Source organism: Melanerpes formicivorus, unplaced genomic scaffold (genome assembly GCF_026170545.1).
Source record: "Melanerpes formicivorus ecotype bairdi unplaced genomic scaffold, bMelFor1.0.p_v2 SCAF_14, whole genome shotgun sequence".
Lineage (NCBI taxonomy): Eukaryota > Metazoa > Chordata > Aves > Piciformes > Picidae > Melanerpes > Melanerpes formicivorus.
This window is the reverse complement of record NW_027142366.1, coordinates 4,574,502-4,635,449: the sequence shown is the minus strand read 5'-3', so window position 1 is coordinate 4,635,449 and position 60,948 is coordinate 4,574,502. Positions and strand designations below refer to the sequence as shown.

Below are 60,948 nucleotides of genomic sequence, written 5' to 3'. Positions count from 1 at the left end.
TGATTTGATTGAAAGCACTGGGCTCAAAAAAAACCCCAAACCCCGCACAAAATACGTGTTCGTCTCGGAAGTGAGCACGTCAGATAAACCTCGAGATGGTACCCAAGGCAAGTTCGTGGTTTCATTTGCTACTTTGAACCGTGCATGCTCAACCAAACGACACACACCACGTCTTTCCATCAGCCTGACAGGTGCCCAAGACAGAAGGCAATGGTTTGATTACCGCAGAGGTCAGGTCTCTCGGAATGTTGGTCACACTGGTAGCCAGCATGAGAACTTTACCGGTTTCTCGGCCCATCCGGAAAGCTTCTCCCACCAACCTGAGCTTTGCACCAGTGATGCGGACTGGGAAGCGCCATTCTTTACTTTACAGAAAACGTTACTTAAAACCGATAAAAGTCTTGTACAGAATAACGTGATGCTCCGAAATGGCCTGGCGACCCGCAGTGGCCTGGGGGTAGCTCGCTCCCATCGCTCAAGGCGCCCCAGGCCTCGCTGCCCCCGCCCTGCCGGGAGCTTGCATGCCCCCAACTCCCCTACTGGTCCCCTCCGCGGGGCTGATGTGGCGGCTGCCATCGGGCCGTACTATGCGGCAGGGGTGTCACCGCACCCTGCCGGCTTGCCGTACCCGAGAGCAAACGCGCCTCCCCCTCTGTGCGAGCTTGGTAGCGCCCGCGAGGGCACCGCCAGCCGTCGGGCGAGCGCATGGGGGAATGTTTGTAGGGGGGCAAACAGGAAGGTTTTACTGTCCTGTTACTTTCGCCTAACACTGGGCAAGGAAATACGCCAAACTACTGAAAACGCAGGAAGATTTAACTCTGTGTCAACTCGGATGTGGCGGTACCTCCTGTTTTCGGCTCCGAAAAATGGTTCGGCCGAACCCCACCTCAGTACCCTGGAAGGAGGCGCCATATTGGGCTGAACCATAGTGAGGAAAGAAATAGGGAGAGTTACGGGTGTTCTACGCTGCGAAGAAATGCAAGTCGCCGCTAATTGAGCAAAGAGAGGACTGCGAAGGGATCAGAGGTTTCCTGTGAGGACAGCGGGAGTGAAGACAGCGGCGGTGGTCAGAAGCTACGGCGGGGCAGCGTTTTCCACCCCTCCCGCCCTGCAAGGGTTGGTCGGCGCCGCCGCGCGAGGCCCGGCGGTCCTGGCGCACATGGCCCGGCGCTAGGAGCCTCCCCGCCCTTCCCCCGCTCCTTTCCCCGTCGCTCTCGAGCAGGGAGTGCGCGGCCGGCCGGGCCCCGCACCGAGCCCCATGCAGGACACCGAGGAGAGCCCGGCGGCCGCTGTGCCGACCGACGCCACGGGCACCGGAGAGGAGCCCGAGCAGACGGACGGGCCCCCGCCGGCGGACTCGCCGCAGCAGCAAGAGAAGGGAGAGGGGCAGGAAGAAGACGGAGAGTCTGAGGCACAGCCGGGCCCCCTCGAGCCACCAGCCACCCACGAGTCTGCTGTAGCCTCCGAGCCCGAGCAGCCGCCGCCTCAGCCGCCTTCGTCTCAGCCGCCGTCTGGCCGCGAAAGCCCAGAGAAGGCGGAGGGAAAGGCCGAGCCGCCGGCCGGGGCCGAGCCCGAGACAGCAGCAGAGGCCAAGACCGAGCCGTCGTCGGAGGCCGAGGGACCCGCCGAGCCCGGCGCGGCGCAGGAGAATGGGGAGGCCGCTCCCGCCGTCCCGGCCGAGCTTGAGGACGAGATTTCCTTCAGCGACCCCGAGGACTTCGTGGACGACATCAGCGACGAAGGTGCGGGCGGCAGCGCTGGCGGGAGGGCGGGCGGCCGGCGCCGGGGCCTGGTGAGGCCGGCCGTGAGGGGAAGGGAGGAGCCGCGGAGAGGCGAGGGAGCCCCGACGGTGGGCCTCGGCTCTGTCCGCCGCCTTGGAGCGCGGGAGAGGTCCGGCTGCGCCGAGCCCAGTGCTGCACTGCCCGGCACTGCCGTGGCCGTGTTCGGGACCTCGGGCAGCGAGTGCCTTCTGAAGGAGCGATGTTTGGTCGTGGCATCCCGGGAGAGAGTGCGGGGAATTGGGCTCTCTGCTGGGAAGGGCTTCGGCTCCCCCATCGCCTGGAGGCCTGGCAGCTGGGTCTTCTGTATGCCGTGGCTGCCCTGCCAGCGTGGGTCTCGATTGCTCCTAAGACTAATTACACGGCTTGGAGAAGCAGCATTCCTTAATTGAAACTTTTTCTGTGCGTTGTCCAATATTGATTAGTAGCTGTTCTTAAATAGGCTGTTAAACTTCGAGTGTCAGTCTGTGGACTACCCTCACAAAGTGGAATCATCAACTTCTGTGCTTTATTTTGGTGGGTTTTTTTCCCAAGCAGAGTGAAATCCACAGATAAATAGTATGGGTTTGAGAAGAGTTACTGCTCCTGACGATCTGCCTTAGGTACTTTGTGACAAGAAAACGAGGGGAAAAAAATTCTGGCAGTTGAAAATTAAGACTGAGGCTCCTTTAAAAGGATTGGATATTGGATATCATAAAATGGTTAAGCCACTCTGTCACTGCATCAATAATTGTGGGAATAGCTGGTTTTGGCATATTGGAATTAGAACTCTGTTTTTTCCCATATGTCTTTCTAGGTGAATCATTTCAGTTCTCAGAATAGCAAAACTACTTACTTGGCTAATACTTGTTGTAGCATATGTGCTGTTGTAGGGTCTTCTGTAGGTATATACTACGTGTTTTAGGGCTTTAGGTTACATGTATCAGAACTGGAAGTACGTTTCTTAAAGCATATGGTACTAAGTCAGCCTGTTATTTGCATTGGCAGTGGAACACAGGTGAGATCTGTTGCCTTTCAGTGTTCCAATCCTGTGTTAGGCTTAATCCAAGATAATTTTCTGCCATTTCAAGAAAGTGTGTGTTGCTTTCAACTTAGCAGTCTGTGTAGCTTTGTGAACTTGGACATTTGCCTCTTGAAGAGGTGTTGACAAAAGTGTCTGCAGGTGTATTGTTGGATTCTTTTTGTCCAGTGAAGTGTTCATGTGATACACATCTACATCTAGGATTATTGTGTTCATTGCTGTCTATTCAGAAACTGGGCATATTTTCCATCCTCACATATTTTATTGTGATGGATTAATTGGTTTAACTTCCCAGCTGTATGAATAATACAGTGTCGGTGTCTGAGTTACAGTGCTGGAGTTAATCACACCTGCTGGTCTGGCTCTTTCCAGCTGTGTGTGTTTCTTCTTGATCTTATAGTTTCATAGTTTCATTCAGGGTTGGAAGGGACCACAAGGATCATCTAGTTCCACCCCCCCTGCCATGGGCAGGGACACCCCACACTAGATCAGGCTGGACAGAGCCTCATCCAGCCTGCTCTTAAACACCCCCAGGGACGGGGGCTCGACCACCTCCCTGGACAACCCATTCCAGGGTCTCACCACTCTCATGGTGAAGAACCTCCTCCTCACATCCAGCCTGAATCTCCCCACCTCCAGCTTCATTCCATTCCCCCTAGTCCTATCACTACCTGAGATCCTGAGAAGTCCTTCCCCAGCCTTCCTGTAGGCCCCCTTCAGATACTGGAAGGCCACAATCTTCCTTGTTCCTTTTGCCTTATCCCAATGACTCCAAGGAGAAAGGCAGTCCATCAATGTCACTCAGACAAGGCTATTTCAATGCTTCTGGCATCATTACATCTTCAGGAACACCTTTGAACTGGACCAGGTTTAGCATGGGCTATCTTAGATGCGTTACTTCAACATGGCAGAACAGCTGATCCAAGTTCCAGCAGGAGAAGAGATGTGCCTGATACCTCATGGGTGCAATGAAGCTTTTGTTTAGATAATGATAGTGGTCCTTAAAATACTGCCAGCTGAAGATAGCTGTGTACCCACCACACCCTGCTTTTTTTCTGGGTGGAATAAGAGCTGGCTGAACCAGCTTCTTGCCCTTTGAAGATTCCTTTGTTCACAATTTTGAATGTAAGGTAGAGGAAGGCAATGATGTAGGTATTTCTTTAATCTTTTGCACTTTTAATTCAATACAGGGTATTGCATTCTTGCACCCATCTAAATATGCATTCCTTGGTTTGTCTGTGGGCCTACAAAGTCTTTCATGAGAAGTGGTTGTGAAAATGTGACTAATGGAGCTTAAAAAATGACCCTCATGCTCTTCATTAACCTTTGCATTGTACACTCATTGCTGAGTATTTGACTTGCTCCAGCCTAAAGGTGCTCTTAGCTGGTTTTGAATTGGTGCTGCCAACTAGTAGATAGTTGCTATAAATGGAGGAGTTTGTGGGTTTAATCTTAAGTGTGCAGAGTAATAAAATAATGTCACATGGATGAGGATTCCTCTAACCTCTTCAGTTTTCCTTGGTTACTACCATTAGTGGTAAGTTTTCACAGTTTCTGGGTCTCTTGTTTTTATTGTACAAGCAGTCATCTCTAAACTGCTTATTTATAGTTCCTACATGCAGAGGGAGAGCATCTTTGAGTATTAAATGCTAGAAACAACATTCTAGAAGTACTACATAATCCTGGTGGTGATAGCATCTGTTTGTATCAGCTTTGTGATCAGTGGAAAGCTTCATAGAATCACCCAGGTTGGAAGGGACCTCTAAAGGCCATCTAGTCCAGCCTCCCTGCAGTGAGCAGGAACATCCTCAACTTGACCAGGTAACCCAGAGCTCTGTCAAGCCTCACCTTGGATATCTCCAGGGATGGGACCTCAACCACCTCTCTGGGCAACCTGTTCCAGTGCTCAACCTGTTGAAGGTACAGAAGGCCAAGATTTTTTGATAGTTTGAAATGCAAAATGATCATAGTTATTCACTGGTGGAGAGCTTTCCAGTGCTGTTTCCAGGCAGAATAATCTCTAGAATCCCAAACTCAGCAAAATTACTTTAAAATGTCTTCAAAATACCAACACATCTAATACCCTCTTTCATTTGTTCTCATATTTGAAATGTTTCTACATGCATTTGGGTAATATTTTTTCCCAGTATGCAAATGCCAGATGTAGTTGGACTCTCCAGATTTTATGGTTTAATCCAGAGTATAGTGGCTTGCACTTTCCCTCTAGACTTGCATTTTATAGTGGTCTTAGAATCATAGAATCAATAAGGTTGGAAAAGACCTCGGAGATCATCAAGTCCAACCTGTCACCCAACACCTCGTGACTTCTAAACCATGGCACCAAGTGCCACGTCCAATCCCCTCTTTAATACTTCCAGGGACGGTGACTCCACCACCTCCCTGAGCAGCCTATTCCAATGGCTAACAACTCTCTGTGAAGAGCTTTCTCCTCACCTCAAGCCTAAACTTCCCCTGGTGCAGTTTGAGACTGTGTCCTCTTGTTCTGGTGCTGCTTGCCTGGGAGAAGAGACCAACCCCCACCTGCCTACAACCTCCTTTCAGATAGTTGTAGAAAGCAGTAAGGTCTCCCCTGAGCCTCCTCTTCTCCAGGCTAAACAACCCCAGCTCCCTCAGCCTCTCTTTGTAGGGCTTGTGCTCAAGGCCTCTCCCCAGCCTTGTTGCCCTTCTCTGGACATGTTCCAGCATCTCAGTGTCCTGCTTAAATTGAGGGGCTCAGAATTGGCCACAGTGTTCTTCACCCAATCTTAAAACTTCCTGCAGATATGTCTGGTTGGTTGGTTGGTTTGTTTTTCCCATTTATATGGTGTATGTGAATTTCTGCTGTTAATTTCAGCAGGGTGTCTGTTGTGGTCCATTTACATACACAAACCCAGTAACATCGATAAACCAGGAATGAGCTGCCACTTGTATCTGATGTTTCTGTAGAATACAGTCATGCAGTCACTAATGAGTTGCAGGGGCATGACTGATTGCACTGGGAAACAATCAGAATCTAGACAAGGATTAGGGTTAGGGGCACAGTGGGATTTTCTTTTTTCCCTTGAAAGGTTTAAAAGCAACCTTACAATAAAGTTACTTCAGAAATTGTTTGGCTATCCTCATCTTTAGTGCTTCTAGCTCAATCCATTGAGGACTGAATCATTGGTGGAATTTTTATGTTTCTTCTTGGATCTACAGGTCAGTGCATTTAGTTAAGGTTAATTTGAGAAGTGTATTTAAATTCCTACATTACCCACGAGGTCTAGTAATATAATAATCATAGAACTGAAGAGCAGATTAAGGTTAGATATGTCTAGAACATATCAAATGTATATCTAGATGCCAATCATGTTAAAATCAGTGTTCTTGTTCAAGCTCCTAATTTTTCACAGTACTTCTGGTTGTACTTTGTACCTTTTAACTGTTTTAATCCCGGTGTAGTACACAAGCTGCAGTTGCAGGGTTGTAGTCCATCCAAGTGTTCTCCCTTCTGTGTATGGGAAACTTGTAAGCAATCTCTTCCCAGTAGAGAGAAGCTTGCAGCTGACTGACTGGGCAGGGAGTGAACAACCCACCCTACCAGCAAGTACTCTCCAAATCTGTAAGAAAGGGGGATTAGTATGGTTTAAAATATCCAGAGTATGAAAAGGAGTATGCTTAAATATGGCTTTAAGTGTCTTGTCTTAGATCTTAATTTTTGTGTTTAATTAAAGGTTTAGATGGAGTATGAGTTCTCAAACATAATTACAGTGATGCTAAGACATGCTTTTGAATTATGCTAAAACTTGTGTCATTCAGGAGGGAGCTACATGTTATATTTCTTTTTATCAGTCATCCAGTTATAATCTGAGCAAGGCTATAAGTCAGAGCTTGAGTAGTAAACCTTGCTGTTGTCTGCTCTGTTGTCAGTTTTGAGGACTTTGTGAGACATTTCCAACTCTTGAAACAAGCTAGCAGTGCAAGTGTTGACATCCTCAATGTAAGGTATTTCTTCAGGGCTTCTCGAGTTAGCTGCCTGAAGGCTGTCAAGAAACCGCGTAATCAGGCCTCTTAGCGAGGGAGTACTCTTGGAATGCTGGCTGTTCACTTCATTTGTTTCTCTGATGGAACCTTCATTCACTACCAAGTTTAAGTGATTCTTGAAATTTTCTGAAGTCTTCCTGTTGCTATCCTTTTCATCTTCATCCTTGATGATGTTGATTGGTGCCTTAGTTTCTCCTGTGTTTGTTCTCTGCAGAATTACTTGGCGACGTGCTGAAAGATCGGCCGCAGGAAGCAGATGGCATTGACTCTGTAATTGTTGTGGATAACGTCCCCCAGGTTGGACCAGACCGGCTTGAGAAACTGAAGAATGTCATCCACAAAATATTTTCCAAGTTTGGTAAAATCATCAATGAATTTTATCCAGAAGCAGATGGGAAGACAAAAGGGTAAGTCATATCTCCTGCTGGAAGTAGGATTGAAACACTGCTCTGACTTACCCTTGATTATTGGTGTCAGTACTCTGTGGCTGGGTTTTGTGGTGACCTCATCACTTTCTTCTACCTCAATCTGTACAATCCTGACATCTAGTCTCAGTGACAAACGAGTTCCTGAGGGAGCTGGGAAGCTTAATAGCTCATTAAGCTCTATTGGCATGGGGCATTATTTATGGAAACAGTTCAGCTGAGTTTGGAACACAAACTCCTGTGCAATACTAAATTTTGTTATTTTTCTGCCATGGCTAATAAATAGGTTGAAAATCTGTTGTAGTTAATAACTTAGTAGCAGTGGGTGTACTGTTTATTGCAGAAGGACCTGTCAATATTCTGCCTCTGGTTGCCACTGCTTATGCTTACATTAGCAACTCCAGCTTCATTGAGTTCAGCAAGCCCTTCCCAGGACCCTTTATTCCTTTGCTGACTTCTGATGCCTCTTCCAGGTTAATTACAACATCTGAAATTGAGAGAGAAGCTAACCAGAAAGGGCCAAGCCTAAAAGGAGAGGGCAAGGGAAAAGAAAGTTTTAGGGAGAGAAACCAACCAAAAATTAATCTGATAAGTAAGAGGTTGTACTGACTCTTGTTACTCTGGTTGGACTAGTATATTTTCCTAAGTTTGGGAGGGATCCATAGTTTAGAAAGCATAAAATGAGTTTTCTGGAGTGAGGGGATTGTTGTCAGCATGAGAATGTTATTCTCTCTTTATTCATGGCTGTCTTTGAGGCAGTCTTCAAGATACTGTTAAAATCTGCTGGGCTACAAGCTAGATTGTATTAGTGGCAAGAAAGGAGCTGAACTGTGTTCAATGTAGTGAAAAACAAGAGTGGTGCTTTGAGATGCCTGGGACAGCAAGATCTACTATTTCCAAATGTGATCTCTATTCATCTGTAAAGAGCTGCATGCTTAACCTTGGTGTGTTACTAGCTCTGATTGTTGTGCTGTGTTCATTGAACTTGCATTCATCCCTCAGTCTAGTCTGCTTACAGAAGGGCTACCAGTTTATTCTAGTTAAGTCCATACAGCTAAAAAGCATGCATGGACCTGTGGCCAAAATAGACATTAATTGTTTGTAACTCTCATGAGACAAGAAGTTATTTTGTAGATGCTCTGTACTGAATTCTTAGCACATCTCCACTGTTCCATTTAAAAGTTCTAATTTCTTCTCTTTTATGTATTATAAGCCTGTTACATAGTCAAATGAGAGCTTCCTATTTTGATCTTCCTTCATTGTAGGTACATCTTTCTGGAGTACATGTCTCCATCTCATGCAGTGGATGCTGTGAAGAATGCAGATGGATACAAACTGGATAAGCAGCACACTTTCAGAGTCAACCTTTTCACAGACTTCGATAAGTGAGTGCAGCCACTGTGTGTATCTGTAGCTTTTGGGATTCTACTCAGGAGTGCCTGCATGGAGTGTAACCAATGAAATTGCTCTTTCAGGTACATGACAATCAGTGATGAATGGGAAATCCCTGAGAAACAGCCATTTAAGGATTTGGTAAGGACTTTTTGGAAAAGAGGAAAGAGTATTTAGCAAAAGATGAGGTGCTTATGTCCTTGCTGGAGTGTTCATGTGAAAATAGAAACTATATGTGAATAGTGTTGTTACAAATGCAGTGTTTGTAGCCCCTGTTCCTTCCCTCATTGTCATGGAGTGGCAGAAAATACTTAGTGGTTCTGCTTAGTAGCTACATGTAGGGTGACACCTTTGAGCAAATCCTGATTTTACACAAGTCAATTTAAAGTAGAATCTTGAAACCATCTTCTTGTATCTTTAAATGTTTGAGGCAAAATTCTGTTTGTTATTGCTAGCCTTGTATAAATGTCCTGTAGAGGAAGGGATGGTTCTTTTTAACACAAAAAAAACCCCAACAACAATAACCAAAACCCTCTATCAAACAAAAGCCCACCAAACAGGCAGAAACCTCTAAAGTTAATTTAGGCACCAAGTGGTAAACATCGTGAAGCCACCTTGAACGGCCACTTTTTTGTCATCTGCTCTCCTAGCCTCCAATAACCAGCAGTTTGAATTACTGTATTTCACTTTACCAGTTTGTCTGCAGTGGTAAGACTCCAAAGCTGTATGCTGTGTGTAAGATTTGACTTCCACCTGCTAGGTTGTTACTCAGGGAGCTTGTCATCTTGGCATTTGGCGCACTAACAATCTTTCTTGCTTCTCTTTTTCTTAGGGGAATCTCCGATACTGGTTGGAAGATCCTGACTGCAGGGATCAGTACAGTGTCATCTTTGAGTCTGGAGACCGCACCTCCATTTTTTGGAATGACATCAAGGAACCTGTTCAAATTGAGGACAGAGCAGTGAGTGTCCTGGAAACGCTGTGCATTGCAGATAACTGTCAGTTGTGTTCATTTTGTCATGTTTTGGCTTTTCACTTGCTGGCCTGCATCAGAAATGATGTGGCCAGCAGAGAAGTCATTGCGCCCCTGTACTCAGCACTGGTTAGGCCACACCTTGAGTACTGTGTCCAGTTCTGGGCCACTCAATTTATTTAAGAAGGACATTGAGACTCTCGAACCTGTCCAGAGAAGGGCAATGAGGCTGGGGAGAGGTCTTGAACACAAGCCCTATGAGGGGAGGCTGAGGGAGCTGGGGTTGCTTAGCCTGCAGAAGAGGAGGCTCAGGGGAGACCATATCACTCTCTATAACTACCTGAAGGGAGGTTGTAGCCAGGTGAGGGTTGGTATCTTCTCCCAGGCAACCAGCACCAGAACAAGAGGACACAGTCTCAAGCTGTGCCAGGCAAGTTTAGGGTTGAGGTGAGGAGAAAGCCCTTCCCAGAAAGAGTTACTGGCCATTGGAATGTGCTGCCCAGGGAGGTTGTGGAGTCTCTGTCCCTGGAGGTGTTCAAAAAGGGATTGGATGTGGCACTTGAAGCCATGGTTTAGTAGTCATGAGGTCTTGGGTGACAGGTTGGACTTGATGATCTCTGAGGTCTTTTCCAACCTTATTGGTTCTATGGAAAATAGAGAACTTTTTTATCCATTACCAAAATACTTTTTTCTTCAAGAAGCGTAGTGAATTACATCCTTAGAGCTAGACTTAACTGCTGAAGTGAAACACATGTGAAGTGAACTTCTCTGTAATGTTTGGGGCTTTTTTTTGGTTTTTGTTAAACTGGTCCATGAAGCCTATTAGTTTTCTTCAACTCTATATTATAGGTGATTCAGAAGGGCTTACAAATGCAGAGTCAGAGTTTGAGGAGTGTTAGTCATTAGAGCTGACTCTGTGCTTAAGCACACTGCTTCTGATCATTTTGTACTTTATGCTGACCACAGAGGTGCTAAAAGAGGAATAGCTGGTTTGGTAAGGGAAAGGCAGAGCTAATGTGCCTGTCTGCTGCAGGCAGTTGGCTTGCTGAGAACTCCTGGTACCCAGAAGCGTTTTAAGAAGCATTATGCGTTGCAGTAGAAGGAAGTTGGCTCTGGAATGATGGGCGGTTTTGCTGATCACCATGGTCACTGCCTGTGGTCTGCATTGCTGAAACCTCTCAAATTTAGCTGGAGGTCAAGAGCTGCATTGTTTCTAAGAAATTTGAAATAGCCTTACTTCTGAGAAGAGTGTGTTCTCATAAGGGCTGAAAGACAACAAGGAAACTCAAACCTGTCACGGTACCTGGAAAATGGTTTTGGTGATCAGTTAAGCTGAACAGGTCTGACAGTTTTCAACCCAAAGAGTAAAGTACTCTGCATTATGTACACGAAAGCAAACTCCACAACTACAGGTGCTGAGGTCTTCACTTGGTAAATGGATTTGCAAAATGTGGTGCTAGAAGCTGCACAGTACTTGTTTTCCCTTGAGGAATCCAGCATGTCATTAAACCTTTGTGTGTACTTCTTTTAATCCAGCGATGGACGGAGACCTACGTCCGCTGGTCCCCAAAGGGCACCTACCTGGCCACGTTCCACCAGAGGGGCATCGCGCTTTGGGGTGGAGAAAAGTTCAAGCAGATTCAAAGATTTAGTCACCAGGGGGTGCAGCTTATTGACTTCTCACCCTGTGAAAGGTATGGACTCTGACCTCGGTTTGGGCTAAGGAATCAAAAGCGCAAAGCACGCGTTCTGGCTGCTGTGCTTTCAGATCTCTCTCAGGGGTTTTCCATTCGCCTTTGCACGTAACGGCTTTGCATGCAGAAATCCTTCTCAGAAGAAATGAAACTGACTTCTTTTTGACTCCAGGAAAGAGATTTAATATAATCTGGAATAATTGGTCTACAAAACTGAGCTGACAAGTTCACTCAAAGACCTTATTGTCTAAGGAAGAAGGCCATATTTTTCCCCTCTTCGTTTGGAGGGAACGTCTATAGTGTTAGATTTCTAGTTTCAGTTGAGCAGCATTTTCCAAATCTCTAGTACTGCAATGGAATCCTTAAGATTTCTTCAACACTGAAGAGCTCTTCAGAGAAGGTTAAAATAATTTCAGTACTGAGATGCATCTCTCTTTTTGCTAGTTTGCAAATAATGTATTTATAAGCAGTTAAGTTTTATGTTTCATTGTATTGAAGAGACATTCTTTAAATGGAGAAGTCCAGCGTGCCTGTAGTTCAGGATGGCTAAGGTCAGTGGATTTAGTTTTGATTCAAAACCTATTACTTCTTGTGGCAAAACTGTATAGTAGATCAGAGTGTTTGGTGAGTTCTCCTCTCTCAGAACATCAGTATAGGAAGACTTGAACATAAATATAGAGGGATGTCTTTCAGAGGCTTTCTTCCCCTTTATCACACTCTTTTTCCCTCCTTTCCAAAAAAATCTCATTAGAAAGTCTGCTGTTTTACAGTGCCTTGTATTTAAATGCTGTTTGGAAGAAAGCCTGCTTGTAGTGATGTATTAGATGAAGTTTCAGTAGTGAAAAGTTACTGTTTCTTTTGTAGGTACTTAGTGACCTTCAGCCCTTTGATGGACACACAGGATGACCCTCAGGCTATTATCATCTGGGATATTCTGACTGGGCAAAAGAAACGAGGATTCCACTGTGAAAACTCTGCTCACTGGCCTATTTTTAAGTAGGTTAAGAAACAAAATTAGAGAGAAGTAGTCCCAGTCTTCATTTAATAAAAACACTATTCTTACCTAATGCTTTTTTTTCCCCTCCTTTTTATTTACTTAGATGGAGTCACGATGGTAAATTCTTTGCTCGAATGACTTCAGATACCCTCAGCATCTATGAAACACCTGTAAGTTCTTGCTTTACAATGTCAGTCTTTCTCATGGTACCTATTTTAAAGGATACATTTTAATATTACACTTTAGTCCTGTGTCCAGTTCTGGGCTCCTCAGTTAGGAAAGATGTTGAGTTGCTGGAATGTGTCCAGAGAAAGGCAACAAGGCTGGGGAGAGGTGTGGAGCACAGCCCTGTGAGGAGAGGCTGAGGGAGCTGGGGTTGCTTAGCCTGGGAAAGAGGAGGCTCAGGGGAGACTTTTTTGCTGTCTGCAACTACCTGAAGGGAGGTTGTAGCCAGGTGGGGGCTGGTCTCTTCTCCCAGGCAGCCATTGGCAGAACAAGAGGACACAGTCTCAAACTGTGCCAGGGGAGGTTTAGGCCGGATGTTAGGAAGAAGCTCTTCATAGAAAGAGAGATTGGCCATTGGAATGTGCTGCCCAGGGAGGTGGTGGAGTCACCATCACTGGAGGTGTTTAGGAAGAGACTGGATGAGGCACTTAGTGCTGTGGCTTAGCTGATTAGATGGTGTTGGGTGATAGGTTGGACTCAGTGATCTCGAAGGTCTTTTCCAACCTGGTTAATTCTATTCTGTATGTTCATAATAAATAAAAAAATAGATGGCAGAGCTCTGAAAGCTCCACACAATTTCCTAGTTTATGTACTCTAACAGTAAGAGTAGAAAGTGTGCATGTAAGTATAAGAATGTTACTAATTTGACACTTCACACCTTTCTTTTCTTTTAGTCTATGGGTTTGTTGGACAAGAAAAGCTTGAAAATCACTGGGATAAGGTGAGTCTGTTGCTTTGGAAAGACACAATGGTGCTGCAATGATGAAAGTGGCTTCTGCTTGTAGTGTCTCTTGCTAAAAATTAACATGGCATGGCTCCAACTTTCTTCCTGTAGGGACTTCTCGTGGTCTCCAGGTGGTAATATAATAGCTTTCTGGGTGCCTGAAGACAAAGACATCCCAGCAAGAGTGACTTTGATGCAGCTGCCTTCTAGACAAGAAATCCGCGTGCGGAATTTGTTCAATGTTGTAGATTGTAAACTGCACTGGCAGAAGAATGGGGACTACCTGTGTGTGAAGGTAGACAGGACTCCCAAAGGCACACAGGTATGTGGCTTCTGATTAGATTCACAAAATTTAGTTCTATCTCATGCTGATACCTAACTTTCTTACAGTACTGTCTTTTAATACAGGCAGTGTAAATTATATCATGTCAAAGATGATGTAAGTCATGGGGAGAGCAAAATGTATGCAATGAGTCCAGGATTTGCTTTGGCTTTAGTGGCATGAGCCTGCAGTGTGCCCAGGCAGCCAAGAGGGCCAATGGCATCCTGGCTTGCATCAAGAACAGTGTGGCCAGCAGGAGCAGGGAGGTCATTCAGCCCCTGTACACTGCACTGGTTAGGCCACACCTCGAGTACTGTGTCCAGTTCTGGGCCCCTCAGTTTAGGAAGGATGTTGACTTGCTGGAACGAGTCCAGAGAAGGGCAATGAAGTTGGTGAGGGGCTTGGAACACAAGCCCTGTGAGGAGAGACTGAGGGAGCTGGGATTGTTTAGCCTGGAGAAGAGGAGGCTCAGGGGTGACCTTATTACTCTCTGCAACTACCTGAAGGGAGGTTGTAGACAGGCAGAGGTTGGTCTCTTCTCCCAGGCAGCCAGTACCAGAACAAGAGGACACAGTCTCAGGCTGCACTAGGGGAGGTTTAGGTTGGATGTTAGGAAGAAGTTCTATACAGAGAGAATGATTGCCCTTTGGAATGGGCTGCTTGGGGAGGTGATGGAGTCGCCATCATTGGAGGTGTTCAGGACAAGACTTGATGGGGTGCTTGGTGCCATGGGTTAGTTGTTTAGGTGGGTTGGATTGGTTGATGGGTTGGACACGATGATCTTGAAGGTCTCTTCCAACCTGTTTTATTCTATGTAATTCTATGCATCTTGGATGAGAGCTTTTTGCCTCACCTGTTTGCCTTCTCACTGCTAAGCAGTTACTGAACATCTCACAGGTCATGCTGCACATTGTGCTGTATCTGTCTTAATTACATTGCATACCAGACTGAAAAGAACACAAATGCTTCTGCACAATTCATCAGTTGTTCTTTATCAGTACATTTAGAGTGTGTTTGGCAGTAAGATGTACTGTATTTATCTGCTGTCCTTTAAAGAAACAAATCTGCCTCCTGACAAGCTAATTGTGTAGCTGTCTTCCTATGCCTACTGATAAGATGATTTGTTCTGCTGCTGCTGTGCTGGGTAATGAGCTGCTCTTGGCCTTTGCAGGGAGTGGTGACCAACTTTGAAATCTTCCGAATGAGAGAGAAACAGGTGCCAGTGGATGTGGTGGAAATGAAAGGTAATGCCAAGTATTTCCTTACCTCTGATCTTTAGCCTGTTTGAGCAGACACTTTTGTGTTCCTCAGAAATTCCTGTCAGGGTGTGATGTGACTTGTTAGCAGCTGCAGGATCTGTGTCACAAGGCATTGAGCGTGAAAACGAGAAGTAAACTTTAGTAGCTATTGATGTTTGACTGGAAAAGTGACAGACTTGGAAATCTGTTATTAATCAAGATGGTAGGACTGATAATGAGTGGTTTTTGTAGGAGGGGAGACTCTGGATCTGAAACACTTCCCATAACTCCCCACATTTGCCTTGAAACTTGGGTTTTAAAAGATAGGCTATGCAGCAGTGTGTTAACTGATGGATTCCTTCTCTTCAGTGTCTGGGTTTTCTTTGGTAACCACTTGAAATCAAAGCTTTGTTCTGCATTTTGACAAGAGTCCTGACCCCCTTTTGTTTTGTTACAGAAAGCATCATTGCCTTTGCTTGGGAGCCAAATGGAAGCAAGTTTGCTGTGTTGCATGGGGAAACTCCAAGAATTTCGGTTTCCTTTTACCACGTTAAAAACAATGGGAAAATAGAACTCATAAGTAAGTGACTGCAATCAAGTGAGCAGTGCAGATACTAAAGATTTTGTGGGACAGTAGTGCAGTAAGCTTAAAATTGTAACTGTTTATGGTGGATAATGTAGCAGTGGTTGCTGTGCTGCCTGACACTCTACAAATTGTAACTTTGCGGTGACAGCAAAACTGTTTTCATTTTGAATCAGTCCAGGGTCTGGGAATAAAAGACTTTAACAGGCCAGAACAATTTTGTGGTGTTAGGACAAAATTGGCACAGACTTGGTTCACCTTGGATAAAATTTATTCCCAAGCTGGGTAGGGGTCTTCTGATCTCCTCTTTTGTCTTCTAGCTTTGGATGTTCTGGTGCTACTGGGTTTTGTCTTTAGGAGCATAGAACTAAGGGCTGTTGCTAGAACTTGTTCAGAAGTGTCTTCTGAAGAGTAGATGGAGTTCACTGCTTGCAAGCCAGTTGATGGCATTGGATTGTGACCTCTTTTGCTGATTTTGACTTGTTTCTTTCCAGAAACTTTTGACAAGCAGCAGGCAAACACGATATTCTGGAGTCCTCAGGGGCAGTTTGTAGTATTGGCTGGCCTCAGAAGGTGAGTACTGAACACCACTGGTCACTGAACACCACAGTCATTTTAAGGAGAAGGAAGACCAGAGGTATCTCCTGGAGAAGTATTTGATATCTGCATGAATCTGTGGCATAAAGCTTTGCAGAAGCAAAGGAAAAGAATAGATAATATCAAGAAGTTGCTTGTTAGAGCAGATGAAAGTGATTTTATTTCTTCTAATTAAAAAGCTGAATACTATTTGCATCTACATGCTTTCAGACAAGTGCTGCTGTTAACCATACAAATCTATTGCTTCTTTAATGTTCACTTCTTAAGTGTGTCTTAAGTATCTAATTGCTAAACTTTGGCTATAACTTCCTATAGTATGTTTTCACTTTAAGAGCAGAAATGAGATGGGTTAAGGGCCACTGAACATAGACTCAAAAGTGTGATTCTTACTTGGATTCAGTCTTTTGCTCATGGCATTGCTTTCTAACCACAGACTGGTATGATTGTCTCTTCTGGCTGCTGTGAAGGTTTATCTTTATAGTGAGGAGTTGTAAAGATGCAGCTTGTGAGATAATGCTTAGGCTGTAGTAGTGTGTGAACCAATCTGTCCTCTTTTGCCATTGCAGCATGAACGGTGCCTTAGCATTTGTTGATACATCAGACTGCACCATGATGAATATTGCTGAACACTATACAGCTTCAGATGTGGAATGGGATCCTACAGGCAGATACATTGTCACTTCTGTGTCTTGGTGGAGCCACAAGGTACTAATGTTTGGGGGGTTTTATTTCTCCTCCAGAGATGTTGGAAAGGGCTGTTGATGAGGAAGAGAAAATGAACACTTGTCCCACTAATCACATCACTCAAATCCTGCACCATAGTGTTTTATATGGTGATTTCTGAACAACAGTATTTATTTGGGCCACTAGCTTCACCAGTTGTCCTAAATAAGTTCTGGTAGGGCTAAGCTAAGTGGCTTTTTCCTGATTATTTTTATTTCATGATGTCTTAAGTGGTTTCAAACTTGATCTCCTTGTGGTGCATGCAGAACAGCAGGCTTTATTGCACCTGTCATTACTTTTGCATGGTTCCAGCATTGTAATCCTCTTCTGTACAAGTAAAGAAGCTGAGACTTAAGGTTGTGATAGAAGGACTGGCTTAGTTTCAATCTGTTGTCATCCCCTAGTAGGTAACTTCTTGCAAAGCTTCAGTGGAACAAATGTTTTGGCTTGTGCCAGGAAGGCACTAATAAAATAGCACCCTAGTTCTGTTCACTGATGGTGCTGACAAAGTGAGGGCTAGTGTTAAGTCCCAGCTTATCTTGACCAAGGTGGGGCACTGCTCTTCCAGGTGGACAATGCATATTGGTTATGGACCTTCCAAGGCCGTCTGCTTCAGAAGAACAATAAAGACAGGTTCTGTCAGCTGCTCTGGAGACCACGACCAGCTACCTTGCTCAGTGAGGATCAGATAAAGGTACTATATTCCACTGGCTTTCTCCTGGCACTGATGTGGTGTATAAGCATCCTTGGTTTACTCTGGCCTCTTGAGGATGAGGCTTGTCAACAGTTACACAACTAGCTGTTGTACTGAATTAGTGAAAAAACATTCTGCTGTAAGGGACTCTGAGAATGACTCTAAATATTAACTATTCTTTGAGCTCAGAAGTGGCTGCCAGTTGTTCTGACAGTTAAGGTACAGTGAAAGGGTATAAAAAATAACCAAAATTAGTTTAGCTTTCCAGACTTCACCAGTTGTGTGTGTAGAATAGAATTAATCAGGTTGGAAAAGACCTTTGAGATCATTGAGTCCAACCTATCACCCAACACCATCTAATCAAATAAACCATGGCACCAAGTGCTTCATCCAATCTCTTCCTAAACACCTCCAATGATGGTGACTCCACCACCTCCCTGGGCAGCCCATTCCAATGGCCAATAACTCTTTCTGTGAAGAACTCCTTCCTAACATCCAGCCTAAACCTCCCCTGGTGCAGCTTGAGACTGTGTCCTCTTGTTCTGTGGTGTACAGAATCGTGGATATGATCTGTAAGCCAGGAAGAGCAAACTAAATTACAGCAAAAGGAACCTGCATAGAGGAGAGATGTGCTTTAAAAATGTGCTTAGGTCTGCCAGAGGAGTTCTTACAGAATATGATTGGTGTGATTGCTGATCTGATACCCTAGTCAGACTAAAACTCCCTATTTTACAGCAAATTAAGAAGGACCTGAAGAAATACTCGAAGATCTTTGAGCAGAAGGATCGCCTGAGCCAGTCCAAAGCTTCAAAGGCAAGATACTTTTTGGAATACAGTAATGTAGATTTAAACTCTTGTAAGCTGTCCTTAGTGACTGTGTAATGGTGGTGTGACAGTTTTAGCCTGTGCCTTTAAGGAAAAGGTCAACTACTGAATTCTCTAGCTGAATGTTTTGGGGTAAAAACAGAAAACAGAGATCATTCTAAACTAATTTCATTGGTAGATCAGTGGGAATGTAACTTTAAGCTTTTACTCTGTGCAGTCAGTCTGTCTCAGTCTGAGTCTGGACAGCTGCTGTCTGTCTTCTGTTCCTGGCAGTTCTGACCTTGTACTAAAGAGATAAGGGAAGAAAGGAATTAATTTCTTAACAAAGGCTTTGAATTAACAAAATTTCCCTTAATATCCTTTTCTCTCTAATCCTTTTTGGGGGAAAAAAGGAGTAAGGGGGAGAGGGGGTTTTGGGGGGGAACCCTCCTCCATGGAGGCAGGGGGGGAGTTTCCTGTGTTATGTTCTTTCCTGTATGTTTTTGTATGTACTGTAAATACTGTATATTGTGTATACATTCATTGCATTTCACTCTGCTTGTAAATACAGCCCTCTTCCATTTTGCTTCTCCCACTGAGTTAGCTGTGCTTTGGGGGGGTTTGGGGAGAATTGAACGTTTCTCAGGTGGTCTGTCAGTTAATTTCTTCCATAACTTCTGTGTTGATTTGAATCCTGACAGTCAGAGTTAGTTCCCATAGGTAGTTCAGAGAGATGCTCCTCAACTGCCAGGTTAAGCATTGATTGCTTCAGTAATGAGTAGTGGCTCTGGAGAGGCACTGGTGTTAGCCTCATTAAGGAGAATTTTGGGGTTCCTAGTGAGTTGCTGCATTAACCAATCTTTAAATAAAGACAAACTCTTTAATGAGAAAAAACACAAACAGCTTTTGGTTCGTGTAGGAGAGAGACCTTAAGTCAGTAGAAAGTATGTTGGGGGCGGGGAGAAGTTAGTGACTTGCTAATACGCATTGTGTGTGAATCTGATTCAGTGGGGAGGTTTAACAATCTCCTCCTGCCTCTGTAGGAGCTGGTGGAAAGGAGGCGCACGATGATGGAGGAGTTCAGGAAGTACCGCAAGATGGCACAAGAGTTGTACATGGAGCAGAGGAATGAGCGTTTGGAGCTTCGAGGAGGTGAGCCACACCTCCCACTTGTGAAGCCTTGCTGCTAAATAACTGATGCTTATCAAGTAACTGCCCTCTGCCAGGGGTTCATCCACTTCTCTCCCTGTTTCCTGCCAAAGTTAGTCCCTCCTCTCAAGGTTATTTATACCTTTAGCCTGAATCCCAACAGGATTGATTTATTTACTCCTTTTAACAGAAGCAAGCTCAAGTATTGCTGGCTGCCAGGCTTTGGGATGTGTTTTATCTAACCTCAAGCACTGGCTTGATAACACCCAAATCTCTTTGCAGTCTTGTATTTAACCAAAAAATCTACAGAAGCCCTGTGGTGAAAGATGGTCATACCTCTGCCACTGAATGGCTTTAGTGTGTACTTGGTATGATTTTAAAGCACCAAATACCTCTTGTTTCACTGCTGGTTTGAGGACTGTTTCTGCCAAGAACAGGAAAGCCTTGCTGCCTTGTTTGATGTATTCAGTGTTAATGTTTTCTGCATTCCAGGGGTGGACACAGATGAGCTGGACAGCAATGTTGATGACTGGGAGGAGGAGACTGTTGAATTTTTTATCAATGAAGAAATTATTACCCTTGCAGAACCAGAGTAATTAACAAAACTGTGGTAAGATAGCACACCTCTCAGCAGGGAGGAACTTCTGTCAGCTATTGCTATAGATGCAATCATTTGCTTGGGAGAGTTGAGTCTGTTTGTTGCATGAGTGAGCTTGGTGTTCTGAGTCAGTTTATGCTTTCTCTTATTTTCAAACTAATTACAGGCTCAGATTATGAGTTGTGCTGAACAGAATACTGTGGATGTTCTGTCTTGCCAGGGTGATCAAAGTCACAACAGTATCAGGGTCAGCTTCTAAATGTGGTACATTGCAGACTAAGTTCTGTCACTAGGAGGAACTGCAGCTAGAAGTTTTGCCTTTTGGAAGAATGACACGTTAGTTGGAGACTGGACAGAGTTTAAGTACTAAAGGTGACAGAGCAAATTGAGTGGCCTGCTAAAACTTTGAGTAGATGTTTAAATACTCCCATGGACTCTGCTGTAATTTTCTAGAAATGTTGGGTAGAACTCAGGTAGCAGCAGGGTCCTCTGTAGTGTCACTGATTGCTGCTGAAATCTTTTACTGAATCCAGTGCTTTTCCCAGTTCCTCTTTGTGAATTCTTGTGAAGAGAAGTTCCTTCTGGTCTCTGTTGCAGGAAATTGTAGTCATGAGGTCTTGGGTGACAGGTTGGACTTGGTGATCTTTGAGGTCTTTTCCAACCTTGGTGATTCTATGAAATGTCCCTTAGGGGACATTGAGGAGGAAGAAGAGGTTTTGATAATGAAGGCATTCACATAGGACTTAAAACCTGGAATGGGTTTCTGCCCTGTCGTGTTTTGGACTTCCCTTAAGGAAGGGGGTACTGGAATTATGCCCTTTGCAGCTCCAAGTGACCCTACAGTTCCTTAGCCTCCAGATTCCTAAAGAGCTGAAGTGACCTGTGAGCAGTACACCTCTTGGAGCTGTAGAAAAATGAATAGCCCCTGGTACCTTTGGGTATATTTGGATCTGTGTTCCATCCATGGGAGACCATTTTATGGAAGGAAGAGGGAGAGAAGAAGCTGCTTAGTGTATAGAGTGAAACAAACATCAGTTTAAGAACAGGTGTAACATGTTTTTGTTGCCTTTCACCAGCTGGCACCTGCAGTGATGTTGAGCAGTTGGAGCAAAAGCAAGGTAACTAACTCCCCTCTTCTTTTCCTCTTCCTGCAGCACCACCGTATCTTGTGCTGAAAAGAAGTTCCTTCATTTTCAGAAAGCCTACATCAACTTTGGAATTTTTAATCCATATTCTTACACTCTGGAAGGGTGGATGCACCAGATTTTCTCCATTCTGACACATTGTAGTGCCTTTAAGTCCTGCTGCCTGCCGCAGTGAGACACTGGAAAGGCGCTGCTTTTAAATTTGTACTCCCGGTGGTTTGGGTTTGGTTTTTCTTTTAAGGGTTTGATTTATGTTTTGGTTTTTTGTTGGTTTTATTTTTCTCCCCCTTTTTAACTCCACTATTACCAGTATTTACTTCCTGAGCCCTGTGCAGTACTTACCAGCTGGCAGGTTTTGACTTTTTGCCAGCAAGGTGAGATTCATCAGTGCACCCCTGTCTTACACACACACACACACACGATGTTTCTGTTTCAGGACTCTCTCTGTGTCCTGAGTGCATGGACAGGTGTTCATTTTGTTTGGGGAAAAGTCAACAGAACCATTCTTTGTATGATGTGTTTTAGTGTGCTGAAGCAGCACTACAGTGGGCTATATCCTCCTCCTTTCAGATTGTGAAAGGATGCCTCTCCCTCAAAGAGCTGAATATGGAAATAAAAGCAGAGCTATACTAAACCCGGGCTGGCTACGCGTTGTTTGTAGGGAACTGTTCCCTCCATGAAGGTCAGAGCATACCCACAGTACAAAGTGTTTGCTGTATTGAACTTCCTTTGGATTTCTTTTGATCTCAGTTCCTCCTGGCTCTTCTGTTTCTGTTGTGTTTAGGTTTTTATAGTGATTGGGTCCTTAGAGCAATTCATTCACCTGACAGGTTGCACTGTTCAACATGAAGAGAGGCTGAGGGAGCTGGGATTGTTTAGCCTGGAGAAGAGGAGGCTCAGGGGTGACCTCATTGCCCTCTACAACTACCTGAAGGGTGGTTGTAGCCAGGAAGGGGTTGGCCTCTTCTCCCAGGCAACCAGCACCAGAACAAGGGGACACAGTCTCAAGCTGTGCCAGGGGAGGTTTAGACTCGAGGTGAGGAGAAAGTTCTTCACCGAGCGAGTCATTCGTCATTGGAATGTGCTGCCCAGGGAGGTGGTGGAGTCACCGTCCCTGGAGGCGTTCAAGAGGAGATTGGATGTGGCACTTGGTGCCATGGTCTAGTCATGGGGTCTGTGTTGATAGGTTGGACTCGATGATCCTCGAGGTCTCTTCCAGCCTTAGTTATACTGTGATACTGGAGTGCCTGAAAGCATTTGCCAACTGACAAGAGCCTCAGGAATGCCTGGATTAGTCTTGTTAATGACCACTGCCACCTTCCAAGGAAGTGCTCTCCATTGCTGCACATGCCTTACACTCCCTTTCCTAGGATCTGGGTTAATTTCTAAAGCTCTTTGTGCTCAGTGGGGAAAAGTGTGCTTAAAAGCCGCTGGGGCAATGTCTTATTTGTGTTTATGAGCAGAAAATGTTTTGGGTTTTTTGGGGGGTGTTTTCACAGCAGTGAGAGAGATTGGCCTGCTGCTTGCCCTTTGAGGGGTAAAGGAGAATGAGGATGTTCCCTCTCCTCTCCTGGACTGTGAAACTACTAGTGAGCCCCCTTGCCTGCCTCTTTAAACCCTGAGATCACTTAAATAGCAGCATCTGACAGATCTGAAGTGGAAAGGCCAAGGAACAGTAATGTTTATAGCACTCAATTCTTTGTCCTTAGGTGAACTTGCTGTGAAAGCAAATGCAGGACCCCCTCAATTAACTCCCTTGCTCTCTTCACCAGGAAGACTCTTCAAACTAATTGTTCCTTAAGGATGGTATTGACTTAGTTTCAACTGTTCACTGTTAAACCAGTGGGTGGCTTTTTTTCCCTGGAAGTCTGTATTTGCTCATCCATAATCCAGATATACAGAGATGATAGTGTTGTCCACAGTATTTACCAAGCTCAAGAGAAGACTGGATGAGGCACTTGGTGCCATGGTTTAGTTGATTAGATGGTGTTGGGTGATAGGTTGGACTCAATGATCTCGAAGGTCTTTTCCAACCTGGTTAATTCTATTCTAATTGCTCTCTACTAAAATGGCGCAGAATAACTTGTAGCACATGGAAGTTCTCCAGTAAAGGCTTGAACTTCTAGAGCAGGAATAATCTTTTTCTTCATTCCCCAAGGAGCTGACACCTCAACCATTTCCTGTGTCACAAAGGTTTTTCCCACTGTCTCCATGCAATAAAGTTTTAACAGCCTACTGTGGTTTATTCCTGGCTGTATTCAAATAAAGGAATTGCAATGCCAACATTAAATGAATTGAGTTCCCTTGGAAAATGCTTCTCTGAAGTGTGGATCATCAGTGAGTAAAAACCAAAACCCAAACCCCTCCAAGTCGTGATGTTCCTGTGGGAACTTTGGAAGCTGACAAGATGTTGCCCTGACCAGCAGTTAAAGCCTCTTCTCATCTCAGGCTGACATTTCTGCCACTGCTCCCTTCAATTACTGCACCTCTTCTGTAGTGTTTCCTACTTCAAATGCTTTTTGCAGATGATGTGGTACTAAAATTGCTGTGTGAGTGTGATTGGTAACCTAGTCTATTTGGCACACCTCGGAATAACAGGAGAAGTTGTAGCAGGGAGGAAAGGTCCTCACTGTGTTGGTGTGTAGCCTCAAGCCCCAGATGCTGCCTGTGGCTCTTAACAGGGCTTCTGAAGGGTTGTCAAAACAAGCAGGTTTGTAGGCTCTGTATAGAGCTCTGAATCGATGATCTGGATGAAGGGGTAGAGTCAGTCATCAGCAAGTTTGCAGATGACACAGTTAGGGGCAGATGTTAGTCAGTTAGAGGGTAGAAAGGCTCTGCAGAGGGACCTCGACCGACTGGACAGATGGGCAGAGTCCAATGGGATGGCATTCAACAAGTCCAAGTGCCGAGTGCTGCACTTTGGCTACGGCAATCCCATGCAGAGCTACAGGCTGGAGTCGGAGTGGCTGGAGAGCTCCCAAACAGAGAGGGACCTGGGTGTGCTGATCGACAGCCACCTGAATATGAGCCAGCAGTGTGCCCAGGTGGCCAGGAGGGCCAATAGCATCCTGGCCTGCATTAGGAATGGTGTGGCCAGCAGGAGCAGGGAGGTCATAGTGCCCCTGTACTCTGCTCTGGTTAGGCTGCACCTTGAGTACTGTGTCCAGTTCTGGGCCCCTCAGTTTAAGAAGGACATCGAAACACTTGAGCATGTCCAGAGAAGGGCAACAAGGCTGGGGAGAGGCTTTGAACACAAGCCCTATGAGGAGAGGCTGAGGGAGCTGGGATTGTTTAGCCTGGAGAAGAGGAGGCTCAAGGGTGACCTCATTGCTCTCTACAACTACCTGAAGGGTGGTTGTAGCCAGGAGGGGGTTGGCCTCTTCTTCCAGGCAACCAGCACCAGAACAAGGGGACACAGTCTCAAGCTGCGCCAGGGGAGGTTCAGACTCGAGGTGAGGAGGAAGTTCTTCACCGAGCGAGTCATTCGTCACTGGAACGGGTTGCCCAGGGAGGTGGTTGAGTCATCGACCCTGGAGGCGTTCAAGGGGAGATTGGACATGGCACTTGGTGCCATGGTCTAGTCATGGGGTCTGTGTTGATAGGTTGGACTCGATGATCCTCGAGGTCCTTTCCAACCTGAGTGATACTGTGATACTGTGATACTGTGAATGGGTGGGGGAAAAGGCTTCCTCCAGCAGTTGTACCTCCACCAACTGCCTCCAAGGGTCCAGAGTTTGGGTGGGAAGGGGGAAACAAGCATTAAGTAGGATAGTATCTCATTGTGTTTGTTTCAAATATTGTCTAAAGTATTTTTCATTACTGTTCTGAAGTAGCAAGACTAAGTGGAACAATTCATTTCATCCTGGGCTAGTTTTCACTTTCACAGTCTCTAACTTGTAACAGATGAAAAAATTACTCTCATGACCTTTTAACCTTCTACAGTCTTTAATGCAAACTTCTTCAATGCTACCATGTTTTAATAAAGCCTTACTGTAACTTCTGTGAACTTTGCCTCATTTACTGTTAATAAATAATGAAGACAAAAGGTGATTGTGTTGTGGGCTTTTGAACAGGTTCTTGTGCTGAATGGATTGACACTTAAAATTGCTGAGGGATTGCCTTCTTGAAGATAGGAGTCATGGAATGCAACCGTGTGTGAAATGACAAGACAGTGGAAGATTGCACTGAGCTCAGGGAGGGAGCAAATTGTTTCCTGACAGTCTGGGTGGCTGTTGGCAGTTCTTGGGCAAGGCTGAAGGGGGCCAGGGTGCTTCTTGGTCAGGCTTTGGGGGAGCTGTGGGCCCCTGCTCCTGGCTGTGACCTCACCAAGTGTGTGCAGGTGGGCTTGCATGTAAAGAACTAACCTGGGCTTGAAGGTTGGTGATTTTGTTTGTCCTCGATTCCTGCCCTGAAGCTCTGTATTTCACTGCTGCCTCTCCTTGCTGCCCCTGCAGTCACCTCCCACCTGGGACAGTGCAGGCGTTGCCTCTCTTTCCCTCCCCTGGGGTGGCTGTTGCTACTGCTGTTGCTGCCTCTGAACATTCAGACTCCTGCACCAGTGCAGCCTTCTGAAGGGCTCCAACTCGATGTGCACCTCCCTGGACAAACTGCCCACTCCTGGAGCTGGCATCATCTCGCAGCTTGGCCATGAAGGAGCAGCAGCTCACAGTGAGTCCACTTGCTATGGGGGAGGACACAAGATTGGGAAGAGCAGCTGGGTTATACCTATTGTTTCTCATCTCTCCTCTGGTATTCCTGGGCTCTGTGGCACAGCTGAAAACAAACAAACCAACCAACCTGCCAGACTTGCACTTGCAAAGCTCTTGTGTGATTTAAAGCAAAAGTGGGGTAGAAGTATTCCTCAGAGGAGAAAGTGTAGTAGGGGAGGTGAGGCTGGGTAGCCTGGTAGGTGCTGGTTAGTCCTTAAACAGTGGTTTTCAGTGTGCCCATCTCTTTGAGATTTGAGTGACAGATTCATAACAAACAGCTGAAAGAAATTGGAATTACAGGGTCTGCATCATTGCTCCAGCATCTCTCTGAGTAAGAGGGGTGTTTTGCTTACCCAAGCTTCAACCCTGTGCATCTCGGTGAAACTGAAGCACTGCTCTCACATGGTGCTGAGGCAGGCTCAGAAACCTATGCTCAAAGTGGAATTGCTTAAAATAAAGTCAACAATATCTAGAATATCTTGCATTCCTCTCTCATGCACGAAAAAGCCTTGGTACTTGGTGTGACCTGTCTCCACATGCTGCTTATTTGGATTTGTTTTCTTACCCTCAGTGGCCAGGGCTGCCAAACACAGTGATTAACAGCACTGTTCCAGAGGTTAAGGCTGCCTAAAAGCCACTTGCACTATGCCCTGCTTCTCCTGCAGGATGTGGGATTATAGTGTGCAAGCTAATATTGTCAAATGCTTCAAAGATGAGTTCAGCCCATGGGAATGAGATGCTCATAAGAGTGTCACTCAGATGCATTTAGGGAGATGAAGCTAATTGCTCTCTTCTTGTTAATATTAAAAGTTTTCCAAAGCCAAGGAGCTCACCTTGTGCTCAGAAGTATTCCCAGTGAAGAAATGTTCCTTTGCTGTTGCTGGAACTACTCAAAAATATCTACTGCAGTGCTGGAGCCTGGAAGCTGGCTGTGTGCAAAACCTTCATTAAATTGACAGGTAGCTTGACTTGTTGTTGTGGAAATCAATCTGGTTCCTATAGAAACTAGCTGCTTGTGACTGGTGGGGCTGTAGAACAAATCTGTTTCAGTAATTGCACACCCTCCTGATGAGGCATCATTTCTGTGCATTATGCAGCGTTTTGTCAGCACCATCCCTCCTGTCAGGAGCTGCAAAGAGGATGCTGCTCTGTTTTATGAAAGGGAAAGCAGCTATGGAAAGGCGAAAATGGATTTTTTTCAAGTCTCTTAATAGCTGAGACACCACAGGCAGCTGTTAGGTGAGGTTTTGCATTGGTGGTCTTCTCCAGAGACCCTCCACTGGGCACACAGGGTTTGGGATCTGTGACTGTGCAACCCACCCACAGATGCAGTGGGTCAGGGCCAGAGCAGGACCCCATCTTCACAGGGTCCACTTGATCCCACAGCTGAGCCATGGCACCACACTTTCTCTGTTGCTTCACCTACAGATTAAACAGGCTGAAATTTCTGTGCTCTTGGATGTTATTGATACTGACAAGTACCCCCTGCATGATTTAAATCTTCCACTCACATTATGGCCTGTGTTCCAAGGTGGAGTGCCCTGTTCCTGACTGATTCAGTTGTGGCACAAGGCACTGGCAGTTCACTGCTGCTTTACAATAGCTCCAGTCCTTCGATGAATTCCAGCTTCCTAGGAACCCTGTGGGACCTGCACAGATCAGGGCCAACTTGCTCTCCTCTGGTTGAACAGGCTCATAATGATTGCTACCTGGGATTAAAGAAATGGGTACCCAGTGAAATGCAATTCCCTTTCTTTGTCACAGAGAACTTTAATCAGTGTTTTGGGAACACCAGGGGAATCTGTAATCGTGCCTAGCTCTGTGGCTGCTGGTACCATGATCCCACATCTCCAAAGGTTTCTGCTGGCAGCAGCAGTGACATGGCTGACTTCATTCTGCTGTGTTCTCTGTCAATCAGCAGCTGGAGTCTTACTGCATCAAACAGGGGAAGAGAGAGGAAAAAATTGTGCAAATCATGGGAGAATTAACTGGTTGACGCTTTATAAACTCCCTTGAACTCTCCAGGCCCTAAGCTTAAGGTTTTTAGGCTAGACCAGCAGAAGAGGCGCAGTGAGAAGCTGTCAGTGTCACTGGTGCTGGCCCAGAGCTGAGCCCTGTGGCAGGTAAGTCTGGGTGGCCTCACCCAGGTGTGTGCTGTGTGTGCAGGTGGCCCTTCGCATCCGGCCCATCAGCGAAGCAGAAGCAGAGGAGGGAGCTGCCCTCGTTGCCCACAGACTGGGTGAGCAGGTAAGTTGGGGGCTTGTGCCTGGGCTGCAGCAGAGCCCCTGCTATGACTCTAGCCCTTCTGGTTCACATACAAATACTTGATTTTGAACCCTGCAAAGCCCCCAGCCTTGCTGCAACACAGGAGGGGTGCAGCTTGCCGTGCACATGGCACTTCTGTTCTCCGGTTCTGCACCTTTCACCTCTCGCTCCTCTGCTTAAGAGGCAGGGACTGCAAGAGATCCCCACTCACCTTTTCTACACTGCTGCATCTATTTACATATTTGCCCTCATTTCCAACATAGATCCCATTATTTTCTGTCATGCTTCAGCTGATCTCTCTGACCCCTTTCTGGGTGCATGCTAATTCTGTAATATATCTTGCCTGCACACAACAGCCAAGCGATAGCAGCCCTCAGAAGCAACACGAGCATGAAGCTCTCTTTCCTCTCTTCATGGATTATCTCCCAAAGGCAATTTTTGTTTAGTGCCTTGCTGGTGAAACATCCTTTCTTTTATTTGTTTAAAGCAGCCATTAACTTCACAAGGATATCAGCTTTATTTTTACAGGGCTTATTCAGATTTCCATCCTCTGCCCTGAAATCTATTTACTCTAATGGAAATCTGGGAAGGAAATGTGCATTACATTAGTCTGAGTAACTTCTGTCTATGAGTTTCTCTTAATAATGCAAATAACTGTAATTACAAAAGCAAATTAATTGACTGGGCAGTTGAAGTACTCAGATTTCTTGCTGTATTTGGATTTACATCATGTCCTCTGCTATTTTTACTCCCAGCCTAACTCATTTAGAGCAGCTTCTGTCTGCTTATTAATCCTAACTCAAAATTGACTCTGTTAGTGTCTTGTTATGTTTTAATGCTTCCGTGCAAGAGCAGCAGATTTATGCTTTCAGAACACTATTAGTTAGATAAGGTGTGAGCCCCAGGCTGGAGGAGGAGGACTCCTTTGGATGCATAGATACACTGTGAGCAAAGCCTGGGTGTTAGGAGGAGTCGGTAAAAGGAGCCTGAAAGTGTGACAGGCAGAATTTCTACAGGAAGCACACTGACCTCATTCTGCAGGCTCTGCTCTTGGCTGTCACACTTGCCTGTGCACACGATGATGTGGCAGCCCCTCTTTTGCAGGCAAATGTTTCTGCCACGGATAAACCAGCAGCTGGCTCCCTTGGGGAGTGTTCTTGTGTTGCCTCAGGGCTAAAGGCCTGAACTGGACCAGTATAAAATAATTAAAAAAATAAGCCATTCTGGTAAATGAAAACTTGTAGCTCAGAATTAGAGGTACTCCTTAGAGACTTGGAATGCAACAGGAACTGCAAAAGAAAAAGCCAAACCAAAGCCTTGAAAGCCCATGGAGAGTTGTCCTGGATACTCGCCTCTCTCCCGTGCCTGGCACACCAAAGCAGTTATTCTGTAGGTCAAATATGGGTTGATCTATGCTCATTTAACCTTATCTAATGACCTGTTTACCTGAGAGAGAATGAAAGCTGCTGTGGAGCAAGAGGCACAGGTTTCTCTGCCCCTTCCCTTGAGGCTTGAGCATCTCCTTATGAGCCATTTTAGTGGAGGAGAAAGAATGGCATTCTCCACTGTAATTGTATCCTGTGATAATTACCTACTAAAACAGATCTTAAAGGACTGAAAAGAAACAGAACTGGTTCTGTAATCTGCTGCAACTCCCCTCCCAGCTTTGTTTCTTCCCCTTAATAAAAGCCAGAAATGGAATGAAATTTCTGCCCTTGTGCAATGCAGGTATTTCTATCCATCCTTCTGCAGGAAAGGCTTTAGAGGATGACTTTGGGCTCTTTTGCTGCCAAGAAACTTAACTGTTTTCTTTCTTGGCTGAAAATAGAGGTAAGGGGTCCTGTGCCCCTCCTGCTTGCACAGGGGTTGGTTGGGAGTGGTGTCCCTGCAGCCACCACTATTACCTAACGCCGGCGACTGTTTCACTGCACAAGGGACCCTCAGCCTGTGTTGCAGCGGCTGCTGGTTCTGCAGGTGGCAGACGTTGTGACATCAGTTACAAAACACAGCTTGCTGGGCTCTGCATTGCGTTCTCCACGCAGAGCTGTAGTGCAATCCTGCTTTGGCCAGGAGATAACGCTGGTAACAGTGCTGCAAGAAACCCCAACAGGCTGCTAACCAAGCCCAGGCAAAACGGTTTTGCTTCTGACTTTGCTTCATCACAGAAGGTGGTGCTGATGGATCCAAGTGAAGATCCAGATGACATCTTGCGAGCTAACAGATCCCGAGAAAAAACATTTGTGCTTGACATGGTTTTTGATCACACAGCAACCCAGGTAACAGCCTTCCCTTTGGGCTTTTCCTAACCCGAAGGCTTAACAGCAGAATCGGTTTTGCTGTTTAGCTAAACGTTTCTGGCAGGTGAGTAGAACGCATCCCAGAGGCCACATGTCACTCAGATGAAAGGCAACAGTGCTGAAGGTGAGAGGACTCTGAGGGTTTTTCTTTTGTCAGAGCAGTGAGGTGACATGTTCCATGTTCAGTTTCTCTCCCTCCCTCATCAGGACTCCCCACAGGCAACACACCTGAGCAGAGAGCTTCATCTCCTGGGAGCTTTGTCTCCCAAGGTGGGTGAGATCATTGTCACATTGCTTGGCTCTATTGCTCTCAGACTTCACCCCTGTGCCTCCTTTGTTTTACAGGCTCATGGAGGGAGCTCTAGGGCCCTTACCAAGCTGTGTTTTGCAGACAGCTGGGAGGTGGAGTGTGAGGGTTTCATCAGCACCTCCATTCTGTGATCACTATGATGTGATGGCAGCTTTGCTTCTCCCGAGCAATACAGTTAAGCTGTGTTCTTATTCACATCGAAATTGAACAGAGAACCCTTGTGTGCTACCTAAGACAGTTCTGGAGGCCCAGTGGCATTTTTCCATAAAGGAGGAGGTCAGGGAGAGAATTTACTCCCTTCTTCAGCAGACAGAAAGAAAAAACCAAAGCATTCTATGTTCCAAAGTCCAGGAAATTTGTAACATATAGTAAGAAAATCATAAGGAATGCAAATAGGTTTAGATTATTTGGACAGATGTTGTGGCTGACCAAAAACTCTATGCTTTTTTTGACTGAATTAGGAGGAAGTATATGTGTCCACAACCAAAAGCCTGATAGAAGGAGTCATTTCTGGCTACAATGCAACCATCTTTGCATATGGTCCAACAGGTAAAGCAGTCTTTGGAGCTGCGTAACTCCAGATGAACAAAATACATCTGTACAAACCAGAAATGAACTATAATGCCAATTGATTGCTTACTTTGAAGACAAGAGAGAAGCATTAGTGCTAGTCTCATTAAAGTGTGCATCATCTCCCTTAAATGCTAAACAAACAGAGAAGCTGCCCTGTTTGAGGAGTTGCTTAACTGAGGTGGAACTCAGTGGAGAATAATCTTCCCATTAAAGAGGAGGAGGAGATGAGGGCATCTGTGCAGCACTGGAAAGTGATCTCAGAAGAATAGAGGTAGCTGTAGAAAGCACTTATAGACTGTATGAAAATACCTGTCTGCTCTAGCTCTGAACAGCCAGGTGGGCAGTTAACCTGTCTGTCTTCCCATCTGCAAGTCCTACCCGTTTTGGACGGCACAGTGTCACTGTGGGGAAAGCAACAGGAGTAACCGGAGGAGGCTAGGGGATAGAGGGCAGAATTTGGTAGGAAACCACGCTTTGGTTGTGGTGGGAACTTGCTTATGTGGCAGTTGGGCATTGCTGCTGCTTTTTGTGTCTTTAACAGGAGGAGGGAAAACTTACACGATGCTAGGCACAGCCTGTGATCCGGGGATTTACATCCGCACTCTCGGTGACCTCTTTAAGGCGCTTGAAGCTACCGAGGAGCTGGATTACAGCGTCTCCATGTCCTACCTGGAGGTGAAGTGTCTGTGTTGCCTCGGATCCAGCACCTGTGGAGCGAGTGTCATAGGAAAGGGGGAATCTGAGACTGTCCAGTGAAATGCAGCATCAGCTTTTCAGATCAAAGGACCCAATGGTAGCCTCATACCAATCCCTTGTCTGTTACACCTAGGTCTACAATGAAGTGATTCGTGATCTTCTGAACCCATCCTCAGGGTTCTTAGACCTAAGAGAGGATCCCAGAGGTAGCATCCAGATAGCAGGAATTACAGAAGTCTCCACTACAAACGCCCAGGAGGTACCTTGTACTGTGGTCCATGGTGAAGGCAAAGGGAGGGGATTTGTGCTCTCCTAGATCAGTGTTTTGAAACTCTTTCCTATTGCCTCTGCCTTACTCAGTAGCGAGGACCTTTTGTAGCAGGACCTGAGTGGAACTGAATTATTGTGATGAATTGTACAGAAAGGGCTGATCTTGGAATTATATGAAGAGTAGAAACAAGGCTAAACTCCCCAGCTAACCTCCTGCTAGCTTGGCTTCCCCAGGGTGCATGTTGCTTTCCTGGAAGGACAAGAGGGATTGGATTTGTGTACCCATGTCAACAAAGTGTTTGGAGAGAGAGAAGGAATAACTAAAACCCCCTTGTCATACTCTCATCTGCTCTTCTAAATGTGCCTTAGGCAGGAGATAAAGAAGCCTCCCAGGAAAATCAGCCCCAACACACCCACACTCCCCAGGCCACGAGCCAAAGGGAAGGTCTGGGCAAATGAACAACAAAAGCCCTCTAGCATGAGCAGGACCAGGGTTTGCCTGTGCCCTGGCTGAGGGGTTCAGCCTGTGGGGAACACCATGCTATGGCTCAAGCAGAACTGTACATCTCTGCCTGCTTTTCTGCATCATTTAGAGCATGCAGCTGTTGATGAAAGGAAACAAGCAACGCACTCAGGAACCCACTGCTGCCAACCAGACGTCCTCCCGCTCGCACGCACTGCTGCAGGTGACGGTGACGCAGAAGAGCCAAAGGAAGGAGACAGGCGAGGAAGTGAGAACTGGAAAGCTTTTCATGGTCGACTTGGCAGGGTCAGAGAGAGCAGCCCAGGTATGGCTGAGGCCTTGGGGAGACCAGAATGGACTCTCTGGCCTGACATGGAGGGCTATAGAATCATAGACTGGCTCAGGCTGGAAGGGACTTTTAAAGCTAGTCCAACCTCCATGCAGTGAGCAAGGACATCTTCAATTAGGTCAGGTTGCTCAGAGCTCCATCCAACCTGACCTGGAGTGTCTCCAGCAATGGGGGTAAATGTTTCCAGGGATGGGGATGCATGCCTGTCCTCATCCCTGGAGAAACCAGCACTCTGTGTTTCTCTGTTACATTAGAGCAGCAGTTTGTACCTGAGACAGCCTGAAAGTAAGGGTTAGATGATATTGATAATATCTTTTATTAGACCAACTAGAATTATTGGAAAAATACAAACTAGCTTTTGGCTGCAGCCTTTTCTCAGGTCTGAGAAAGCAACAGCAAATTTCACATCTAAGGAGAAGCTGAGGTCTGTTAGGCAGGGATCAGCTGGGCTGTCAGAGAGAAAACTGGTGCCAATACAATAGAAGGATGCTGGTGGGTGGAAAACAAGGCAGCTGGCTCCCGTGGGAAGGAGGAAACACTGGAACTCAGGGAGGTGATTTGTGGGAGAAAGCTTTTACAGACCCAGTATTTCTACTGAGACCAAGAATTCTGGAGTGATGTAGTTATGCATCTTAATTTCTGAAATAATCTTTAGATGATAATTAGTAGCTACCTTTGAAGAACCAAGAGGTCAGAGCTGTGTCTCGGTGTGGGGTGTAACCCTGCACCTCCCGGCTGACTTCGCAGGAGGCGTTGCCTTGACATTCAACCCCTGACCTTGATGATGCTGCACATCATGCCCAGGCCCAGAGCCACCATTCTGAAGTCTGTGCTTTGTCTGTCTGTCCCTCCTCCCTCCCAACAGACACAGAACCGGGGCAAGAGGATGAAGGAAGGAGCCCACATCAACCGCTCCCTGCTGGCTTTGGGCAACTGCATCAAGGCTTTGAGCGAGAAGGGGGCAAACCGCACCCAGTTTGTCAATTTTCGAGACAGCAAACTCACACGTCTGCTGAAGGTACTGCACCCTGGGGGTCAGCAAGGACCACCCAGTCTCCTGCTGGTATCACTGCCCAAATCAGACTGGGCTGGAGAGATGGCCCTTGAATATTGTTGCACATCATCTTTGTTCAGCTCAGAAGACTCCCCCAGGATCTTGCACGAGCTTTGCGATGCAGTCAGGGCTCAATTTAGACAGTGCTGTCTCTGCAACAAAGATGCTGTTTTGTGATCTCTGCAGTTAAGGAAGGACCTATTACAGGGTTAAGGAAGGACCTATTACAGGGTTAAGGAAGTCCTGGAGAAAAGGAGGCTTGGGGGAGACATCTCACTCTATACAACTCCCTGAAAGGAGGTTGTAGTGAGGCAGGAGTTATCTCCTCTGCCAAGCAAATAGTGATAGGGTGAGAGGAAATGGCATCAAGTTGTGACAGGAGGTTGAACATTAGGAACAATTTCTTCTCTGTAAGAGTGATTAAGCTCAGGAACAGGCTCTCCAGGGCAGTGGTGTAGTCCCCATCCCTCGATAAGGTTATAAACCAGCTGGATATGGTGCTAAGGGACATGGTTTAGCGGTGACCTGGCAGTGCTGGGTTAACAGTTGGACTTGATGGTCTTAAAGATCTCTTCCAACTAAGAAGATTCTCCTGATTTGGGTCATATGTCTCTAAGCTCACACTGCACCTTTCAATTAACTTACTGCCTTTGAATGTTTCATCCCTTCCGGATGATTTGGCTGAAATTGGCCAATAAATCTGGATGTTGTTGGGGCAGAAGGAAGAAAGACTGAGTGACTGTGCTGTCATCATGTGTCTGTCCCTGAGGAAATCAGAAGGCTCTCAGACATGCTCTTTGCTACACTGATTATTTTATGGGTACTTTATAATCTCATTTACGAATCTCACCTCAAGCCTTGGTGCTCAGCCACCACTGCTGCTACCTCATAAATGTTTCCTAGAGGACAGTGGAGAGGAGAAAAGATGGAGAAGGTGGCAGCCTTCAGCTGTGAGCAGAGCTGAGAAGCTGCCAGCACACTTTGGAGATTGCAATTTTCCTGCAAAAATTCTTCTTTTATATAAAAGTTAATTACTTATTGATTTTGTTGCTGATGGAGAGAGGACCTAATGAAAGGTCTCTTACCAGCACTTCCTTCCCTTCTAATTGGGATTTTCCACCAGAATGTCAATGAATCACAGGGGTACCCAGCCATGGAGGTTACCACTGAGCAGCAAGCCCCTGTTGTGTCCATACTAACCACATCAACCTTGCATCCCTCTAGGACTCCTTAGGAGGCAACAGCAGGACTGTTATGATTGCACATATCAGCCCAGCCAGCACCTCCTTTGAAGAATCTCGAATGACCTTGATCTATGCCTATCGAGCAAAAAACATCAAGACACAGGTAAATGAGCAAGCAGCTCCCAAGGAGGTGGGAGGAAGAGACAAAAAGCTTGCAAACCAGAAATAAAAGATGCAGTGGATGAAGGGAAAACAGACTCCAGGGAGGGGGCAGCACACGCAGGGGCTCAGTATGAGTGACAGAAGAGAAGCAGATGAATGGAAGAGTGGAAAGCAAATTGTGTGAGTCATGGATAAAAGGAGGAATATGAGGGTGAAAACAAGGGAGTAGAATCATGGAAAGGCAGATGATGATGTGCCTGGTATGGACCTGAGTGCAGAACATGAGGTATGATGGTCAGAAGCTGACTATCGGGAGAGCAATATACAGGGCATGTCCCATTGGAGATGCTTCGTCTTGAAGAGGAATTGAGGAGCTGCAGAAAGAAGGAATAAAATGGAGAAGCTTGTGGGGTGAAGGAAGATGAACAATGGTTTACAGTAGAGTTCACTCTTTGTGGATCTCTGTGTTTCTCTGTGGATACAGTGTCTCTGGCTTTTCCCTGTTATCTTTTGGGGATTTCCCACTACTTTGCAGTTCCCCCACTCCTGAGGGAAAATTCTTCACCATCACAGGACTGAGTGCCCCTCCAGCTGCAAGCATAGCCATAGCTTTTGTTCCACACTGCAAACAGTGCTCCTGTGTTCTGGCTCACCAGGTAAAATGTAACCTGCAGAATGTCTCCTACCACATCAACAAGTACAGCAACATCATCACAGACCTCCGCAGCGAGATCGAGCGCCTGAAGGCGAGGGTCAAAGATCAGGAGAAGGAGAAGGGTGCAGTCAGCTCCAGCCTTGGGGATCTGCAAGGTAGAGCCAGCAGCAAGAACTGTTCTGGGGTGTTAGAAGGGAATGTTAGATTTCACAAACCTGCCTCTGAAAAGAGCTGTGGTGGCATTTGCTGGGGCAAGACCTGACTCTTAGAGAAGGGACTGAGTCTGTAGGGCTCTGAGGCTGCGTCAGGACACGGAGCTCTGTTGTATGGTTCACTGCACTGCACTGAAAAAATGTAAAATAGGGAAGGGGCAGGGCAAAGCTTTAAGAACACAGATTGCTCTGCCTTAGGGAGAGTTCCTTTTGCCAGGCAAGGATTGAAATAAAACTAGCCAAGTTCTCTGACAGACAAGGCGTGAGGTATAATAGGTTGCTGCTACCAACACCCAAGGTCATTTTGAGGAAACAGGAACAGAAAGGCAATACTTTTTCTTTTGGTGGGTGGAGGTGGGAAAGATATGTCCCTGCAATGCAGTATCCTCTTAATACTCTCAAAAGTAGCAGCAATGAGGCTTCTTTGTTGCTAATAATACAATTATAAAGAGATATCAGATTTATTAAGCACATGATTAACTTCAAGAGCCTGCAGAATGAAGCAGAGTCCTAGCAACGAATGCCTTGGAACACATGGACCGAGTGGCTTAATCCCAGAGTAGTTTTGTGAGGACTTGGCAGAAGTTTACCTGGCCTGACATCAAATCAGAAATGTCTTCTCCTGCAGCAGAGAGGCACCCAGGCTCTGAGGCACACAATGGCCAAGTGGTGAACACCTTGAAGGCACAGCTGATGGGGGCTTTCAGGGAGCAAATGGAGATGCACCACAGCCTGATGGAGCTGGAGAACACCACCATTGAGCTGCACATTGATACCTGCAGACACCTCCTGACGGTCACAGAGTGAGTAGCTCCTTAGCTCTGAGCACAATGTGTGTGACCTTCAAACTCACCATGAGGAAAGCCAATATCCCATGGTGTCCTCGCACCGACGAGAGGATGACATCGAGTGTAGGTTTGAGGTTTACCTATGTGGCGATTAAAAACCTATGTGGGAGGGTGGTGGTCTGCTAAAGGTACCCAGGGATTTAAGGTAGATAGGACACTAAAAATATTCCCAAAATACATGTGAATAAGCAACAATTTGTGAAGAGGTGTGGAAAAGGACTCTTCTCCTTGTCATGGGAAGCTTACATGGTAGGCCTGTCTTAGAGACTACCAAATGAGAGGAAGCTAATTGTGCTCTTCTGGTTTGCCCAGCTCTAGAGCAGCCTGCACTAACTAGTTCTGCTGCTGTCATAGAAGTTGGACAGATCCACTGAAGAGCAATGCCTGTATCATTACAGTTAGGTCACCACATCCCAGAAGTTCCTTTCTTTGCTGTTTTTTTTGCTGGCAGCTGGGAACGAGAGAAGGCTCAAGGTGCAAGCAAGCCAGCAAAGGAGGAGAAAGATGAAAACAAAGAGGAAGAAGGCAGGGAAGTGGATACAGATTCACCTGAACCTCATGAAATTAGAGTAGCAAGAGAAGAGATCAACCTGCTGCTGGCAGAACAGCGCAAGATGATGGCCCTGAGGGTAAGGAGGTGAAGGTGTTCCTATGGTCACAAGTCTGACCTCTGCCTGGTCAGCAACAGCATAACTGGAAGAGGTTCTTGTAGTTTGGGGCTGGTGCTGCAAAAGCAGTGTGGCAGCTGGAGTGCACTTGGGCTCCTCAATACTTTGGGCTGCTGAAGGAAGCAGCATGGGAACACTGATGTTTGCATCCTGGCTCTGTGGTGGCTACTAATTGAACAAGCAAAATACTTTTTGTAGATGTTACTTGAATCTCAGCGTGAAGGACACAGCAGAGAATTGCTCAGATGCCTTTGTTATCCCAAGTAGCCAAACTGCCTTGACAACCCCCTACGTATCGTTTTCAGACGGAGCTGGAGCAGCAGTTAGCAAATGCCAAGGAAAAAGCTTCCCAGATGGAGGAGTTTTTCCCTAGACAAATCACCAGTGAGGATCAGCAGGAGGTGCTAAGGCTCCTCTGCAGAGCCCATGAGCTTGAGCTTGGCAACACAGAGCTGCAGACAAATACACTGTGCAAGGAGAATCTATTATGCCAGAAGGATTTGGTGATCCAGCAACTGCAGCAGCATATGCTGCTCTGTGAAGAAATTATTTGGCAGCAGCAGAAGCTGTTAAAAGGTAAAGCAGCACCTTTGCTCCTGCTTTGTCATTATCACTGAGCTTTGTTTTCTGCTGGCAACTGGGAGAACAATGCCTGGTTTTGGATGCCAGGACTCCACAGTCCTCAGGTGCTGTTCTAGGAGTGATCTTTAACTCTTCCTCCCCATGTCTGCACTAGCCCAGAACATTCCTGTTCCAGAGACCCTGGAGCGGTTACATGACCTGCACCTCTCTGAGCTGGAGGAGGGGATGCTGAACCGCCTGCTCCTGCTGCATTCAATGATGTCCAGCATGCTCAGGGTAAGGCAGACCAGACCTTTGTGCCAGAGAATCCACACTGTCCCAGGATCTTGTGTCATGGCCACGGATTCACACCCCCAAAGCCTGACTGGGTCCTGGTGTTTTATAAAGATGTTGTCATTCTGGAGCTCCTTTCACTTGGCTTGGAGAATTCATGAGGCTTTTAGAGACAGAAACAGACCCAGGCAGGGCTGTGTGTGAGGCACTGCATTCATCCTCCCAGTAACTGTTGTGTTAGATTTGAGAGAGAGAGAGAACTGGCTTGGTGGCAAACAGAAAAGCAAAGGTTAGATGGCTAACTGTGCAGCTCCCCAAGTGACTGCTGAAGATGACCATCCTCTCAACTAAGCTATGGCTAAGCTTACTCATAGTTTAGTTGTTATTGAGGTCCTCGGGTCTTCCCTGCAAGAAGGGAAAGAGACTGCTGGCCCCTTTGTCTTTGGAAAACTTGTGTGTGGTTTGAGACAGTAAGAGGCTGCCAGGAAATTGCCAGCCTTCAGCAGGGAGTCCAAGCAGCAGTGTCTCCTGTTTATTATGATTGCCTAGAATGAACAGGACAAGGAGTTGGATTTCACCTTAAATAATAAACTTAATGCTAGTCATGTTGCTATATGAGATATTAAACTACTCTGGGCGCCCTTCCACAGGAGGGGAGCAAATAGTAGGTGGCTGGGGGGAAAGCACAAGAGGTATCAAGAGTGTTTTTGTCACCACAGCCTGGGAGCCAGGGCTAGAGAAGGGGCTTCACAGTGAGAAAAAAAAATCTGCTGAGCATCTCATTCTTCCCTCTTCCTGCAGCCCCACAACAGCCCTTCTCTGAATGTGAATCAGCATCTGGATCCTAATAAAGATGAGATCAGAAAGGGTCTACGTGGGAACATGAAAGATCTTCCCTGGGGGGTGAAGTTTGACATATCCACCATCAAGCCAGACAGGTGATGTGAGCCCTTCTCATTATTACATTTACTCTCTAGGATTTAGGGATGTGGCAGCTCCCAGCCAAGTCCCCTAAGCTGGGAGACATCAAACTGGAAGAACATCTGGAAACAGGAATCTGTTAGAAAAGAGTTTCCTGGTATACTGCTCTTGCAAAGTAGCTTTGTGTTTCAGTGGGAACCTTCTCTGCAGAAAGAGCTGTGGGAAACGTTTGGATTTGTTTCTTTTGACTGCCAAATGTTTAAATCTAATAAACCAGCAAAGTCTGTGAGGATCAGGGCACAAAATCTCCCTCCTTTGTGAATCCTAAAGTCCTTCCTTGCTGTGTTCTTTACTACCACGTTTATCAGGCTTCTGGCTTTCCCCACAGCTTGAGAACTCTCATCTAGACATGTTTCATCTCTCCCTGTTGATAAAGGGCCTGCACTTTCATCTGTTAACTTCTTGGAATATTCTTTTCACAGTGGCAGCTGCGGATCATCCAAAACCTCACCCTGCAGGAAGGAGGCCTCTCAGGACACTCATCTCAGCCCAACTTTCCCTGGTTTGCCAAAGAGCCCAGTTCAGCAGGTGAGTATGGCAGGCACTGAACTCAAGCCATATGTGTCTTGGACACCACCTTCCTCTTGTGATGGGAAAAACAGGTATGGCAGCTAAATCTATTGTATGTGAGGAATGTAAACCTTGGCAGGCAATAAAACCACTCCTGGGGTACTAGCCTTGGGTTGAAAGCTTGGGAGACAGTGAACACATTGCGAGTCTGTTGGAGCCCACAGCTGGAAGCCAGCTGTGCTCATCCACCAGAGGAGTGCTGAAGAACAGAGAGACCAGTTGATTGAGAGGACAAACAGAAAGAAAAGCTCTCTCTTGAATGAAATTTCCACCAAGTAGGGTCTTTTGTGTCTCTTTCTAATGGGGGTGGGTTGAGTAGAAGGCATAGACCCAGTGGAGCTAGGGTGGCTTCCAAATACAGTAGAGAAACACAGTACACACTGCATGAGGGAAAATAAGTCAAATTCTTCTGCAATGCCTTTGAGCTCCTGCCTAACCAGCAAGCAAAACCAGCTGGGTGGGAAGGGGATCTTGGTGCAATGTGTTAACCTCAGAGTTGAGAGACATCACCACTGAGGTTAGCTCTGTGTCTTTCAGATCTCAAAAGATAAGCTTTTGACTCCCTCAAGCCCCAGTCCTGACAAAGCTTGTGAGAACCATCTGCACCAAGCTAGACTCTCCCATCAGTCAAAAGCTGCAAGTAACATATCCAGTGCCACAAAGGTTAAGGTTCCTACTGGCCACCATTCAGGTAGGGGCCAAAGAGTGTTGGTGACACCCTGCATCAGCCCTGATGGAAAAGATGGATTGTCATGTGAGAAATAAGCCAGAGCAAAGGGCTGATGAGCAGCACTATTACTAACTGGATCTTTTCCCACTTATTTATGTGTTCTAAATAGCTTTTGGTGAGTAAGAAGGTGTATCCTTTGCAGAACGCTGCCTCAGCTACACCTCTGTAATCTAGGAGGAAGAATCAATGTTCAGCTGGGTTCATCTGCAACAGAAGTTGCTGATCCCTGTGTAGTCATTCAGAGAGTTTCACAACCAGAGCAAGCCTCAGCAGAGAGACCAAGACATGACAGGCTGCACTGACCATCTGTCAGCTTCAGTTGTGCTCCTTGTGCAGAAGGCCAGGGCAAGGTTAGGGGAACTGGATACCCAAATTCTGTTGAAATGTAGCCAGAATCCTTCTCTGTTCTGCTCACTGATGCTAAGTAGTTTTTCTTACTTTTATTTCTATTAAGAAAATGGTAACTTCTGATTTAGAACACTGTAATTTACTTTGGCTAGCTATGACTCATGCATTGCCAAGTGTTTTCAAACCATGCTCTGCTTGCACTGTTTACAATGACGTTCTCCCTGCCTTTGGTATAGAGGGGACCCCACAAGAGGGGCTGCCAAAAGAAAAGGCTCCTGCAAGCACCAGCCAGCAGAGCAATGGACAGCACCTCAAAGGACGGCTCCTACAGAAGCAAGTCAAGAGTGAGTATGTGAAGTATCAGCTTGGCTGGCTCAGGAGGCACTACTGTGTCCCTCAGCACTTGCTCTGTTGCAATCTGAACCTGAAGAGCTGTAAACGCAACACAAATGGTCCCGTTGGGAAAGCAGTCACATGGGCAGGAGGGTTACAGCCAAGTTTTAAGCCTTCTTCTTAAAAAACAAAAACAAAACCCAAACCCCACCCCATAGATGACATGGGCAATGCTCCAAAAGGAGTTACACTCCATCTTCTTCTTAGCTAAAAAGAATCCTCTTAAGAAAAGTAACACTTTCAGAGGTGTTCATAATCTTGAATCTAATCCATATGTGAAGTACCAAGTTTAACCTGATTTAGCCATACCACTTCCACTGACAGGGTCACCTTGGGATTTTCCATAGACAGTGATGCAGACCCCAGGGACTTTGCCAAAGTTGTCCCTTCACAGCCCATGGCAACCTCACTGTTCCCCACTTAGACTGGCAACAAGACTCAAATCAAACCATGAGAAACTCGACTGAGTGCTTCATCTTCCCTCACTTGCAGGGCCTGCAGATGGTGCCAGCAGTCGGCAGAAGCAGCAGCTGGTTGCTCACCTGGGGAACCAGCTGAAGCCTCAACACAAGTCTTGAGGGGAGCAAAACTTTGTGTAGTCCCAAGGGATTGTAATTTTCAGACTGATGGACTGCTTCTGTATTGTGATGCTCAAAAGCAGAGGGAAGGGGTAGCAGGGAGAGAGGGACCTTGTATGTTGTTGATCACTTTTTCCACATCCTTGCCACAAGCCTTTGCACTCTAGCCTGTGCACTCTAGCTGTTAGCTTCAGCTTGAGATGAGTAGGGTGTTAAGAGAGACCAAGAGGAAAACCTCATTTCCCAAGCAGTGCTCACCTCCCAGAAGATGTCAGCATGGAGCCCAAGCAGCACTGTTTCCCGGGGGCAAAAGTGTGGCTGCCACCCATGCATCCAAAAGGCCTCCTGACTATTAAAACCAAATGCAAATGTCTGAGAAATAGTTTCCCCATTCTTCCCTGCTGTCCCTGTGTGTTGCTGTGAAGCTGGGAGGTGTAACACATGCTTGGAATGCTGTTTGGGTAAGCAGATGTTTGGCTGTGAGAGCAGCCAGAGATTGCTCTAAGCTCTTTTCTGTCTGTAGAGCAGCTAGGAGAAGCAGCATGCTGGTAGGTGAAGACCCTGCTAGGAGCTAACCTGGATGCAAACTGCAGGAATGTGTTTTTCTTTTTGGAACAAATGTCTGCAGCCAGCAGCCTTTTTTATAAGGGGCTTTGGAAAATAAAAGGTATTTTTCCTGATTTTAAAATCTGCTGCAATTAAAGTGCTTCTGGTCAGTGCACTGAATAAGTGACTCCGTGCCCCAAACAGGAGCAGCTTCCCTCCTCGGTCTGCTGAAGGATCCAAGGTGACAATCTCAGGTAGGTCCATGCATTTTTCAGATAGATGAAGAACCTCTTTCACAGCTTGCAAAGACTTCTACATGCTCTTTCTTGCTTGCTGTCTGACTCTGCACATGCTCCCTATTCCTTCATGTCTTTTGCTGTGCTATCTGTGAGGAAGATGAGGGACAGTTTACTCCAGGGATGAGGAAGGAGCTTGGAACACTTGTATTTACAAAGTGCTCTGACCCTCTGAAGTGAGGATGCAATCCAAGTGCTCAAGATGGTGTGGCAAGCAGCTGATTTCCCTTATAAGAGAAAAAGAAGAGGGAAGAGGTGTGATGGTGAAGTAGAAGGTCAGGGACATTTGTTCAGATAAACAAAACAAAGATTAAAAAAATACCCAACACCCCACCAACAGATAAAATAAGCACAGACTGCATGTAAACCAAACCAGTGCCAGCAAGCCTTGAGCCAAGCCTGTATTTACAAGCCCCCACGTGACCTGCAAACACTGAAACACCAAAAGTGAGGGGGAAATGGATTTTTTTCCCAGCATATACAACTCCACGAAATACCTTTGGCCTGAATCACCATGAGAAGTTGCAGCCTTCAGAGCTATTTCATACGAGGAGTAGGACATTCGAGCTGACCGCCTCGGTTTGAGGCCGTGCCTCCAAAGGGGGAAGGTTGTGCAATAGAGACTTTGCCACAACTGCTATGAATTTCCCTGTCTGTAAAACCTGAGGTTTAGGTGTGTTACTAAATGTAATAGTTGGGGATTGGAATTGTGGAAGTGGAATCTGTAAATCAGCATTTGTAGCTTTGGGAACTGATGGAAATGATGCAGCACCCCAGGTCCTGCACAGAGTGGGACCACGCTCATTGTCAGTGCTGAGTTAGTGATGATTTGACTTGAGGCTGGTAAGGTGCTGGAACGGTTTGCCTAGAGAAGTTGTGGATGTCCTACACAGCAGGGAGGGTTGGAACTAGATGATCTTTAATGTCCCTTCTAGCCCAAACCATTCTGCGATTCTTTTTGATCACAAACAGTAAGGGTAGCAAAGGGAGTATAGTCTGTTCTGGACTTTTCAAGCTGCGTTTTCTTGCCTCGTATCCGGTTACCTCTACTAAAGACTACTGGTCTAGAACGCAAAAAGCTGGGGTTTCTTCCACAAAACAGCTTGAAGGTGGCTACATCCAACTGTGAGCTCCAGCAAGCAACGATGTCAGGTCTTGGGATGCTGTGTCCGTCTGGGGACGAGGACTGCTGCCACCACATCCATCGCTGGCTCCTCCTCGTTCTGCCCGAGGCAGAAAGAAGATTCCTCACCCCTGCAGCCCCCAGTCTGCAGAGACATTACATACCCCCGCAGGGCTGGGGCGTGAGTCCTCCACCCAACCTGCCACGCATTTATAGATGTTTTAGGTTGAACTTTCCTTGTGTGTTTGCTCGAAGGGGGAGCTGGCACCGCAGCCGCACTTTCGGAAGGCTTTGAGGAGACGCTCCTCAGCGATTTCACCGCTGCTTTCCTATAGCGCTCCCAGTCCCGCCTCGGCTCCGGGAAGGGTCCGGGCACTCCAGGCCGGCCCGCACCGACACCGCTCAAGCCCCGCTGCCTTCGGTACCAGGGCCATACCGGCGGCTCGCTGCGGGTAGCAGCCGGCAGGCCGCGGGCAGGGAAGGGCCGGGACCTCCCGCCGGCAGGCGGAGCAGCGCCTGCGCTACGGCGCCGCGGGGGGCTCCCGGGCCCGGCGTCTCGCGAGAGGCAGCAGCGGCGAGCCCGGCTAGCGGCGGGACGGGGCTGGGTAGCAGAGGCAGGAGGCAAGGAAGGCTGCGCTGCCCGGGCGAGAGGTGAGCGCCGGGCCGCCCGCGTTGCGGCGGGGGCAGCCCGCGGAGAGGGCAGGGTCGGGGGGTCGGCGCCCGAGGGGACGGGTTGGGCGGCGGCGGGTGAGGCGGTGCCGGCGAGGGGTGCCGCCCTGTGGCGGGGCCGGGGCCAGGCGAGCTCCGGTTATGAACTGCAACCCTGGGCACGGTGTCCTCTCCGGGCTTCCCTCCGTTGTCCCTTGAAGCTAGGTAAGCGCTCAGCGCTGGCTGGTGCCGCGGGCACAGCCCCGTCGGGACCGGGCGTCGAGCGCTGTGCTGGGGAGCGCTGTGCTGGGCAGCGCTGCCCGTCCTCATGCCCCGGTGGTGGCAGGGGAGCCGTTGAGGTCTGAGGGGTGGCGGGTGGCTCTGCGAGGCAGTTCGTTTTCTCCAGACCGTGGACCGCTGGTTTTATCCCTTCTGCCGCCGGTGTAGGGCCCGAGGTTCGGTAACAATTCGTTGTGTTGCTGCTGGACTCAGGAGCGGCTGCGGTTCAGGCAGCCACAGAGGCAAACCCAGGAGCAGCCTTCGTTGTGGAGCGTTGCTATCAATGGCAGAGCACGGCTTTTAACCCTGCTTCGCAGAGACTTCATGCACAAAACTTCAGCGCAGAGCTGAGCTATGCACGGCAGAAAACGATAGCCCGGGTGTTGGTAAGGCAGGCGCAGGGGGTGTGGGTTTCAGGGGTGGATTTCTGGCCCCTACGTTGCACACATCAAACGTTCTTGGGGGTTTGCTGAGACCCTTCCTGTGTTTGCAAGGCCAGGAGCCATAGGTGTGCTTGCAGTTCACAACAAAGGTAATGAACAAACAGGGCAGGTTTGGGGAGTTTCCTTTTGGGAATGTTGGAAATGTGGTTATTGAGAAAACTTCCAAGTACAGGTATGAAAAAAGGCAGCTGGTGCTGCCAAGCTTGTACAAACCAGGCTTTGTGGCAGGGATGGGAGGGAAGGTGCTAGGGTAGCTAGGTAGGTTGGGATGTTGTTTTGCTGGTCTCTCATGTCTATATGGTAAGTTGGGGTTAAACATGCAGTGCAGGCCCTGTGTTTTGCTTACAGTGTGTATTTATTCTACTGTAATCCTTGATGTCATTACATGGGTTAAAACTTGTCCGCCCTGCAAAGCGTGCTAGAGTTTTGGAAAGGTGTGTAGAAGCAGTTTCTGGAGTGATGGCCAAGCACATGAAATTTATTTCTGGTTATTGGTACAGTGTCCAGCTGCTTTGGCTAATGGGAACTTGTTCCCCTGCACCTGCAGGAGGTTAAACTGGTCCCACTTCTCTGGAGCCTGCTTATTCCCAAAGCGTAACTGGCAGACTGGTGGCAGGTGTGTACCACGATATGTGGGCAAAGAAGGCTGTGTGAGCTGAGCAGTTGTGGCTCAATGGAACTCTGCCCCAAGAGAAAAAAATGTCAATTTTAATTGTTTTTTTTCTCTGTGGGTTTTTAAAAGTTCTCATTCCACCTCTTTCCGTCACCAGAAGCAGGCAAAACCCAGGCAAGCTGCCTAAAATCCTGTATCTACTCACATTAGAACAGGTGGGTGTTGGAGGTGAGCTGGTGCTAGTGCCTGACCTGTGCCTTGTTCTTCCCTTGCAAAGAGTTAGAAGCAGTGGGAGAGGGACAAGCCTGGGGAAATACAGAGCAAGAAGAGGTGGTATCTACACCCAAGCCTTTGGAGGCACAGTCCTGTCTAAACCATTACTGTAGATGGAGAAGGGTTATTGCCCTATATCTCCAGTACATAGCCATATGTCAGCTCCTTTATTTTCTGTAGGCCCTTCTGCTCCTGTAAGTGAGCTGGAGTTACTTTCTTTTGTAAAGAGAAGCTGCGAGAGAATACAAAGCTGAGAGGAGAGGAAGAAAGAGACAGGAATTACTTAATCTGCTATTTGCCCTGAGAACAAACAGTTACAGTAGGGTTGTGAAGCACAAATAAGGTTTCCAAATCCCTGAAGAGTTGCATCTGCAATAGCTTTTGCAATCAGAGTGCTGGGGACACATTTCCCCCCCCCCCCCCCCCCCCCTTTTTCTGGTTTTAAATGAGAATTCAAGAGGTGATTGTTTGACATGGCATCTTGTGATAGGAGAGGATGGGACCAGTGACCTTGGACCTCAATGTCTTTCTCAGGCCTGGGATGGGAAGAAGAGTCCTTTGTTCATAGCCAGGCCAGGTTCAGGTTGGAGATGATCACGGGATGGCTGCTCAGGGGACTCTGTGTGATGATTATAGCACTTGGTCCCTTTCCCAGTTTGCCAGCATCATGTCACAGAAGCAGCTTTGTGTGCACCCTGGTGCATGTTCTTGTTGGCTGGTGACTTTGGGTTAAACTTGAATGTAAATTCTTGGCTGCTCCTGGAGGCTTTTCCTTTAGATTCTGGCAAGGGGAGGATGGAGGTGCATTCCTCTGATGTGCACAGAGACCTCTAATTTGTGCCTTCCGTCTGGCAGCTTTCATGAAGCGCTCAGGAAGAAGATGTATCGTAGTCATTAGCCTAACTCTGTTTTCTGCAGGGTTTGTCTTGTGAGGGGGAATTGAGCTGTGGTGCTGCTCCTTGCCAGGGTTCCTCTCTGACACTGAAGGAGTTAATAGAAGTGGAGTCATTTCGATTCTGTGCTTCTTGCTGCTTCGTGTCTTGGAAAAAATGCGCACTCTGGCAGGCCTGCGTGCTGTGTCCTGGAAAGCAGGCCTGAGCCCTTGGGGGGCACTTGGTAAAGCTACATTGTGGTGGTGGCTGTGACCAAGAAGCCTCCTTCCATTTGCCTGAGGGATGCACGTGCCACACACAGTGTCTTTCTTGCTTCTCTTGGAGCTGCTGAGAGAAGGGTGATCTGTCCACAGCCGGGTGGGATGGCTTTGCAGAAATGCTAGTGGGATGCTTGCTGTGCTGCCTGAAGCTGCTGGTTGTGGCGATGGCACAAAGGGATGCTCCATGCAGCTCTGCAGGCTTGCTGCGTTCCAGCCTGTCTGAAGGTCTCAAACAGCGTTGGATACCCGGTGTGCTGGGGATTGAGTGCACAGTGGGCATCCTATTCATCCAGAATAGGAAGCAGTCCCTGCTCTGAGCAGCTAAACCAGCTCGAGAGCAAGAACAGACTCAGGCAAAATGCAAGCCCAGAAGTGTGCCAAGCAGTGGGCTTGGCAGTGTCACTCCATTATCTTCTGCTGTTGGACTGAGATGCTTGGCCTGAAGTGCTGACGCACATATGTAATTTTCCTCCTCTTTAACTCCAGGCTTATCTCTCTGCATGTTTCTTCTCAGATCTGCTCCATCCTCAGTCTTGACTAGCTAAATGTAGAGAATTACTGCTGAGTAATGCCTGCTTCTTGCTCCGTAGAGTGCAAAGTGTTATGCCTGCAGTTCTGCTGAGTCTTCTTTGTGTGTAGAGTAGGAGCCTGGCTCCAGAAAATGCAGTGTTTGGTGTTGCAGTGCAAAGCCACGTGTTAGGCTACAGCTACACTGAATTTCTGGCTCTCCCTACCTCCAGAGTCTAACTAAATACACCAGGGTAGAAAAACCCTAAACCTTGGGTTCTGCGTTCTATGTCTTCTGGGACAAGCTGAGCTAATACTTTGATGTGTAACTGTATCTGCTGTTGTTCCTGGTTGTTACTAAGTCCTGGTCTAATGCTTTTGGTCTTGTCTTTGAAATCAGGACTTTGACTGTTAAAACTTGATATCCCTGAGGCATAAGCATAGCCACACAGGTGGCTCTTTAGACAAGTCCTTCAATGCAGGGCTGCTGTGAGCTTCAAAGGCACTGAGCACATTTCCCCTCTGGAAATAACAGAGCTCAGCACTTCTGCATATCTGGACTTCCATGTTCTTCACATCCCTGTTCAGGGTGGGCTTGGTGCCATTTAAAGGTGGTGTATGAACTGGCTGGGGAGCAACCTCCATGTTTCTGCAGGAAGAGAGACCCAGTCTTGGTTGTGAAAAGCTTTTCAGGGCAGCTCACCTTGAAGTGGTTTTGTTTTCAGAGCTGGTGTTGGTAGGGTTTGTTCTGAAGCAGAAGGATGGGGATGCTCGCAGAAAGGGCAGCTTTTGTTTGCTATCTGTAGGTACTCTTCTGTGTTTGTAATCAGGGGCTGGACTGTGCTAGGAGGGGAGCAGAAGATTAGAGTGACTACTTTTTGCTTGTTTTTTGATGTTAATCCTTGCAGAGAGAAACTGTAGGGAAGCAAACCTTGGTTTCTCTCCCAAAATGTTAGATAGATGCTCCTCACTTTACACATTGTTCTTCCATGGCTGTAGGCACTGGCTCCCTCACCACTTGAGGAGAGAGCAAGGCTGGTTTGCCTGTTTGCCTCTGTGTGGAGCCTTGGACCAGAAAACATGCAGCAGGGTGGGAAGATGGATCAGCCTTGAGGAGCTTTCCTAATGGAAAAGGGTTGGGAGTCAGCAGGGAAGCAGGTAGCAGTGAAAGGATGGGACTGATAGAAGTAAAAAATCCAAACCTGCAGCACCTTCCAGCAAAGATCTGCTGAGCTACCCTTTTAGCAGTGATTTCTGACCTGTCCTTGGTGGTCAAGAATTGATAGGGATGAATGTGATAGAAATAAAAACTACTGGGAGAAGGTTACAGATAGGAACAGGTATTTACCAGAGCACCCTTAAGTCTCAGAAGTCATTGATTTACAAGTAATCATTCCTTCAGAGTTTTATTGAGTGTGGCTTTTAATGTGGCCATGTCCTCTTTTGTTGGTGGGTTGTTTTTCTGGGGGAACTGTATCATCTCTGTTCTTGACAAAATGAAGTAGCTACCAGGGAAGGTCACGGAGGTGACATCTGCCGGGTACCTTCACACAGGGTAGATGAGATGATGTGTTCAGGTCAGTGGTGTTCTCTCAACAGGGGCTTGCTTTAGCCGCTGAAGCAACAGCATCTTCAGCTATGGATTTCTAACTGCACTAAGATCCTCATTTTCAGCACAGTGGTGCAGAGCATCTTCATGGGCAGATGACACCACAATGTGATACCACAAGCAAAACCCATGGATTGAGATCCCTCTCTTCCTGTGGTATGTTAGATATGTTTACAGTGAGGGCTGAAAGGTAGCTGGCTCTGCATGCTTTAGATATTTATACTTTATAATACTCTCAAACTTCCCCTTTTAAACTCTAGGCCTGAAATGTTTGTTTGTTTTCCCCAGGAAAGCAGAGTTTCTCTTGAAGTCACATGACTCTAGAAGCTTGAGATTGATAGAAACCCCATAATTGCTGTGGAAACTGGTAACATTACAACACATTATGCTTTCTTTTGGCCGTCCAGCTCTTCTCCGTGGATGCCTGAGACTCATAGAGCTCTCCCTGTGTGCCACAATGAGTCTTGATTGTGCCAAATCCATTCTCTCCAAAGCAGAGCAATTAATGGCTCAACTAACTTCTTTTTCTCCTGATACCTTTCCAGGCTCCTGGTCTGCAGCACCATGCTGACTCCCAAGCCTCACTCTGCAAGCCGGAGGTGAATGCAGGTGCAAGCCAGCTGTCGCAGTAGGTGTCAGGATGACCAAAGCACGGCTCCTCCGTCTCTCTGTGGTGCTGGTCTCCGTCTTCATGATCCTCCTGATCATTGTGTACTGGGACAACGTAGGGACAGCTCACTTCTACCTGCATACGTCCTTCTCCAGGCCTCATTCCTCAGGAGCCATCCCTGGTATCACGGCAGGTGAAGGCTGGGAAACCCTGCCAGATGTGGATGAGTTTTTGGCAAAGCTGCTCAGTTCGAGCCTGAAGCAGAATAGCTCTGTTCCTCGAAAGCCAGAGCAGCTACTCGTCCAGGGCTCCAGCAAGCCTGTGGTGAGCAATCTGGAGGAGAACGTGCGAGGCTACGACTGGTCGGTGCACAACGACAAGAACAGCTTGGACCAAGAGAAGCTGCAGGTCGAGAGGCAGAGAACGTTGCGAGAGTTTTGTGCCAATTCCAGCCTGGCCTTCCCCACCAAGGAGCGCTCCTTTGACGACATCCCGAACTATGAGCTCAACCACCTGATCGTGGACGACCGCCACGGCATCATCTACTGCTACGTCCCCAAGGTGGCCTGCACCAACTGGAAGCGGGTGATGATTGTGCTAAGCGAGAGCCTGCTGGACCAGGGGGTCCCCTACCGGAACCCTCTGGATATCCCCCGAGAGCACGTCCACAACACCAGCACCCACCTGACCTTCAACAAATTCTGGCGCCGCTACGGGAAGTTCTCACGGCACCTCATGAAGATCAAGCTGAAGAAGTACACCAAGTTCCTGTTCGTGCGGGACCCTTTCGTCCGCCTCATCTCCGCCTTCCGCAGCAAGTTTGAGCTGGAGAACGAGGAGTTCTACCAGCGCTTTGCCATCCCCATGCTGAAACTCTACTCCAACCGCACCAACCTTCCCACCTCTGTGAGGGAGGCCTTCGAGACGGGCCTCAGAGTCTCCTTTTCTGACTTCATCCAGTACTTGCTGGATCCCAGGACAGAGAAGATGGTCCCCTTCAATGAGCACTGGAGGCAGATTTACCGCCTGTGCCACCCGTGCCAGATAGACTACGATTTCATCGGGAAGCTGGAGACGCTGGATGAGGATGCTGCTTATTTACTGCAGCTCCTCAAAGTGGACAGACTGCTTCACTTCCCCCCCAGCTACCGGAACAGGACTGCCAGCAGCTGGGAAGATAACTGGTTTGCCAAAATCCCGCTGGCTTGGAGGCAGCAGCTCTATAAGCTTTACGAAGCAGATTTTGTACTTTTTGGCTACCCCAAGCCAGAAAACTTGCTTAAAGACTGAGTGTGATTGGGTGGTGGGTGTGGGAGGGAACATCTGACATACCAAAAATGTTTAAAGCCTTCTCATTTTTGCTCTTAACTCCTTTGCCCCACGCAGGTTGGTACAATGGAATATATTTTTTCTACTACTTCCCTTTCCATGTTTGCAATAATGCCAGAGTCCAGGGGTGCTCCAGCCAGCTGTGCATATGCAAAACAAAAACCCCCCCAAAAAGTCTTTTTTCTTTGGTGGTTGTTGTTGTTCTCATTTGTTTTCTCTTTGTTTGTTTAAAACCTCCCCACGTTTTGCAGTGGGTCGCTGGCCCTTGGCCGCTCTGCCAGCTGTGGCTTTTCAGTAGCTTTTTATTAATACTTTTTAAGAATTAATATATTTAAGGTATTTAATACAAAGTGTGTCGTGGCAAAGGGAGGGGAAGGAAGAAATAAAAATTAAGGGGGGGGGGCGGGAAAGAAACAAAGTAAAAGAAAACCCCAGGAAATGATGCCCCTGCCTCTGTGTGTTGTCTCAGCGCTGCTGTTTGGGAGCTTGGAGGATCTGGGTTTGGTGCTGGTGCCTTCACCAGCTGTGTCTAGTGGTGGTTGCTCCAGGTTGGGCTCCAGGCAGAGGAGATGGGTTCATGCCTGACTCTGCCAGGCAGCCCTAGTAGAGCACCAGTGCTCTGGCGACGTGCTGCTCACAGCTGGTAAGCATGACACCAGGGTCACAGAAAGGAAATGGCAGTTGGGAGCAGTGGCACCAAGCCCCGTGGGGTGTTTTGGGATGTGGCCAATGCAGTGCATCTGTACTGCCTCAATTTGTAGCGGTGGGACTCTGCTTTCCAAAAAGCTGGGCTTCCTCAGCCACAGTATCACAGTATCATTAAGGTTGGAAGAGACCCCAAAGATCATTGAGTCCAACCTATCACCACAGACCTCATGACTAGACCATGGCACCAAGTGCCACGTCCAGTCCCCTCTTGACCACCTCCAGGGGCAGTGACTCCACCACCTCCCTGGGCAGCCCATTCCAATGACCAATTACTCTCTTGGTGAAGAACTTTCTCCTCACCTCGAGCCTAAACTTCCCCTGGTGCAGCTTGAGGCCCTGCATACCTTGCTGGTGTGGAGCACCTTCTATGACGTTCCAGAACAGTGCCTGAAATTCTTAGGGGTTGTGGCCAACCTGGATAGACAGAGCATGCTCTTGGATGGACCAGCTGCCCAGAAATTGGCATTGAGGCTTCACACTGCAGTGGGTCAGGCAGAAACGCAGGTCAGCATGTCCCATCCTGTCACAGGATGGGGAAGTGACGTGCTGTTCTGTGGCACAGTCACTGCTGCCTGCAGCACAGGTCCCTTGAGCACTCTGCTGTGTCCTGCTTCCTGTGCACGCTCCAAGAGGATGTGGCAGGAACACAGGTGCTTATCTTCAAGAAGAAGGTCCAGAAGGTTTCTTTCAGTAGCAGGTGTCAAGGTGAACTCGGAAGTTCATTTGTTTTCAGAGTGCCAGCCACTGCTTGAAGTGATGCTGCATCCTCATCCACTGCCTTTCTGTTTACACCAAATGGCTGATGCAGATTTAATCATCTGCCTTGCTGGGACCTGCTGCAGGAGTGATGGTTGCCCACTGTGCTAGGAGCATGTGGGCTGCTTCCCAAAGGAAATGATTGCTTTTAGAGAGATTTTGTGTGTGTGTGTCTCATCAGCTGAATCTGCTTTTCTTTTGCTCTTTGAATTGCTCTGCAAAAACTGTCTGCTTAGCAGATTGGGCAGGAAACTCTTCTAGAGATGAAATGCTTAGTTGTTTCTCTGGGCTGTGGATGGTGTCAGTGATTAAGGTCCAGGGTCAGACCTTGGGAGGCATCTTTGTGTTTTGGGCTGGCTTTTTTATTGGCCTTTTACTCATTTTCTCCCTGAGGCCATCAGCAGGCGTGACTTTTCCCCCTCTCCTCCTTTCCCCAAGCTCTGTGCCCTTGCATCTTCCCGGCATTGCTGCTCTACCTAGTGACTGCTGTGTCAGGCTTTTTAACCTATAAATGGCAGGTAATTGCTGGTGGTTACACTCGAACAAAGGATTTATTTCTCATTGTATTCACACCACTCTCCTGTAATTTCTGCAGAGACATTTGCAGTTTAAATGAGCCTGAAGCCACGATCAAGGTCTAGGTGCTTAGCTCTTGGCAGCTTGGGGAAAAGTGAAGTGCCTGTTTCTGAGTCATTATTTAAAACTAATAATAGAAATGTGTTGATCTATTCAATTTTCTGTCCAGTTACCAGCTAATTGCTGCAAAACAGAAAGATGTTGAGAATCTCATCTGCAGTAATGAATAATCCCTCGAGTCTCCTGGTTCCTGCTGCATTTACATTTCTTCAGGGTGGCTTCATCGCGCTCTTCAAAGAGACAGCGTGGATGTTTTCCTCTCTTGTCTTTACAAAGTGTTTATTTTTCTTCTCGTTTAATTTGTTTAATTGATGTTCAGTATGTGTAGATGTGGGTGGCTGGGGCTGTAGCACAGCTCCTGTGCAAACTTCCTCCCAGCCGCTTCCCCTGCACCTCTTGATCTGGTCCTGTCTCTTCCTGCCCCTCGAATGGTGCTTGGAAAATGTACCCAACGCGCCCTGCAAACCAGCTGCTGCCTCCTCGGCCGCACTTGCCCTGTGATTCATGGTCATGGCTTGTCCCAGGCAAGAGTCCAGGAGCATCTTTTCAAGGTCACTGACTGTCAGTCAGACACCCAAGGCAGAGGAGGAACGAGTTGCCGGGTGCTACCATCATTTTTGGCAGCAAGGGCCTGGTTGTGCAATTGACAGAGAAGGTGCAAAATAGCTGCAAATCCTGCACAGCAGCTGCTCCATGGGGTGTGAGAACGTGTCCTCTCCTTATGTCTAAGCCTTGCAGTTTAACAGCAAGAGACGAAAGAGCCCTCTCTACCCTTGTGGGCATTGGCTAGAGAGCAGAGACCTTGAACATGCTGGTTTTCTCTGTCTCTCCCCATCTGAAGGGGGTAAATTTCAGCTAATACCACTCTATATCTCACCAAGATCCAAACACCCCAGCAAGCTGCCTACATCCCAAAGCTTCATCCATCTCCCTAAGAGCTGCAGTCAGGAGGGTGTAAGGACTCTGAGGGCTCTATCTTCTGTCCTTTCCCTTTTTCACCTGGTCAAGTCCAGCCTTTGCTGGCATTTAAGACCTTTTAATATTTGTAGGTCCATACCCAACCAAAGTGCTGGCTGCTGTCAGCTCTCATTTCCCACTGCTATGCTTGCCGGGAGGAGCAGTAAAGCTCAGATGGAGAGGATTCACTTTCCAGCAGAAGCCTTCTGGGTTCAAAATAGTTTATCCCTTGCTGCTCTTTTCTTTTGAAGCCCTTCTCCACCCTTCCACCACTGTGAGTGTATTGTTAAGAAGTCAAAGGGGATTCAGGCTGTGCTGAGCTTTGTGGTGAGGACACTGGGCTGCCAGAACTGGGATGTAGCCTCCAGCTTTGGGAATGTGCATTTTTTTATGGGTCTCTTGCTCTGTTCTGTTGATATAAAAGTGTGTGTGTGTGGAGAGAGAGACAAAGAGTTCAACCAGCCATGCTTCCTTCCCCCCTGGTTTCCTAGAAGAGCTGGAATTTGGTATTTGACAAATAATGGCAGAATGTTTGGAAAGAGCAGGCGGTATGCATCTGTGCTGGCCTGAAGTCAGGAGAGGGCTAAAAATCCTGGAGTGGAGATGGTTGTGATGCTAGTGCGGAATTTATAAGGGATACAAAAATGCCTTAGAGCAGCCTATTTGTGTCTGAATAAACCTGGCTTTGTCATTTCTTGCTCAGCTTTCAAAGTGATGTCCTGTTCTCTTCCTGGCTCGCTTTTCCCTGGGGTTGACCACTTGGCCAAAGTCAGCACGGAGTCTCTAACCAGGCAGAACCAATGCGCGGGTGCAAAAATAACCTGGGGTTTGACCAAGAAGTTTCCAGTGGGCTAGAACTGAGACCAGCTTTAGTGCTTGCTCAGCTTCAGAGCCAAAGGCTTTCCACACCCACTGAACAGATTTGATCTCTTGCTCTTTGATGCTGGAATCACTGCTGCAGTGGGACACATGTGACCATGCTCTGCAGCCCCTGCATCCTCCAGAGAAGCACTGTCAAGCCTCAGAGCTCTTTGCAGTTTGAGCAGTGACATGGCTTTGCCAGGCTACAGATTGTCCTTAACACATGAATCCCTTTGCACCTCGGTAGCTTTTGCCTTAACCCTTTAATCCACATGTGCATTAGGAGGGCAAAATTGTTGACCCTTTACCCATGGACGAGAAAAGTTTGCCATGGGGTAATGTGTGAAGTGAAGTGTTTTGGCTGCGTGTTTTGCATCCTTCAAGGTGGCACTGGGAGGATGGAGGGCAGGGGATGAATGGCAGCATTGAAAGGGTGGTGAAGAAAAGCTAGTTTGTTCCTCCTTATGTAAGCTGGACCTTCACAGCAGCCCGCGGGGAAAGCCAGTGACTTGGCAGGGGGCTGCGTGGCTGTGGTACGAAACGCTGCCAGGGAGGGTGCGGGGTGTGGTGACTTATAAGCAAGTTGTGTTGCTGGAATATAAGGACTTGCCCACGTTGGTCTTGCTCATAAAGCCTCTAGGCAAGGACAGGAACGGGGGGGAAAAATGAGTTTAATAAAGGCATCGATATCTGGCTGGCTGAGGGAGAGATGGGGACAGTGGGTGGCACTGGCTCTGGAGCAGGCATAACACAGCTCTTCTACTCTCTCCTTGATGAAATCAAATTAGGAATCGATCCTGGGCTGTGGAGGCTGAGGCTTGTCCTTGCAGGAGCATTTGGCCTGAGTGCTGCGGGACAGGAGTGATGCGGGAGCGCCTCATGCCGGGACGGGAGTGATGCTCAGCAGGGCAGTGGGGCTGGCTGAGCCTCTGACTGCAGTTGCTGTGCCTGTGCCGCTCAGCAGTGGCCCGTCTGAAACCCATTTTCTGTTTCTGGGCTGTGACAAGAGCCAGGGCCGCTCCCCCCGCCCGGTCTGGCTCCTGTGGCCTTGGGGGCTCTGTCTCTGACACTCAGCCTTGCGGCTGCTCTGCGAAGCACCTGAGGAAAGCACAACCAAACCTTCAACCGGGTTGTGGCACTCAGAAGGAGCTTTTATTTGTGCAGCGTGCATGGCAGGGAGTGCCCAGCCTTTGAGTCACCATGGGGTGGTGTATGGAAGTTCAAATATATTTAAGGAGTGAGTGCCCCCCATTCCCTGCCTGCCAGCTCGCTGCTGGAGCTGGGAATCGAGCTCTGCTGCCTTTTCCCTGCAAGACAAAGCTCCCTGCCCTTCATCTCTTGGAGCATCGTGATGTGTCGGGCTGCATTCCCACGGGGCTGGCTGCAGTGACCTGATGTCTCCGTAGTCCCTCTTTGTCTCTGCTTTGGGAGCTTTTGCCCTGTTCAGGGTTAGCTTAAAATAAAATAATTAAAAAATAGTAAAAAAAAAAAAAAAAAAAAAAAAGGAGAAGCTGTGGCAGCTGTTTCCTGTCGTGAGGGAGAAGTGAGATCAGCAGCCTGACCCTTGACCAGGGGGGTGGGAAGTTCCCCACCAGCACTCGCTGGCTGGGCTTTTAGGCAGCCTGAGCCAAACCTCTTTGAAACCAAACCTTCCTCGCTCTTCAATGCCCAGAAAACTCATCTGTGGGCACACAGGTGTAAGATGGTGTTTCCTTGCCTTGGGAGGCTTTGAGTCACAGCCTCAGCTCCTCTTTCGAGCCTTTTGGGGGCAGATGGATCTATTTGCCAGAAGCAGGGTGCACGGCTTTGGGCTCTCGCCATCGACAGGCCAACTGAAACATGGAGAATTTGGGAGCAAACCTGGCACTTGATGCCTTGGAGGCCCCTCAAGAAAGCTGTCATTTACTCACTGGAGAGCAGTCACCTTTTTACAGGCTCTTTGTTTCCTCCTGAGTCTTTCCATGAGTCTGGAAAATGAATTGCTGCTATGGAATGCTGCAGGCTCTGGAAGGCCACAGGGGAGGAGATGATTTAAAACTAACGTATGGGTGGTAATGGAGGATGGTGCAGGGATTCTAACAGAGTGCCCTAGAGAGGGAGCTGGGCAGGTGAACAGGGCTGTTCAGTGGTCTTTGCTCACCATTTATACCTTAAGAGTGTTGTTTCTTACTTCTTTGTCTTTTCAAGTGTTGGGGTCCTTGTCCTCTGGACTGTGAAGTTTGGACATTGTATGTGGAGAGAGATGGTGACCCCCAGGCTCTGGTGGGATGCAGGATGGCAGGAGTTTCCCTTGCAGGGACTGATGTGAATACAGGTGCTAGAAGCCAAGAGACTCATGCCATGGACCATGTTCTTCTCCTCAAACCACGAGGCAGAGCTGAGGAGCATGTTTTTAATTAGCAGTGCTGCTAATTGTTTGCTGTAAGCCCTTCAGCGAGTTATTCAAGCTCTCTTCTGTTTGTCCCCCAATAAAGGGGGAGCGGGAGGTATTTGTTTTCTGGAGACCTCCTGGGTGTGAGCTGTGTCCACAGGAGGTTTGGAGGTCTCCAGGAGGAGCTGTGCTTTGGGTGGGGGTGTTGGAAGACAGGGCTGTAGCATTCAGCAATGAAAGCCAGACAAAACTGCCTCAATCCTGACTTTTCTTACCACGGGGAGAGTCTGGAAGCTGTTGGCATGAAAACTGTCTCTATTGATTTAAAAAGAATGTACCCTTCAAAGAGCTCAAGGGCTTCTGAGGGTCCATGGGCAAAATTCAGCCATAGAAATGCACAAAGGTCATGGTTTGCTGTCCTGCTCCATCCCTGGCTGGTTTCCAGGGAGCTCGGGATGCAGGGGAGGCGCCGAGCGTTCTGCCCCTCCGTACAAAATGTCCTACTTTTTATCTTGGAAAATGCTGGGCATCCTTGAGCAGAGGGTGCCCAGCCAGCTCAGATGGCAGTGAGCATTAGCAGGGCTGTTGCTTTTCACCTAATGAAGGGATTTGTAATAATTTTGTCTCGGGTTCTCATCCTTGTCCTGTGCCAAAACCAGCTGTCAGGCTGCACCAGGACCAAAATGCTCCCAGCCTTGCCCAAGCCGCACAGTAGGCATAGGAGAGAAACTTCTCCTGACCCACCAGGCAGTGCCTTCACAAATCCTATGTTTTATCCCCCAGGCAGATGGATCACACAGCTTTGGCAAAGCCTCATTTTGTGGCAGAGAAGCTGCAGTTTCAGTGTTTATTTCTCTGTCGTTGCAGGAATCCAAAATGGATGGAAGAAAATGTCATCGGCATTGGCTCTTGTTTTGCTTGGACCCTGGACAGGTCTCTGTGGAAAACATGGGAGGGGCACAAGGGACAGAGAAGAGCCAAGAAGACATGTCAAAAAGAGAGCAGTGGCCAAGAGAGTGCTCATCAGGGAGTGGACCAGGGCTGGGGATGTATTTGTGAAGGATAAAAGGGGTGGGGGAGTTCAGGACATCTACAAACAATCTGGGAAGGCTACAGAGAAGGTGAATGCTGAGATGAGTGAGAGGGGCTGCTGAGCAGCCAAGTGCCATCTGCTGCAGCATGGAGATCTGCCCTGTTTGCTTTTCCACTGGTGGGAGCAGGGGCCAAAGCAGAAGAGGAAAGAAATAATTGAATAATGAAGTGGTGGAAGCTTATCAAAATACACTGGGCAAAATCTGAGGGGTTCTCACACACAGTGCAGGGCATCTGTCTGAAATAGATGTGGCTTCATGAATGGTGGTGGCACTTGTAGGCTTGGACCAAACAGGCAGTCCCTGAAACAGACTAAAAATAGCAGTTGGCTAAGGTGCTCCTTGCCTGCACTGGGAGAGGAAGGCTTGCAGCTTCACCAGCTGTCGGGCTCTGCAACATCCACAGGGGGTGGAAGTGCAGGAGAGGTGGTGCCGATGACCTTTCACATGCTGTTGGGCACCTCTTATCTGTCTCTCTCGACCTTTGCAAGCCTTATTGATTTCAGACTGCATATTTTGGCTCAGGTACATCAGAAGTCTTTGTCGCCTAGAATGGTCATGCTGAGAGTACAAAGCTTTTTACAAAGCCTTCAGTGACCTTTAGCTAATGGGGAATCAATGAGCTGAGTGTATATAAGCGTTTCCCAAGTGCTGGGTAATGCTGTGCACAGTGGGGACCCACCTTGGCATAACACAGCTACCCAACAGTAGTCTGGGCATGCAGGTCTTCTGGAGGAAGGTTCTTGCATTGGCTTAGGATGACCTAGGCTTGTGTTCCTTGGTTATCTTTGCTTGTGTCTTACATCTTGTAAGTGTGACTGTGTATGTAAGGATACTCCACAATCCTGGGCAGGTGAGCATGTTTGAGATGTTTAAGCTAACACAGAGGTTTTGGAGAGGGTGAAATATATGCAAGTTATGATCTTCTGTAAGCAGAGGACAGCTTCCTGATTACAAGTAGTACATTGCAATGGATGGCCCTTTCTAGGATGGTCACACCTCACTGCCCATGCTTGTTTCATCCTAAACAAGCTCCTGTTGTGTCCTGGGGATGCTCATGCTGTGCAATCATTCAGGCAAAAGCAGGTATGGTGCTGAGGGTTGGGACAGTCAGGCCCTAACAGCAGATGTGGACATCCCTCTGCCTGTACATCCCTCAGTCTGTTTGCTTTTTTCCTGTCCCAGCCTCCTCTAGCAGCCAAGGAGTGAACCCAGCACATGCAGACACAACTGCTGTGTGTACAGGCCAGTGCTCCCTGCATGGATCCAGGGATTAGAGCAAGTCCCTGGTTAGCAGGACTGGGAGTCAATCCTTGCTTCCAGATGAGGGAATTGAGATTGTGTTGGTTTTTCCTCCTTGTGTTTAGATGCCTCAAATCTGAGCTGGCTGGGTTTCTCAAAATAGCATCAGGTTTCTTTCTAACTACCAGCTGCAAGAGGAGAAAGAGCATAGTGGATGGTGGAGAGGACAACTCATGAGTGTTCTTCCACAGCTACTGCTGAGACAAGGCAATTCACAGGTTGATTTTGCATCTCACACACAGATTTTCACAGGCAAAGTGAGGGTGCTTTGAGCCAGCCTGAAAACAAAAGTCCTGTGTAGAATCATGGAATCATAGAATTGTTATGGTTGGAAGGGACCTCAAGGATCATCTAGTTCCAACCCCCCTGCCATGGGCTGGGACGCCTCACACTAGATCAGCTTACTCAGAGCCACATCCAGCCTGGCCTTAAACACCTCCAGGGGTGAGGCTTCCACCACCTCCCAGGGCAACCTGTTCCAGTGTCTCACCACCCTCATGGGGAAGAATTTCTTCCTAACATCCAATCTGAGTCTACCCATTTCTAGTTTTGTTCCATTCCC

At 47.4% G+C, this 60,948-nt stretch overlaps 3 protein-coding genes across 4 annotated transcripts; all 3 read left to right on the top strand.

Moving 5' to 3' along the window:
* Nucleotides 1-1,152: 1,152 nt before the first annotated feature.
* Nucleotides 1,153-21,739, top strand: EIF3B (eukaryotic translation initiation factor 3 subunit B). Its single transcript, XM_068146664.1, has 19 exons — nucleotides 1,153-1,742; nucleotides 7,037-7,229; nucleotides 8,513-8,632; nucleotides 8,723-8,780; nucleotides 9,472-9,600; nucleotides 11,149-11,306; nucleotides 12,171-12,302; nucleotides 12,407-12,473; nucleotides 13,203-13,249; nucleotides 13,364-13,574; nucleotides 14,746-14,818; nucleotides 15,270-15,392; nucleotides 15,890-15,968; nucleotides 16,559-16,697; nucleotides 17,284-17,409; nucleotides 18,145-18,222; nucleotides 19,257-19,365; nucleotides 19,855-19,972; nucleotides 21,115-21,739. The coding sequence occupies exons 1-18, from the start codon at nucleotides 1,259-1,261 to the stop codon at nucleotides 19,956-19,958; spliced, it is 2,430 nt and encodes an 809-aa protein (XP_068002765.1). The 5' UTR covers nucleotides 1,153-1,258; the 3' UTR covers nucleotides 19,959-19,972; nucleotides 21,115-21,739.
* A 4,013-nt stretch (nucleotides 21,740-25,752) lies between these two features.
* Nucleotides 25,753-42,275, top strand: KIF19 (kinesin family member 19). The gene is made up of 19 exons (XM_068147366.1): nucleotides 25,753-25,773; nucleotides 27,981-28,061; nucleotides 30,245-30,355; nucleotides 31,148-31,235; nucleotides 31,801-31,934; nucleotides 32,089-32,214; nucleotides 32,819-33,013; nucleotides 33,903-34,055; nucleotides 35,316-35,438; nucleotides 36,094-36,247; nucleotides 36,936-37,107; nucleotides 37,604-37,781; nucleotides 38,126-38,396; nucleotides 38,557-38,678; nucleotides 39,477-39,613; nucleotides 40,079-40,184; nucleotides 40,764-40,917; nucleotides 41,541-41,648; nucleotides 42,190-42,275. The coding sequence occupies exons 1-19, from the start codon at nucleotides 25,753-25,755 to the stop codon at nucleotides 42,273-42,275; spliced, it is 2,520 nt and encodes an 839-aa protein (XP_068003467.1).
* Nucleotides 42,276-44,818: 2,543 nt separating this feature from the next.
* On the top strand, nucleotides 44,819-52,106 carry CHST12 (carbohydrate sulfotransferase 12). 2 transcript variants are annotated; one of them, XM_068146662.1, is made up of 2 exons: nucleotides 44,819-44,891; nucleotides 50,311-52,106. In XM_068146662.1, exon 2 carries the CDS (start codon nucleotides 50,406-50,408, stop codon nucleotides 51,663-51,665), a length of 1,260 nt encoding a protein of 419 aa, XP_068002763.1. In that variant the 5' UTR covers nucleotides 44,819-44,891; nucleotides 50,311-50,405; the 3' UTR covers nucleotides 51,666-52,106. The 2 variants fall into 2 exon arrangements, with proteins under 2 accessions (XP_068002763.1, XP_068002764.1); XM_068146663.1 differs by lacking the exon at nucleotides 44,819-44,891 and adding an exon at nucleotides 45,032-45,113.
* Nucleotides 52,107-60,948: the final 8,842 nt, after the last annotated feature.

Bases quoted from the DNA above. Each gene is read 5' to 3' on its own strand.
- EIF3B (XM_068146664.1), top strand. From the start codon at position 1,259: ATGCAGGACACCGAGGAGAGCCCGGCGGCCGCTGTGCCGACCGACGCC. The intron at 7,230-8,512 runs GTAAGTCATATC...CCTTCATTGTAG, and splicing joins GCAGATGGGAAGACAAAAGG to GTACATCTTTCTGGAGTACA. The intron at 15,393-15,889 runs GTAAGTGACTGC...GTTTCTTTCCAG, and splicing joins TGGGAAAATAGAACTCATAA to AAACTTTTGACAAGCAGCAG.
- KIF19 (XM_068147366.1), top strand. From the start codon at position 25,753: ATGAAGGAGCAGCAGCTCACA. The intron at 38,397-38,556 runs GTAAAGCAGCAC...TGTCTGCACTAG, and splicing joins GCAGCAGAAGCTGTTAAAAG to CCCAGAACATTCCTGTTCCA. The intron at 38,679-39,476 runs GTAAGGCAGACC...CTCTTCCTGCAG, and splicing joins TGATGTCCAGCATGCTCAGG to CCCCACAACAGCCCTTCTCT.
- CHST12 (XM_068146662.1), top strand. From the start codon at position 50,406: ATGACCAAAGCACGGCTCCTCCGTCTCTCTGTGGTGCTGGTCTCCGTC.